Source organism: Phragmites australis, chromosome 2, assembly GCF_958298935.1.
Source record: "Phragmites australis chromosome 2, lpPhrAust1.1, whole genome shotgun sequence".
In the NCBI taxonomy this organism is placed as follows: Eukaryota; Viridiplantae; Streptophyta; class Magnoliopsida; order Poales; family Poaceae; genus Phragmites; species Phragmites australis.
Window position 1 is genome coordinate 27755195 of NC_084922.1, and position 72089 is coordinate 27827283.

General features: G+C 44.7%; 3 protein-coding genes across 3 annotated transcripts; all 3 read right to left on the bottom strand.

The window, feature by feature from the left end:
• Positions 1-23482: 23482 nt before the first annotated feature.
• Positions 23483-26704, bottom strand: LOC133904758 (uncharacterized). The gene is made up of 5 exons (XM_062346289.1): positions 26322-26704; positions 25128-25248; positions 24950-25038; positions 24786-24870; positions 23483-24682 (listed from the first exon to the last, which is right to left on the bottom strand). The coding sequence occupies exons 1-5, from the start codon at positions 26702-26704 to the stop codon at positions 24614-24616; spliced, it is 747 nt and encodes a 248-aa protein (XP_062202273.1). The 3' UTR covers positions 23483-24613.
• Positions 26705-44186: 17482 nt separating this feature from the next.
• On the bottom strand, positions 44187-45398 carry LOC133904784 (mitogen-activated protein kinase kinase 9-like). Its single transcript, XM_062346338.1, has one exon. It carries the CDS (start codon positions 45396-45398, stop codon positions 44418-44420), a length of 981 nt encoding a protein of 326 aa, XP_062202322.1. The 3' UTR covers positions 44187-44417.
• Positions 45399-54894: 9496 nt separating this feature from the next.
• Positions 54895-62272, bottom strand: LOC133906829 (ABC transporter G family member 36). The gene is made up of 22 exons (XM_062348844.1): positions 61737-62272; positions 61491-61611; positions 61299-61387; positions 61014-61098; positions 60666-60825; positions 60465-60541; positions 60290-60343; positions 60111-60201; positions 59723-60024; positions 59363-59644; positions 58954-59270; positions 58681-58841; positions 58328-58594; positions 57991-58241; positions 57571-57903; positions 57203-57493; positions 56970-57053; positions 56749-56882; positions 56248-56475; positions 55991-56162; positions 55635-55889; positions 54895-55539 (listed from the first exon to the last, which is right to left on the bottom strand). Exons 1-22 carry the CDS (start codon positions 62075-62077, stop codon positions 55282-55284), a joined length of 4353 nt encoding a protein of 1450 aa, XP_062204828.1. The 5' UTR covers positions 62078-62272; the 3' UTR covers positions 54895-55281.
• Positions 62273-72089: the final 9817 nt, after the last annotated feature.

A 72089-nucleotide genomic window follows, 5' to 3' on the forward strand; every position in this document is an offset into this window, starting at 1 on the left:
GATTGTGGCTACCGTGTCGCCGTTCAACATCTGCTTGCCCATCAGGACGAGGGGCCGAACTCGGAGGTCCCGGATGGCCACTACTTGGCACTGCAGCAGTGGACCAGGAGAGGGTCGGCCAACCCACCTTGTAAAGCTCTAAAGGAGGTGATTTCTAGGTGACTTCAGTCTAGACCACCGAACCGATAGCCTAGTGGTACTGACCCAAGGCAATCATGACAGATACACACAGCGACAACTTGGAGCCATGTAATCCTTGTCTTGCATCAGCCTTTGTGACATGTTCTAATATGTAGCAATGAGATGGTTGTTGTGGGTGATCGATGATGTCGGAGATGCATCCAAGTTTCTTGCTAGGTTTCATGGAAGTATTGGAGTGTGACGTCGGTGAGATGCCGGCCGCAGTAGCAGGGAGCCCCTTGGTCGTAGGTGACCCCACATACTGCATGGTAGTAGGAGCCGGTGCCGGTGGAGAGGTGTTGTCCGCCACCGGTTGCTTCCACTCACTTTCAGCCAAGCACAAGCTGATTACAGCATCGCCCAGGGAGTCGGCCACACCAGCCATATCTGAGCCATGAATAGGCACACCGACAGCTATGATCTCACTGGAAGGAAACCCGAGCCTGCCCTCGTTGGTCTGAGTTGCAGAGGCACTTGCACCACCCTAGGTAGCGCCTACCTGAGGTGTCGTCTTTGTAGCCTGGGTGTTGGTCATCGTTGTCTCAGGCCGGGGCCCCCTGTTTGATCGAAGCTAGGAGGAGAGGCCCCAGAGCTCGTGTCGGCCAACACACCACTAGTAGTCGGCACATCCTTGGTCACCGCATTGCGCGTGTAAAGCTTGAGCTATTGTGGATTTTCCTTGCCAAATGTGCGCTCAGGCCGACGGGTGGAAGGCAGGGAGCCTGTCGGTGAATCAGAAACCAAGGGTCCCCGAGTCCCGAGGCCAGGCTAGCAATTTGCCACATGGCGCCCTCCCGCGGGGATCATCTCCGCGAGGTACGAGAAGACTAAGTCCCGGGAGAGGGTGCTCGGGGTCATAAACAGTGGTCCCCGAGTACCCGAGTTCCCCGATGATCCAAGAAGACCGAGTGGCGGGAAGAAAGTGCTCGGGACCGTGAACAGTGGCCCCCGAGCACCTAACTCCCCCGACGACCAGAAAAGTCGAGTATCGGGAAGGGTGTGCTCGAGGCTGCGAACAGTAGCCCCCGAGCACCCGAGTACCCCAAGGACCCAAGGAAGGTAGTTCCGGAAGAGAGTGCTCGGGGCCGTGAACAGTGGCCCCCCAAGCACTCGGTTCCCCGAGGACCAAGAAAGGGCATATCCGGGAGAGAGTGCTCGGGGATTTGAACAGTGATCCCCGAGCACTCGGTTCCCCGACGGCCTAAGAAGTCCTTCGCCGGTGGCCCCCACAGAGGTCCAGCGGTGAGGTGTCAACCAGTGAAAGGCCCGATGCTGCATTTAAGAGGGTGCATGGCCTGTCACTTCCAACTGCTCCAGCCACGCTCGGTGTCAGTCCCTGCCACATTCTAGCAGGAGGGTGTGGAGATATTTAATGCACGGGTCCCATCCCGCATCCTCCGGCGCGCCTCGGGATAACATCGCGAGGCCCAAGGCGCCCCGCCTGCTGCCCTGCTGTGTCAGGCATACAAGACCGGGCGGGCACGCCGGGCTGCTCGGTGGGTCCTCTCCACGGCGTCTGTTGCAGAACGCCATCATGACGATCGAGACCGGGCGGGGGGGGGGGGGGGGGGGGGCGTTTTCAATCCCTCCGTCACTTCGCGCAGCAGCCCATGATGGTTGCTTTTCCATTTATGACACCTTGGAACTCGTGCCCTCCCTTTCGAGGCACGCTACCGTCGGTGAGTATTTAAGAGGAGCGGGTGGACACCGAAGAAAGACGAAGAAAACAGAATCCAGACACATCCGAAGTCCGAACGAAGATCGAAGTCAGAAGAACACTCAGTACAAGCACAGAAGCTGAGATCCCCGAAGAACAAGGAGCCCGGAGCTCTAGGATAGACAAATATTCTTGTAACCAGCAACATCCCTGAGAGATATTCTCAGTGCATTTATAGCATCCACACAGGAGTAGGGTATTACGCTCAGTGCGGCCCGAACCTGTCTAAAAACCTCCAGTGCATTTACTGCATTCTGCATCCGATCATTCCATTCCACCTGCCATCGCATTTACGCCCATTTATTTCACCCGCAAAACAGATTCAGAATCATCCCCCCGGTCGAATCTCAAAGGGGTCCCTTCGGATCACTGCTTTAGGAGTTCACCCTCCGACAGAGCCAATCAGCACCGCTTGCTTATTAGCAGCAGCTAGATCAATCACTTTGCCAGTGACCCCACTGGGCGTAAGGGAGGATGTGTATTGTCTTGGATTGAGAGGCGTCACAATAATTAGACCCTGCAATTGCAAGGGGGATGAAAGGAACATCATCTGTGGAACCTGTGGAGGATTCAGGGGGCACGTCAAGGAGATCTTGTCTACCTGCATAACATCAGAAGTTTGATTTTTATTGTTAGAAGAGGATAATTCATACTTTTTTGTTTTTTGGACTGTTTGTGTGGCTCATTGGTATGGTCGTCGTCGAGTAAGTCATCATCGTCCTTGTTGAAGTCTTTGTGCATCGGGGAATGACTAGAACTGTCATCCACAACAAAGCTCAAATCCTCCAAGGAGAAGGTGACCTCATACCCATCAAAGTCAAACACTATGTCTGTTTTAACCGGCAGTGTTTTTTGCATTCATCATGGCCACATGTATGTGAACAATACCTCACTATCAAAGGCAATTCATGTCAATTTCCTGCGGAGCGCCAAGCATGGTGCCAATGGCCCAAATGGCCAAGTAGTGTTGGTACACAGGTGGTATTCCTGAGATGTGCACCCAGACTGTGTTGAGATGGTAGTGGGGACATGGGATATCGGATGGCACTCATTCCCCAAAGGAAAGAGCAACCCCATGATCTTTAAGGCGAAGTTCAAATTTGAGCTTCTTGTGAAGCTCTTCTAGGGTAAGGAAGTCCACAAGATAGGTGTTTTCCCCTTTTGGGATTGACTCCCAATTCCAATCTGAGTGGATTAATTCTCGCAGTTCATTTTGGATTACCTCAACTGATACATAGCCTCCTGTAACTGTGATGATAGCTGTCAGAGTTGATTGAGGCTCGACCCCTTTATGTCTGGTCTTTGGGATCTGGAAAAAGCCTATCTTGTAACCTCCAAACCCAAAGAGCGTCGCACATGGCTTGGGCATCTGGACCAGCGGACACTTAGAGGGTAAGTGGTCCTTCTAGTCGCAAATCTCACAATACAGGACTGCCTTTCAATGGTCTGAAGTATGCCCCTTTGTTTTGCACCAGAAACAAAATACCTTTTTAGCCTAGGCTGTGCCATCCGTGGCATCATTTGTTGGTAGCGATGAAGGCGGCACCCCAGTTGTTGCTACCCATATTGCAGCGCTAGAAGTCGCTGGAAAAGTTGCGACCGATCGCTTTCCTCGGCCACGTTCGAGTCCGGTCATACGCTACCGGTCTGGAGCTCCTCAACTGGGGCGCCGTTGCAAAGCCTTTGATGTACCACCGTGGTGCCGCTGCAAAGCCTCTGATGTACCAAAAGTGAAGGAGCCAGCTTGTGATCCAAAGGAGCCGAGGAAGCTCACAACATTTGCAGATGACATTGATTGGATGCCCAACGCGCGCCATGAGGGAACGGCCCGGCGCCGGTTGGTTGTTTTTGCTAGGCGCCCCCTGGCAGCATCGCCCAATAGCCCTAAAGCTGCGTCATTGCCGCGACTGGCCATTAGAGCTTGTGTGTAAGGAGGTTTGTTTGAAAATGGAAGAAGAGTGCCAGGATCTTGGCGTTGGGGAAGGAGAAATTATTTTTGTGTCTTGCAAGGAAGGTTTGCTCGATTTGTTGACCTGCCTTTCCCATATTGCACTGAATATATCTTTCCAATTTCTTCCCTTGGGCAACATATTGACAATCTTTCCTTCCCGAAATGCGCCCAGGACTTCCTTCCTCTTTGGACCTTCTGGAAGCCTTTGAGCGGGATCATATAATATGTTTCTCTGAAGCTGAGGCAGGGCACACTCACCTGAGGACTTGTCAGTGATAGAATGGCAACCGACAAGAAGTCTCTGAAAGCCACCATGGCAGGAGGACGGGTTTTGGGATGAGGACCTTTACAAGGCCTCATGTGCCAGCCCCAGCTCCTTTTGTGGCATCCATTCTGATGTGGCTTTGCCAAAAAAGTATCCGATAGCGCCTATGTCGGGCTGAAAGAAGGCTTCAAGGCTGTCGCATTGGTCGGAGATGACAACGAGATTGAGTGTCTAGAGGTGCTATGGCAGGTGCTTCAGCTATGATGTTGATGGAGAGCTCTCAACCAGATCAGGCACTGGCCCACGACCACAAGGCGCCGGATCCATCAGGAATCGCGGCTATGGCAGGGGCCCAGTAAGGTTGCCATATCAGGAACAGTAGATCTGTCACATACATGGTTGCTGGAGAAGGAGGATGGTGGAAGCGTCCACCATGGCCCACAATGCCAGTGGCGATTAGCCTGACTGGAGCCACGAGAAGTCAGGTGAAAAACTGGGATCGCTCACTCGATCACCTCCGGAAATCATTGAGCTCTTGCATGCAAATTTGGTTGTACCCACCCAAATCCAATATATGATTGTTGCTCTTGCTTCCACTAAAAGGTGGGGGCCCAAAGAAACATGTTTCTAGTTAGAACCGCTCTAGTTCTCCTTTTCTGGATTTATCATGCTGGTTTGTCCATTTGTGTCACAAAATTGTATCTCATAGTTAGACCATGGTTCTTCTCGTCATCTCACTCTTTCACGTCATCAAAATTCTGATGTGGCATAGATGGATATAGCCTACATACATAGAGAGCATTGCAGACGCTCTTACCCAGCAACTCCAAAGCTAGATAGGGAACCATCTTGTAGCGTGGTGGAGGTACGAGGCTACCACTTCACCCACCAAGATTCAAATCATGGTACCCACTATTTACATGCGACTACTATAAACAGAATTACTTGTACGCGTGTGTAAGCATCTAAGCCTCTAATTTGAGTTTTGGTGATTAATGATAACACGATCATCGTGATTAACGTGTGTTTTGTAGGATTCATTGAAAGTTTGGTCACGATGATGATTCTTGGGTGTTCTCGTCCCCTATGTTAATTTTCATGGTTATCGACAAAAGGTTAAATGTGAAGATTAAGAGCTAACTAGTTCTAAATGTCATTTGGAGTTGGGAGACACTTAGAGCAGTATATGTCTTTGTGTTTTCTTTGGCTGTACTATTAAGGGGGTTGAGAATAATAGCTTGACCTAGTTGGAGCTAGATAGTTAGTTGTGATGCACACTAAACAAGTCTAGCACTAGGTAGCTTAGAGGAAGCCCAAGAAAACAAGGATCGAAGATGTATCAATTTTTGGAGTGAAATGGAGAAGTTTATAATTTTTGTGTACATCAGATGATCTAGTGTTCACACTAGAAGATCTATAGTGATCCACTGGAGCAATTATACAAAGAGTAAGTTTCAGAGAAAAATTGAAGCTATGTTCATCGAATATTTTGATGAACACTGGAGGATTGCATCAAAAGGATTATGCAGAGAGAAATTTTGAGGAAGCCAGATGAAGTTCTACATATCAGAAGTTTCTTGAGTGCATCAGGGGATTATGCATCAGAAGTTCCGACGATCATCGGAGGAATCACCAGAGTAATTGTGCAGAGGCTATTGTTGGTAAAGGTCAAAGGTGTTATACACATGGGATGTTTCGATGTTAGAGTTTGAACATCAACAGACCATCTAGTGAGTATGATCGTACAATAACAGCTAGTTTCTAAGAACTGTTGACTTACACTCATCGGATGTTCCGATGAGAGAAATGGATGTATCACCGGATCATCTGGTAAATACAATTTTTCTGGGTCGTGGGGTAACAACTAGTTTATGGTGGTTGGATATAAATACACCCCCTCTGTGCCATGAAATCTGTCTTGGCTGGTGGTTGAGCTTAGTTACATACTTGTAGAGTTAAGAGAAAGAAAGCACTTGAGTGATATCCAAACTTCTTATTTGTAAGATTAAGTACATCGTTAGTGCTAGAAGAGTAGTTAGTGCACATCTAATAGTCTATTTGGTTTATATTAGGTCAAGTGAGGTTCTTAGCTTGCTACTCTTGGTGATTGACACACCTAGATGACTTGGTGGTGTTTGGTCTCGAGGAGTCTCATGGTGAAGTGATTGTTGATGCCCCAAAATGATCAAGTTCTGATTTGAAGTCTACCGATTCGGAGTGAAGAAGGATTACCACTAGAGAGTGCTTGATACTTTATGCGGGATCAAGAGGGAGCTATACTCTTACGTGGGTGCTCCAATGAGAACTAGAGGGAGTGTGCCAAGCCACCAATTGCTCAATACCTCTGAAAAAAATCAGGTCTCCCTATCCCTTTTCTCTACTTTAAGCATTTTATTTATAGTATTTAATTTTTTCTTTTACATTCTTGTAATTTCCTTTACTACGGTTACTTTGCTATAATAGGGATAGTTCTTTTTTGAGCTTGCATGTTTTTCACCTAGAAACTAGTGCACATTTAGATTAAGATTATTACTTTACTTGTAACTAGCAAGATGAGCTATGCTAATAGTATGGTTAGCCTCGCTACAATATTTTATCATACTAATTTTTGATTGAAAATTAGTCTCTTTAATTTTTTTATGAGGTTAGTATCATTTAGTTACAAAGCCCATAAAATTAAAAGAAGAAATAAAAATTATGATAGTGGAAAAGAAAATTATTTATGCTCTAAACTTGTACCCAAATCATATATATTTATTGGTTCGATTCGTATATGTTTTGATCAACTGTCAAAATTATTTGTCAGTTGTAGGGAGCCCAACTAAAATTGAAATAAGTTTGCCTTGGATGCGTGTTGTGTCTTACCTGCCGCCTGCTTGATATGATTACCTTGAGCTATACGGTGCTTATTAATCTATTATTTTAGTAATAATTTTGAATTTTTCATTATTTTTTATTATGAATTTTAGATATTGATTAATTGTATTTTACATGGACTATTTATTTAGGTATTTGATTTTTTATAAGACTATATTTGATATGGATCCTTATTTTTTTCTATTCTAACGTCAATTTTAATTATTATTAATTTTATTTTATTTGGACTCTTTATTTAGATATTTTTCTTCCCAAACTGGATGGAAATCGGACTGCTAATTTTCTATATTTTTTTAATTCCGAATTTAGGTATTTATTAATCGTATTTGATATGGACTCTTTGGTTTTCGAATTTTTTAGCTATTTGTTAATGATATTTGATATGAAATTTTTGGTTTAATCTAGATAATTAGATGTTTATAATAATAAGTGGCTTAGATCCTTTTCTTTTATCCGATTAACGTGGTAATTGCGTGACCTTGAGAGCACACGTGGTGGCTCATTTCTCTCTCAAATAATAATATAACTAGCAAGGTGGCCCACGCTAATAGCATAGCTAGTCTCGTTGCAATATTTTGTTATGATAATATTTGATTAAAAATTAGTCTTTTAGCTTTTTTATGAGGTTAGTGATATTTAGTTACAAAACTCATAAAATTAGAAGAAGTGATAAAAATTATGTTAGAGGCTGAGAAAATTATTTATGCTTTAAACTTGTACCCGAATCATATATATTGATTCAATTTGTATACGTTTCGATCAACTGTCAAAATCGTACGTTATAGGTAGGTAGCTCAACCAAAATCAGAATAGATTTGTTTTACCTGCATGTTGTGCCTTACCTATTGCCTGCTTGATGCGATGACCTTGAGCTACATGTTGTTTCTTAATCTATTATGTTAGTAAGAATTTTGATTTTTTTTCATTTTTTTATCATGGTCTCTTTATTTTGGTATTTGATTTTTTTCTAAGACTATATTGATACGGATCCTTCTTTTTTTCTATTCTAACCCTAATTTTTATTATTAACAACTTATTTTATTTGAACTCTTTATTTAGGTATTTTGCTTTCCAGACCGTATGGAAATTGAACGACTAATTTTTCATAATTTTTAATTCTGAAATTAACTATTTATTAATTGTATTTGATATGGACTCTTTGGTTAAATCTCGAGTGTTAGATGCTCATAATAATTAGTGGTCTAGATCTTTTTCTTTTTTCAGATTAACGTGGTAATTTTATGATTTTAAAAGCGAATATGGTGACTCTTTTTTCTCCTTAAATATTAAGATAATAGATAGTTTTTAGAGGTATAAAAATTTTAGAATCCAATTCACTCTCCTTTTGGACATCTTGATCCTACAACGTGGGATAGAGGCACACTCGCAAGTGTGTAGATGTAGTGTGCATGTGTGATGATGTACGTCTTCCTTGTAATTGCGAAAAGGAAAAGACAAAGGTGGATATGACATACAAGGGCCAGAACAAAATCTCACGACGAGAGAAAAGAATGGTTACAAAGGAGGAGACGAGGAGCAACGAAAGCACAGGAACAAAAGCCGCAATAGCGGCCTCAGCCAATTGGAGGCCGAAACAACTCTGCAAACCACAAATGATTCAGGCCTGGTCCGCACATCTCCTCCAGATGGGCCATCACCCAATACGAAACAGAGGAAGTCATCACTTCTCCGAACGAACGAAAAGAAGTTGCCCATCTTCCTCGCCGAAGGTTTCAGCCACGAGGAGGAGGTGTCGATTTCGCTCCGCTCCGTTCCTGGGATTCTCGGCGCGCCGCATCCATGCCTGCGCCTGCAAGTATGTTCTGTTCTCTGATTTGTTTATGAACTGCTGGCTGGTTAGTTTACATACAGAGAGCAGAGTACTATGTATTTTCCATCGGTCGATTTTGGTTTCTGTTGGTTCAGTGTACGGTCTGGTGTACACATTTTTAATCCCAGTGTTCGATTTTGGTTTCTGGCTAGTTACTTAACAAGTTTTTTTTTACCGGCACCATTAAATTGCATTAACCATGAAAAAAGAAAAGAAAATTGGTGGCAAACTAATTTACAGGTGCTCGCAACAAATAGGGGCAGCCAGGACTATTTCAATGTTTTATCTTGGCTTGACTGAAGAATGTGCCTTGAGAAGGCGTATCTTGATGTGTACACACATTCAAAACCTGTCACATCTCTGAATATGGTAGTATACTGGATTGCTTGCCGGTCCAGTATCTCCTTGATCTTTGACAGGAACTCTTCGTTGTGCTTCTCGGCCACCTTAACAAGCATCTCTCCATTAGGCGCTTCCTCTCCTCTGGTCCCATGCTTAATTCCAACGTCAACCTCCCTTGCTCCAGCCTGTTTTCCTTCATTGAGAAGGCCGCGACTGATGCGCAGGAACGTCGCAGTGATCCTCGTCACGGTGACCATTGCTGCTGCATGCCATCTCCATTCCTTCTCTGGGTTCTTTTTCCTGGCATCAACTCGATCTTCACGTGTAGCATGCATGAGGTTCTGAACCTTCAAGGGCGCATATAGGCTGCCTGTCTGCGGAGTGCCTAGGAAAAGGCTGTAGTGGATGGATCGCCACTTGGCACTGTACCTGTTTGATTCTGGCTTTTGGTGGTACATCAATGGTAGTCAGATATGGAGAGAGAGAGAAAGAGATCTGGAGTGGTTCTATGTAACATTCTCTTGGTGCAGTGTACTGAGATATCCAGATACCATACTACTTAGGGCAATGAAGAGGATGGGCAATGGAATCAAAGTTGTCTATTATTCTGAAATGGAGGTTAGTATATGACTTCACTTGCCTCTTAGGGCAATGAAGAGGATGGGCTGACCCTTGTGTAGCAATCCGAACGGTACGGCTGGCTGACTGCTCAATCTCTACCAGATCAGCCTGATCGATCTATTCTTGTGTGATTCAGACATCCATGGCTTGTCTGATTCATCAGTACTTAAGGCATCTCTATTATAGTAGCAAAGTGGATTGTGTTTAGTTTTTCTTTTCCCTTGACTGCACACTTAAGATTAGAACATAGGAATTTCATACGAAACTGACAATCTCTTCCTCAACACTCTGCAGTTTCCTCTCGAAGATGCCCTCCATTCCTTCCCCTTGGAGAGGAAGCATGCAGTGCAAGATGCCCCTCGTGTCCTGACTTCGACGACCAGCAAGTGGTGCCCGGCTAGTGGCCCACTCTCCCTCAACTCTCTCCTAATAACTACTTACTGTTTAAGCATGTCATATACGAATTTCTCTCTTAGACTAATTGTGCAGGGGTCAACGAATCAACGTAGCTCAATCGCCCAGCAGACATATATACTGCTCTATAAATACATAACGTTTTGGACAATGCACGGTCTCCTATGTATAGATTTTACCACTATTTCCTATCAAGATATGTTTATAAAATCTAATAAAATTGTGATACTGTGAAATCATTTTTCAAGACAAACATACAATTATGATTTTGTGGTTTCTAAATTAAATATTTTGAAAGCTATTGTTAGTCAAACTTTTAAAAATTTGACCAAATCTTATCCAAAACGTCATGTTTTTATTACTGGAAGGGAGTATATACTGTGTTATTATCCGCTCCACCTACCAAGTGTTGTCCCAGGGTGTGTGAAATGTAATTGCGTTATCTTTGACTAACAGATACATATGAGTCTACGAATATCTTGGTTGTGTGTATAAAAACATCAAGTGGTTTTATCCTGAAGAATATTTTGACAATACTACAATTTGATTGTATTTTACATATTTTTGACAATAGGGGCACTCCATTTGCATTACTTGATAACGGAACATATTAGTTCTTACAACCATTGAGAAACAGATAGAAGAAAAGGTCTAAACAGAAGGACTTCCAACGTAACAGGTAGAGCATGAGCGGAGTGACTAAAACACAACCAGCTCACAAAGTCTAAAGTCTTAGCAAAAACAAAATGAGTGCTAACGAGAAAAGTTTAACACCGGAAGTTTAAGGCAAACAGAATATATCCATGTTTTTAGACCAATGGCAGGATAATCATCCAAAAACGATCAAAGGATAGGGTAGCATAGCTTCTCATTCATTCTTCATCATCTTCTTCAGAGGGATTATGATCTTCTTCAGTTGGTGGGACTCTAGGATGCATCATCAACTGGCTGGGGGAGGAGGGCGGCTACGCATGATGCCTTGTTGACAGTAGCCGATTCACCGTCTCCAACAGATGTTGGGCACTGCGAAGAAGATCATCCTTACTCATATCTTTCAAAAGCTTTGCCCATGTTTTCAAGAAGGAACATGCACAAAAAATGATGTTAGTGGGATCCCAAAGAAGTTTTTTTTGTCAAAGCATACTCTATTCCTGGCCATCCAAATAGACCAACAAACAACTGCTAAACCAATTGTAGCAAAAGACTTTCCATTGGGGAATTATCAGAAATCCACTTGTAATATTGAGATAATGAGTTTGGGATAGTGTGAGCACCAATAGAAGTGCCAATAATTCCCTAGGCCACTTTGACAATGGGATATATGAAGAACAAATGTTTAGCAGTTTCCTGTTGAGTACAAAAGTAGCAAGTGGGATCTCCACTCCAATTTCTTTTAAGGAGATTATCTTTAGTCAGTAAAGCATATTTCTCCATAAGCCATATAAACATCTTAATTTTCAATGGGATTTTGGCTTTCCAGATATGATTGTATGGTTGATAAGGGGCGTCTCTAACCAATCAGTTCTATGTGGATTTGACACTAAAGATGCCTCTCTTGTCCAAAAACCAAGATACAACTTGATTAGAGTTTCCCAGGATGACACTTACCAACCAACTAAGAACTAAATCCCATTGTGATTGAAGATCCTGAGTCAGCCACCTTCTAAAATTAAGATTCCAATGTAAATTGTGGCACTCATGAACAGATATACCTTTCTGATTACAAATAAAATAAAGGGTAGGAAACAATTTAGCTAGGAAATTGGAGGTTAGCCATACATCCTCCCAAAACATTGTGTTCAAACCATTACCAACCAAAACCTTTCTCCCTTGGAGATAAACAAGTTTAATTTTGATCAGATCAACCCAACAAGGAGAGTCACTGTACTTATGCTTAGCTGCAGGAACATAATTGTTATGTAAGTATTGCTTCCTAACTATTGATTGCCACATGCCATCACCTTTTTCAATTCTCCACCATCATTTACAAAGAAGGAAAGTGTTTAGTTTGGACATAATTTTTATACCAAGCCCTCCTTTTTTCTTGGGTAGACAAATTTGTCCCACTGAATTAAATGATACTTCTTTTTAGTTCCATCACCTTGCCAAAATAATTTCTTTCTAGCTATATCAATTCTTTAGTAACAGTTTTTGGCATTTGGTACATTGACATCTGGTAAATAGGAACATTAGAAAGACTTACATTAATAAAAATGAGTCTTCCTCCCATAGACATTAAGCCACCTTGCCAGATATCAAGTTTTTTTTTTGCACTTTTTCTTCCATTTTTACCCAATCTATGAGATGGAGTCTATTAGGACTCACCGGGACTCCCAAGTATTTAATTGGAAAAAACCCTATTTGGCAATGAAAAATATCAGCATATCTTTCAGCTAGATCATGATCACCTCCAACATGATTACCTCACTCTTTTGAAAATTTATCTTGAGACCAGACATCAATTCATACATATAAAGAAGCAACTTGAGGTTATTAGCTTTTACAAAATCATGTTGAAAGCAGAGTATAGTATCATCAACATATTGCAGAATAGCAATACCATCTTCAAACATATGGGGGACCAGACCAACCTATCCTTTTTTTGGGCAGTTGTGATCATTTTAGCCAAGGACTCAGCAATTAGATTGAAAAGAAAACAAGACAGATGATCACCTTGTCTTACCCTTTTATAGCTTACAAAGTAAGAGCCCATGTTATTGTTTAGTTTTACACTTAAGGTGCCATCACCACCTTTTTAATCCACATTTTCCATTTGGGACTGAAACCTTTCATATCTTGACAATTAAAAAGGAAATCCTAACAGACTTTGTCATATGCTTTTTCAAAGTCTAATTTCAGCACCACACTAACCTGCTTCTGTCTTTTAGTTTCATGAATGATTTCATGAGGGACATAACCACATCCATAATATTCCTATTCTTAATAAAAGGATTTCGATAGGGATTTATGATTTTGCCCATAAAAGGTTCTTATCTATTAGTTAAAACCTTTGTAATCTATTTGTATGAGCAGTTCAGAAGACAAATGTGTCTAAATTGTTGAATTCTTTTAGATCCACTCACTTTTGGAAGCAGTGTATTTTTTTTGCGGAACTACTTTTTGGAAGGAGTGTAATGACCCCATAATTGAATCTTTTAACATCAAGGGACCCCATATAAAAACCATTGAAAAGTCTTAAAAAATCATCTTTTATTATATCCCAGGATTTCTGATAGAATTCAACAGGAAACCCATCAAGCCCAGCTGCTTCATTTGGCTCCATTTCAAAGATAGCTTTTCTAATTTCAGTTTCAATAAAGGGCTATCAAGGATCTCATTGTCTTCAAGATTCAAGTTTTATGTTTCAGGCCAAAGATCAGGGCTCAAAGAGGCCAAATTACCCGAAGATGGACCAAACAAATCCTTGTAATAATCAGTGGTATGTGCAAGAAGAGCATCATCACCAATAATTCATCATCATCTTTTAATAGATAGAAAATTGTATTCTTTCTTTTTTGCCGTTGGCTATACTATGGAAATATTCAGTGTTATTATCACCTTTAAGAATCCATCTAGAACTGGATCTCTTATACCAAAAAACTTCCTCATCAATAAGATGCTTTTGAGTGTCAGCCATCAGCTGAGACTTCTTGGTAGCTTGGATTAAGTTGAGAAGGCCTTATTCTTTCAATTTTTCATAAAGCTCAAGTTCTTCTCTTAACAATCTGAGCATTTTCTTGGTATGTCTAGCCAAATTTCCACCCCATCCTTTCAAATATCTTCTGAGATTTTTTAGCTTAAAAAGTATATTGTCAAGAATATTTACACTTGGGCTGTTCTCATCCCAAATCTTCTTTACCTCTTGATAAAAGGAATCATGATGAAGCTAGGCAAGTTCAAATCTGAACTCAGATTTGGAACTTTTGGTATCCAAGGAAGTGGAAAGAATCATAGCATTGTGATCAGAGGAATCCCTTGGCAGTTTATGCACATTAGCTAAAGGATACAAAAGTTCCCAGTCATTAGAAACCGGAACTCTATTGAGTTTTTCAAGAGTCGGAGAAGATCTATTGTTTGACCAAGTGAAATACTGTCGGAGGATTAACTCCTGTCGCAGGGATTCCGAGAGACCCCTTTTTAGAGATTCGGCCGGGGGGATGATCCTGAATAAGTTCGTCGGAGAAATAAATGGAATGAATGCAACGGCCGGTGGTGGGGGTGATGACCTAGTGCAAAAAGAAGTAAATGCACCAGAATTTAGACAGATTCGAGCCGCACGGGGGCGTAACACCCTACTCCTGTGTGGATGTAATAACTGTCCTGAGGGAGTTCCTCAAGGATGTTGTTGGTTACAAGAAAATTGGTCTAACTAAGAGCTTGAGGCTCCTTATTCTTCGGCAGGGACTGTCCCTTGTGCCTTGTGTTCGTCTATGGTTCGGTGCTTGATGCTTGGGTGCTTGCGATCTCTTGTTGGCTTGGTTATTGTTGGATTGTTCGTTTCTTGTTCGATTATCTTCTCTTCTGTGTTGCTGGCTCTTTTAAGTATCCGCCAGCCGAGACATACCCCTAACGGGAAGGAGGGGGCACAAGTTCCAAGACGCCATGACTGGGAAAGGCGTCATCATTTCTTCTGGGTGAAGTGACCGGGGGTGGAAAAAACGCCGCACGCCCGGTCACCTGTCACCATAAACGCCCTGGCAATCGCCTTGATCCTCGCAATGTTATCCCGAGACAAGCCGGATGATACGGGACGGGACCCGTGCAATTAATAGCCCCACGCCTCTCTGCCAAAACATGGCAGGAACTGACGCTGCGGCGGGAGCAGTTGGATGTGTCAGGCCACGCACGCTCATTAAATACGGCCTCGAACCTCTGACTGGCGGACACCTCACCGGCGGGCCCCTCGGGGGCCTTTCTGGGTCGTCGGGGCACCGAGTGCTCGGGGGTACTGTTCATCTCCCCGAGCACTCTCTCCCGAGAATGCCTATCCTTGTCCTCGGAGTACTGTTCACCTTCCCCGAGCACTCTCTCCCGAGCACTCTTGCGCGATCCTTCGGGGAATCGAGTGCTCGGGGGCTGCCACGTGCAGCCCCGAGCACTCTCTCCCGAGCACTCTTACACGGATCCTCGGGGAACCGAGCGCTCGGGAGCTGCCGCACGCAGTCCTGAGCACTCTCTCCCGGAACTTAGCTCTTCTGATCGTCGGGGGACTAGGGTGCTCGGGGGTGACCGGGCACCTCCCCGAGCACTTTCTTCTAGGTACTTAGACTCTGTGGATCATCGGGGAACTAGAGTGCTCGGGGACCACTGACTGTGGCCCCGAGCACCCTCTCCCGGGACTTGAGCCTTTCTCATCCTTTAGGAGGGACCTCGTGGAATGGCGCCAGGTGACGGATGGCTGGCCGGGCCTCGGAACTCAGGGACCCCCTGTTCTTGATACACCGACAAATACCCACCACTCATATGCAATTCTCTCAGCTCAAAGCAGTGGATTATGCTATTAAAAATACTGGAGAAGGTGGGGAGGACACTTGGATTGCTTTTCTCAAAGGAATGTCTAAGAATATTAAAATCACCCTCAAGGACCATAGGTTGTTGCACATGGGAGTAGAAAGCTGCAAGTTCAGAAAGGAATTGGTGTTTCAGCTCATCTTGAGCAGCACCATAAACATTGATCAAAGTCCATGTCTGGTCAAATTGTTTCACCTTGATATCCATTTGAAACAAATAGCTACCTTTTTGGCATTAATAACAGCAAAAATATCGATGTTAATGCCACTGAGCAGACTACCTAATTTACCACGGAAGGAATCCATTCACAGTGGAATTTAGAAGATGGGTCAATTTTCCTAAAAGCATTTGGGGCAAAACTAGATGTGATTGTTTCTTGAAGGCAAAGAAAATCCAGATGGTGGCTGGATATAAGATCTCTTAAGCATGAACTCATGCCTTTTTTGTTAACACCTCTATAGTTCTAGAAACAACTAATCATAAGTATCTTTGAGGTTTTCTCATAGCCTCCCTCACATGCCTTTGTAAAATGGGAGGATTTTCTTGTGTAGGCCTTGAACTCAAAGACCTTTTAAAAGCTTTAGAAGATGCAATTTTAACAACTTATTTCCTTATAGATTTTTTTAGAACTGGGGATATGAACAGAATCAAGATAAAAATAGGTAGGTCTAAGTCTTCAATCCAACATAGAAGTTTAGGGGGACTATTTTGCTCATTATTGTTCTCAGATTCAATAGAAGGACCAACAACAAATTTGAACTTATCAGTTAAAGCACATCTTGCATCCTCAAGATTTTTAATGAGGTTAATAGTTTCATAATTAGAAGACTCAAGCAAAGCCCCCATATGGGAAGCTTTAATAGTAGTATCATCAGAATTAAGCATAGATATAAAAGAATCATCATAAGGTGGAATAGAATCAGTTAAAGTTGGAGAAATACCTTCCAGGTTTCTTTTCCTGGTTTGCTTGACATCCGCTTTAGAGATATTTTGCCCCATCAGGTGAGCAACTCTGGAACTAGGGTAGGCCTTAAAGAAGGATGTGGTGACATCTGGGGCAACTATTTCTCCACTAATTTATCTTTGTCTTCCTCAATACTTGTAGAACTCTTAGTCAACTCCACTAATTTATCTTTGTCTTCCTCACATGGATTTGAGGCCCACGCGGGAGAGGGAGTGGCATTATGTCACCAGTGACGTCCTCCCTTGGCAGTGACGCACTGGATGAGGATGACATTTCAACGGGCGACGTCTCTCCGATCAAGGACCCTTCGCCGCTGCCACCACTAGTATTCAGCCCCTTAGCCCTGGTTTCATCCACAGCCCTTGAGGTCCTAGCCCTGAGAACAACTCTCGCGGTCCCAGCGCTGACTTCGGCCATCAAGGACCCGATCCCGACTGCGACCACCATGGACTCGACCCCGACTTTGGCACCCGGAGCGCCTGCCCTGACTCTGGTAAGTTTAAGCATTCAGTTGAATCCTTTGTAGTCATTGTAATTGACTCTGAGCACGTCTAGGTGCTAGCGTAAGGTCATGGAAAGGCGATCGTTGGTGTGGGGACATCGGTCGATGCAACCTTGGCTGCGCAAGAGGCGAGGATAGGAGGAGCCAACCTCGAGAAGGCATCCAAGAGGCTGGCCTCCATCCTAGTATCGGTGAGACCCTCGCTATCTAGGAAGTGGCCTAGGTACGTGTTGTTGCTATGGATGTCTTTCCTATGTTAACAAGAGCACAATTTTTAGATCCTTTTCTCACAGGTTGCTCAGACCACCACTTTCATTCCCCAAGTCCTAGGCTCCTCAGATTCTTGATGCCACATCCTCCGAGGGCGGTGGGAGAAAGTTTGGCAAGCCCCCAACATCGACTGATGAGAGCTAGGAGTGGAGCTCACGCTACCCCGAGCTGCTCCGAACCTCATGCACGTGCTACCTAGGGATTTGACCTGGAGGGAAATCATCCTAGGTCCGAGCGATCGCAACCCGAACACCATCTTCACCTCCTTCACGATGAGTGTTTTCCTACAAAATAGCCATTGAGTCGACAGAATAACAGATACTGACCAGAGATCCTATAGCTGTACATGACATGACTGAAAAAGTTCCACGAAAAAGCTCAACAGGCTACCGTCCGAGTAGCCGAACTTGAGAAGAAGGCCACCGAGATGCGCCACCAACCTTCCTGGGAAGTTGCCGAGAAGGAGAAGACGTGTGTGGAACTGGAGGTCCGGTTCAAAGGTAAGCCCTCCGCCAACGTAGGCATGTGATCCCTTTGCCTTCTTGTGTTGATCATGGTATCCTACAGAGCTTTCCGAGATCCATGATGCCTTAACCAAGAGGGAGCCCAGATGTTTGTCGTGCGGTAATAGCTTGCTGCCACCCTTGATGTCTTCTAGGAAGCACTCGCCGAAGTCAGGATTCAGGTGGAGCCTGTGGGAGACACTGATGCCACCAGCCACCTGGGCGACCAAGCTTGCTGAGGCTTATGGGGGCTTCAAGGGAAGTTGGCTGAGCACATCTTGAGCCAAACCTGGTGAGGCACAGAGGAAGCGGTTACCCAGGTGCTGGTCGTACTGAAGGCGCACTACCAGAACATCGACATTGATGTTCTCCAGGAGGACTTCCCGGGGTAGATGGATGAGGAGGCAGCGTAGAAGGTGGAGGAGATGCTCGGGCCGATCAAGTCTTTTGTGGACACGATGGACTTCAAACTTGGGTCATTGCCTTAAATTTCATCTTGTAGTCTGTAATAAAGAACTCGATAGCTTGTTAGATTTTTAGGAATTTTTTCTTAAATGATTTGCATTCGCTAAGGGTACACAATGCTGGATGAGTTTGATAGCATATCGTGATATTCTTACTTATTTCTTCCTTCAATTAGTTCAGGACGCGCTAGTCACAAGTCGGAGCGCTTATTATGGTCAGCTCTAGTCCACTTGAATGGAAGGCGTCATAACCCCCGATCACTCGTGGAACACGGTAAGGAACCTTTTCGCAACCCCAAAGTCGCAATATAACAATCATTCCCTTCTCATTAGAATCGGCTTTTAGAATGCACACAATATGTTGTTTTCTGTTTTCAATACTAAATACTTTTTAAGCCCCACAGTCTGCTTAGAAAGGTTTTCTGGGTAGGCAGTCTAAAAAAAGTAATAAAGTGAAGAGAGCTCATATTGGCTTTAGGTCATAGAAAAAGCTTTTCTCCGCCCCGAGTGCGCGCATGGGATGAGGTTCCTGAGAAGCAACTAATCCTGTTGTCGGGAATTAGAATGCGTGAGAAGACAACGCAAAAAAATAATTCAAGCGACTTTCTAGGAAATATGTTCTTTATTATTACTAATGTGCTCTTAGTACTTACACTTGGGACTTACAGAGCTAATTGATGACCCACAAGCTATTGTAGACCTAATATCTTAAACCTAAATGACACAAACTAGATTAAGCCAATAAGTAGAGATCCCGAACTTGTTGGGGAACCAGATCCCCGGGTTATTGGGTTTGCTCATCAAGGCGATGTGGTTGTGGTCATGATGTAGGCTTCTCGTTCACCTTGATCCTTGAACTCTTGGGTTCCTTACCGGGTCGGTGTTGAGACGCCATATCGAGACTTCGCTTGTCATAGCGGAGACCTGCCTTAGGGCAACTCTGGATGGTAATGACCCCTTTGGATCCCGAGATATTCACACGTTGGTAAGCATAGTGTGCGGAAGCCATGAACTTGGCCAAAGTTGATTGTCCCAAGATGGCGTTGAAAGCCATCTTGAAGTCGACCACATAGAACATAATTTTTTCCGTCTGGAAGTTGACATGCTTTCCGAAGGTAATGTGGAGCGATATCTGGCCGATGGGAGTGGCCAAGGATCCGGGTACTATACCGTGGAAGGCTTTCGCAACCGGCTTGATGGCAGATCAGGAGATCTTAGATCTGCACCGCTTCGAGTGCGCCCGCAAAGATGATGTTGAGGGAGATCCCTCCATCGATAAGCACAAGGAAACCTTGTAGTTGTTGATCATAGGCTCGATCACTATAGGGAAGCAGCCTAGCCGTATGAAGTTTTCTAGGCAATCATCCTAGCCAAAGGAAATCTTGACATTTGGCCACTTAATCATCTGGCAACCCTTGAGGATGACAACTAATACTTCTCGGGCCACCGTCTTGTACTACTGTTTGGACTCGTAGGATACAAAACCACCGAACATGTGGTCATCAGTCCTCTTGTCCGGCTGAAAAGACATCTGGTCTGAGTCATCCTCACTACTGCTGGAGCTAGAGTCCCAGCTTTGGGCCACGACCTGGGTCTTCTTTCCCTTGGCCGCTTTCTCGATCTTTGATTTGACTATCTTCTTCGAGAGGCAGCACTCATGAAGGCTATGGTTGTCGATCTGGTAAATATCACACCAAGGCTTTACCATCGCATTCACCAGTACCTGGCATGTAGCTCTTGCCCCGGGACGAACCAGAGTGCTTGTCGGGAATGGTGTCGGGCAGATTTGCAAAAACTTCATTAGCCTTGATTTTCTTACCCTTACCTCCCTTGGAGTTCTTCCTGTGCTTGCTCTTGGCCACGTCATTATTGAGTTCGGGCTAGGGGTGTTTGATACCCTGGGCCTTCTCCTTGATGAAGAGGAGCACCCCTTCGACCTTGGTGGCCATATCAGCGATCTTTATGAGTTCCTTAACAATCTCAGGCTCCTTCCTGGTGACATCTTCAATGCATCGTCGGCTCCTAACCCCCTGAGTGAACATTTGGATGGCATCATAGTCGCTGATCTTGGGGATGATGTTTTGGGTGTTGCTGAAGTGGTGCAGGAACTCGTGTTCTTCTCCTTTTGCTTGCAACGGCAGAGGTCGTTTCTTGTGTTAGGGTGAATGTACGTATCCTGAACGTTAGCTCAGAATGCATCACAAAGCTGCTCCCACGAGTAGATTGTTTTTGGTGATAGGTTGGTCAGCCAGGTTCTGGCTGCCCCTTCAAGGGTTGTAGAGAGGCAATTTGCCATTACCTTCTCGTCTCCACCGGCCACTTGGATAGTCGTGATATAGATTTGGAGGAACTCAAGTGGATTCATGCTCCCATTGTACTTCTCGATCAACCCGGGGCGGAACCGTGTCGGCCAGTTCACATTCTGAAGATATGGAGATGGCCTAGCATTCGTTGATGGCACCTTGCTTGGTCTGGGCTGCCTCGGGTGTTTTATCAACGGGGGTCGAAAATCTACCATGGCTTGAGTGGTGACGGGGCATCCTCCGATTAGATCATCGAGCCCCAGTCGATGCCTCATTGGGGTCTTCGAGCTCCTCCACTGGTTGATAACTTTGCGCAGGTCGTTGATCGGATGATCTCTAACCAGCGAGGTCCCACGGCAGTTAGTTGCTCGGTTGTCTCCCCGGGCCATCTTGTTCCAGGGATTACGCCTCTTTGAATATGATCCATCATGAGAAGGGGTGGTGCGAGACTTCCCCCGATTAGAGCTATTCTCATTGACAGTTAGATAGGAGTTCTCGGCCTAGTTGATAGCCTCCTTCACCATGCCGGTCAACGAGTTGAACCAATACTTACCAGCGGGGGTCGTAAGATCTGCAATCGGAGGGAGCATGAGAGCCTCTTGCAGAAGGAGGAGCCTCTTGCAGAAGGAGGAGCCTCTGCGCTATTGAAGATCTATAGCGTCGAGCCCCCTGCTGATGGTCAATAGACGACAAACCCTATTCCCTGTTAGGGTTTTGGATCTGGGAAGGCGTGGTTAGCGGAAGTTGATCGTCGCCTGGCAATGGAGTAGCAGGGATCTACGTGTTTGTAGGATCGTCATCATGATTACCTAGACCATCATCCCCGTCTCCAATGGCGAGGACTTCTTGAGAGTAATCTCCACTAGAGGAGTCTAGATCCATCATGGATTTACCATCGGATTGCTCCGGATAGATATATCGACAATCCATGTTGTCCGAAGCTGCGGGAGAGGATCCCGACTTATCTTGGCAACCGAGTGGCTTGAACTCGATGCCATAGTCATTGGCGCATTGATCCATGAAGCGACTTACCTCATCGCTAGAATTATCACTAGATAGCTCTTCGTCGAGGTCCACTCAATCAATTGCTGGCTTGTTGGTTGAAGGGGTGAAATTGACGTAGAATTCCTCGTTGGAGAAGCCTGTCCTCCGTGCAGGCTTGGGCGGAGTTGACTGTATGTCGTCTAAGATGTTTTAACGTCTATTGTCATGATCCCCACAGACAGCACCAGCTGTTGATGATCGGTGAACTGCTGATCTTACAAACTTGCAAAAAAGATAAAGATGCTTCGAGTAGACGAATCAAAGAACACATATGGGGATTTTTATATAGGTTCAGACCTCCTTTAGAATAATAAAGATGTGGCTCGAGATAAACTTCCTTGTTTGCAAGATATTCTAGGTCTCTGCAGGCGGTTTACATACGTTCAGGAATTCCCTTTCTGAAAATAAAGATATGCCTCGAGAATGATGAAAAACCCTAAGGTATCCGGATATAAGTAGTTCTATACCACCTATCGTCGCAAATCATATATTCATATTATTAGATTCTGAAATCTTGCATATATTCGTAAAACAAAGTGAGAACTTAACAAAGTAGCAGCTTACTTGCATTAACTTGAAAATGTAAACAAAGGAATTACGCTTCATCAACAAATATTCCCTTGAGAAGCAAGCTTGAAATAATTCCATCTTGCTGACACCATATTTTGCAGATGTTAGCTACAAGATGGCTGCTTTTCTTGGCAAAGGGGGCTCGTAGATCAGTTTGTAATCCAGTGCCGACGTGGAATGACTGAAAAGCCTCTGCAAATTCTATAGGTGAGACATACTGGTATGATGCATCTTTCACACAGTACTGCAGCTGATCTCTTTTCGAAGTCACCTATTATTATTATGAAATTTGAGGATAACATAAACATTTTCTACACAAGTAACCTGGTGATGAAAATACTGAATGTATTTCTTCAGACATACTTCATGTAAAAAAACAGCAACACTTTCCTGTCTGGACATTTGAACCCCATTCATTTAAAGAACTCCTGAATATGTATCCTGGGTCCCTGATATACAATCTTCCCATCTGATAGTAAAATGATGTCATCAAAGAGCTCGTAAGTCTCTGGGGCAGGCTGCAGCAATGAGATGAGTGCTGTGCCTCTCTGGGGCAGGCTGCAGCAATGAGATGAGTGCTGTGCCTCTCTGGGTCAGGCTGCAGCAATGAGATGAGTGCTGTGCTTTCAAGAATATGAACAAACTGTTGAAGAGATTTGACAATTTGGAATGTGGTGGAACAGTCCGATCCTGTTGATATCTCATCCATGAAAAGGACCTTAGTAGGCCCAACAAGCATCTCCCCTGTATGCAATCATGCTTCATTAGCTGGAATTTGGAGATGAGCAGATGGTTGCATTAACATGAATAAAGAGTATCACTAGACTTGTGGAGTGTTTTATCTTACTGCTGTACACCAAGAGCTGTAAGCTTGTGAGTTTCTGTATAACAATATGAACCTAAGACCTGTTATTCCCGTTCTGCAGCGTTCATGTATTAAGGTGCAATAGGCATGTTTTCTTATAGTTTACCTTAGTGGATCGATTCTGAGAAATCTAATAGAGTATGCTTTCCCTGTTATGCTAGAAATGCGTTTAACTTTTACCTGTAGTTACACGCTTCTTTTGCCCTCCGGAGATTACTCGCGTCATAGCATCACCAACTAGGATGTCTGAACACATTTCAAGCCCTAAAGTCTGCAAGAAATGAAGAGATAGGTTTGTAACTACTTCTCTTCGTGATGTACTAGATTACATTTTGTCCTTTAATAGAAAAATGGTAAAAAGAGAGATATATGGATGAAAATGATCGAATCAGTCTGTAGACCTTCAGAATGTGATCAGTAACAATGTCAGCATAACCTTTCGGTGATGATGCTTGTCAAAAGGAAATTAAATGAATTATATAAGCTTCTAAAATCCTAGAGCTTAAACAAAGTGAAGCGTGTAGTGACCGAGAATTCCTCGTGTAATAATAATAATTCGGGTTATGGATACTTTTTGTACAGTGATATATTCATATGGGACAAATTAATTAATCATTTTACCAGTATACATGAAAGATAATAGAAAGGTATCAATATTGAATTTATTGCCAACCCATTAGCGAGTTGATGTGGCCATGTACTATTACATGTGTTTTTGACGTTCCATATCCATCTATCTAGAAAAGGAAAAGAAATGAAAGAGCACACGGATATGGTGATAGGGAAGTGTTTTAGATGGCCATGCTTTTGCTGTTCAGCGAGGCAAGAAACCGACCGGGGGTGGTTGAGGTTAAGATAATCGGCAACATCGTGGATGATGCTCTGTGGACTTGTGATGTCTTCACATGCTCACCATTGTGCAATTCATTCATCTGCCGATTCGTTTATCATGATTATAACTTTGTTGCTAATTCAGATAACACTGCAATTCATGACAGTGTAAGCATGCCTTTTGTTATGACAATCACTTGTGATTGTCTCATGATTTATTCCACGCTAATTTTGCTCTGGATTCTTTTTGCTCGGTTCAGGATTTTATAGTATCTAATACTTGTTTTTGTGGGTTTTGCACTTTTTTTGTCTATCTCGACTGGTTATTTTTACTGGCATGATGAATACACTGTAAATAAGAGGATGCTGAATAACTATCAGATATAATTTGATATTGCATTATTTTGTAGTTTTCCGGTGCATGCATTCATCCTTGCCTTCATGAAAAGATAAATATCGGGATAAGGCTTTGTGTTTGCAGATTTTTTTCCCTTGCAACAAGCTCTGATAACAAACCTGTCGATGAGAAGCATGGTTAATAGTAATAACCCAGCAGTTTATGTGCAAGCATGATATAGCAATTGCCAGCTACCTTGGCATCGAGCAGAGAATGACAGTGTCTCTCGAGCGGTCATTCAAGGTAACGATCCCTGACATCTGTTTACTGTCTCTCATTAGTTCCTGAGCTTGACATTACTAGAGCAAGTCGCCCTCATAGATATATTCATGGAATTTACTTATCGAAGATAAGGTTTATTACCTTCAGTGCTGAATCAAGCTGTCCTACAAAAGCCAATAATAAGGAAGTCCTGCCAGAGCCTGGGGGTCCTAATAGTAATGTCAACCTGCAGGTGAGAGCTGCTCATAGCAACTGCTTAGTCATGTGATTCAGATGGGATTATTTAGATATTAAATTAAGAGTACCTGGAAGGCTTGATGATCCCACTAATTTCATGTAGTACCGAAATCTTAGCCTTATTGGTTGGAATGATGCAAAAAAGGTTCAACGCCTCCTGTTCCATTTGTCGCATAAACATGAACAACTTTTACATCATACTACTCGCAGATTCTGAACTGCAATATTCATTATAGATTTGGGTACCTCCGTCTTATTCATAAAGAAATTGGCCGCTGTAGGAATTCCTCTCTTCCCTACATATGCTTCTGCATCTATGCTTAAGTTCTCAAACCGAACTTCAACTGTTGGGTTCTCAATTCCGGCACTGCAATGAAAGCATAATTACAATAGAACTTGCACACAGACCTTCTATTTTCAGTAATCCTGGAATCCTCAGAGTTACTGCATATGAATTGGTTTGGGAGATTCATTGCTTGATTGAAAATTCAAACATGGAAATTTGTAACTTTTTGTTTTGACTAATATTTATATTTTTCTTTCAGACATACATCTGTAATCTTTAAACTTTGGAACCAAAAAACTGTCATCATCCTATTGCACGCGGGGTAGATGTATGGTCCAGTTGTAAAGCAACTTTTACAAGTGATCATGAGAAGTTGTCTGACAAGTCGTGTGAGCAAAAGAATTCAGTGATCACTTTTGCAATTATTAAGAAATATATAGCACGTGCAGAGGATATTTTAACAAAATCGGGAGAAAACACCGTTCTTTTTGCAAGCAGTCTGATCACATTCTGACTTGCTCCTGTGAGGCTGAGAGGATTGCCAGTTTTCAGTTTGCAACTTGTGCAAAATTGCAAACTATATTTAAATTTTGTGTACATCAGCCTATACTGCTAAGAGTGTAATTCCCTGTCCTGTTCCATAGAAGTCTACATGTACTTACAAGACAAAATGGCATGATGTTACTGCATTTTTCAATTGTAATGTATTCCCGCCTGTACTTAGAAAGTTGGATATTTGCCGGTTGTCTGGCAAAGTTAGTTTGCCGATTATATTTCTTCATCACGAGATTAGGTGATCTGTTGGTAAATTTTAATATATGCACAGCAAAATGAAGATAATGTGGCAGATTCTTAAATGCTTAAAACATCTATTCGGCATATGCAAAATCTTTTGAAAAATTATATATAGCTCGCCAGCTTGGTGCCAGTGCGGCAAGATTTTCTTTAATTATAAATATAAATTTTAAAGCTACATCTGTTTGGCCAAAGAAGGGAGTATTATATTAAAAAAAGGACGCAACTAAAGAATGCACGTGCATGCTATACTCATATAGCATGAACACATCTTTTCTGGTAAAAAAATGTTTGAACAAACTTTCTCTTTTCTATTTTTAGTCATGTCTTATATTGCGCGAGTGTGATGCAAACAACACCTGTTTTTTCCATGTTCAGCTCTCCCCGTGTTCACCAAAGTGTCTGTCGGTGTAAAGAATAGTGGGGTCCCCCCGCAGGTGGACTCACACCGGTAAAATATCAGCAGGTGCTGTATGCCATGTTTGTCCGGAACCGTGGTCACCCCGCGCGACCAATCAGCGACCACACGACTAGCCAACGACCACGCAATCAGGCTCTCCGACCAAGCTCCGTGACCAATCACCAGGTCGCGGGAGTAAACCCCACAACCAGTCTCCTCTGGTCGCAGGGCAGGTATGTGTCTAAACGGTCTAATCACAGTAAATATTTTTTCACTCAAGTATTTCCTTTCGCTAGGTCCTCTTTCTAGTCGACCGAGGTGTGGTTGGCGTAGAGCTGCCATGTCCCGTCCCGTAGCATTAAACGCTACGGGACGGCCTGTCATGTATGTTAGGAGGTTTTTTGCAGGTGCGCAGGTGGTGCGTGTGGACGGGACAGGGCAATCCAGACGACCGGGATGACGCAGGTGGTGGAACGATGGGACAGGTTCTGTAGCGCCGTAGAGCAAGTGAGATACGTTTGCTCTTAGTAATAATGGGCCTAGGTGGGAAGCTCTAGTTAGGCCTAGGTCTATGTCTTGACTCACGTGTAGAACCTCTCTCCCTCTGATATATAAAGGGAGGAGTACCAGGCTTGTAAGAAGAGGCCGAGAAGAAGGCTGGACAAGAATATCATAGACCACAAGAAAAGAATACACATGATGTAAGGCTATTACCCTAAGGGGGGCCTGAACTTGGATAGTTCTTGGTGTTCTTGAGTTTCACATACACAAACAGATTCAGTAGGCACTCCTCGAACAAAGATCACGCACCCGTCGTTCGATACACCCCAGAATCACTGTCAGGGATTTTTACCCTCGACATTTGGCGCATCGGGTAGAGGGGGCGCGTTTCCAAGTTCAGGATCCGAGTTGTTGTAAGGTGTTCTTCGTTGGGTACGACCCAGATGGAGCTGATATGTCCCAAACTCAGGACATTGGATCAGGATCCGAAAGCTTTGGGAGGAGACGGGAGGCAGCAGAGGCATCCATGCTCCCGACGCCAAGGAAAGCTCATGGACCGCAAGCTCTGGGGGAACAGGCTTCTTCGGTGGCAGCCCCACCCGGAAGAGTGCTCACCGTGCCGGGACTGCCACCCCCAGCCCCGTGACGCGAACCGAAACCATCGGGTAGGTATGATTCGATTTGGCAAAAGAGTATCGGGGAACTAATCGTGTGTGTCGTTTCTCTGAGCAGGTTCAACCCAAGGACGAACAGAAGGGTCTACACCTCAAACTTTTGGTATGAGTAACGACCACTCCCCGTCGGGTACTAGTAAGGAAGGCAGCTTACCAGAATCTTAGAAAGGTAACCATCTCCTTTCCCGATGCTGACCACCCTTTGATCAGAAGGAGGAATCCTTATCCTACCTTGCAAGATTTCAAAGAGCCACGGACGCGGTATTGGTCTCTAAGCGAGGCATGCTTTCCCGCGACCAGGAAGGAGCAAGCACAGGACCATGCATCGTCAGGTACATGGTTCAATTCTGTTTTTTTCCAGTTATTAAATGTGAAGCGGAGCATGAGGGCCTCTTGACTGGAACACGAGCATCACCTACGCGAGGGAAATACGCCTACTAGCGATGAGGGACTCGCTACTAGGTATAACCCTATCGCCGAGGGGTTTTCAATACTCAGACTAGACGATGGCGACATACCTCTCTGAAGTGAGAAAGCTAGAGCAACGCTCCGTCGGCCGGGAAGTCACACACATCCCTCGCAAGGATTTCTTCCCTGGCCGATGGGCTAGTCCGTCTAGCCTCTTCTTGCGAACTTGTCCCGGTCAGAGTTTTTGAGAAAAAGACTCACACGACTACCCACTGCAGTCTCAGGCCGACGTGGAAGGGATGCTTGGCTTGGAAACAGAACACCAGAGGCAACACCTTTGGAGGCAACGCCTCCCTTGGTGTCGTCGACTTCGGGTGGCCATCATGTGGTCGCCCTGTTTGATTCGGGTACGACCTGGATGGCTCAAATCTCGGACTACCTTCAGAATCAAGCAACCCCTGATGGCGATGTGTCAGCAGAAAAGGTCACGTGGGCTAACCGCGAGAATCCTCCTTGGTAGAGGAACGCCTCTACCACAAAGGGAGCAACTCTACCACAAAGGGAGCAACGATCCTTTACTGAAATACATCGCTCAGGACAGGGGGAGCACAGTGCTCCCTAACATCCTCGGAGGTAGACGTGGAGGCCGAATCACCCACCGCCCACCAGGATGCTCACGAGCAGGTGAAAAGGTGCGGGTCATGCCAGCACCACGACTGGAACACCAACCTACCATCCCGGGCACTACAAACCATACCACTCTCTTGGCTTTTTGCTGTCTGGGGGCTGGACATCATGGGACCATTCCCTAAAGCCTCAGGCAGTCCTAACCTCAGGCACGCCCGTGACCACCACGCGCGAAACTGGTCGCAGGTCACTGGCGACCTCCAGTTTCCTGGCCTCACGCGGTCGGGTTTACCGGGGTGGTTGGCCACCGATCATACAGCTCATGGAGCGCCAGCTCTGTGTATGAGGCTGCTCGGAGACGAGCCTATTTGTCTATTTTGCAGGACCTTCAGGACGAGCGTGGACATGACTTGTAAGTTTTTCCATATCCAAGTAATCGAACTCTCTATGTTGTAGGACTCCACAGAAAACACATGGTCTCCCGCCAAATTCCAAGATTTGTTTAGCCCGCTAGCTCGTGTTGATGGGATGAGATCCAAAGCTAACCCGCTAGCACGATGACAGGGTAAAGGCTTCCGAGGGTTAAGGACCACAAGGCCGGAAGTCCTAAATCGTGTCGAGCGCTGGTCGCCACCGAAAGGCTCGTCGTGCTAAGGGTCTCCCTCAGCACCAGGAATGTTTCTTGCGAGCGGCTTGATGCGATCCTCCCTAAGCGATACAGGCACACCGAAGGCTATTCATCATCCAAACATGAAAAAGACCCATATAAAGGCCAATGCTCGTCATTACAAAGCCCGGGGGCTGGTTCCAGACAAACCTAGGACATTCCTCCTAGGACCCAAAAATACCTCTAAGAGGGTCAAACCGGACAGTCCAAAGACAAGAACGAACGACATACAAAAATGAATCAGCCCAGACGCTGAGTTCCTCCGCGGTCATTCGAGTACCCTCAAAACCGGTGCTGACAGCCGGTAAGAGGTCCAGGTCGAGGAAGTGGTCGTGCAGGCTAGGGCCAGGTAGGCGTCGGAGACTCTGACCTCAAAAGGATGGTCTCTGACGGTCTCGCGAATCCTCTGCTCGAGGCCACCTGCCTCCTCGTAGGCCGCCAAAAACCACTCAATATGACCGGTCATGGTGTTCCCAGGGGTCGGACGTACCTGGACACCGGCGGACCGAAGCAACGAGTCAAAAGGGGTAAAAGCTCGGCTGAGTTGGTTATAGAATGCCACTCGCCACTCGTTGCTCTCCTTGGTCAGTCGCTCGAGTTCTTTTTGCACCGCATGTAGATCTTCCCGGCAGCGGCGAAGGCGGTCGAAGAACTCATCTCTCTGCTGAGCGCTTTCCCTAGTCACCTGTTCCAGGTCCCTCTGCGCCTCGAGTAATTCCTCCCGGCAGGCTAGTCAAAAAATAGAGCGAAAGCAACACCAGTGTTAGCCGGTCGAATCCTAAATGTGTAACCTAGGACCATCACATGATGCAGGTGGTCGGTGCAATGCACCTTGAAGGTTGCTCGATGTACTCGCCCGCTCAGCCACAGACCCCCGCCCACATCTAGCCGCAGCCTCCAAGAAATCTTGGTTGGAAGGGTGGTCGATGGATATGGTCGGGGATTCGATGAGGGCTGGAGGGCTAATCAGTGTAGGAGGGGGATCAGTTCGGGCGGAAGGCTCGGACACTCCGGGAACTCTATGACCACAACGACACAAACTTGTCAGGAAACAAAGGCGTGAGGGCTCTATTAAAAAAAGTTACATAACAAAGGTTACAATTGAGTTTTTTTACTCCTCGGCGGCCTCTACCCAAAAGATGGACGTCACGTAGTCCACCGCCCCTTGCAATCCCGCTGAAGTCTCTCCTCGGCTTTGGGTCCGACAACCACGGCCCCTTCCTGGACCATGTCCAGGTTGAAGTTGGGGTCACAACTGCGGTAGCACCGGAAGATATACTCCGTGGTCACCCTCACCGCATGCGAGATGTCTTCCAAGCCCCTCAATGCCAGGGTGGCTGGGAGGTCAGAGAAGTGCTCTGCAAGGACCCGGATGGCGTAGGTCCAGGCTCGGGTGGTGTGGTCATCTTTCGGCTCAATCACCCCAGCCCGAGGCTACCCAGGGGATCCTCCAGCGCTCCGAAGGCTTCCCGATGGATGCTGAGGGTAGTGCGTTCATCCTCCTTGAGCTGAGAGCGCTCGGCGACCAGCGCGGCCTTCTCTTGGGAGAGCTCACTACACCTGTGCTGCAGCTCAGCCAGCTGCTTCTCAAGTTCGGCGCATTTGCTGGTCGCCGTCTCCTTCTCTTCGACCAGCTGGCGGACGGCAGCCGGGAAACGGTCGACCCATGAGAGCAAGTCAGGAGTCGAAACGGACTCCTCGATCGAGCCCGTGGGGCCTGGAGCCGTCGTCAGTGCTCCGAGGGTCAAGGCCAAAGCCGGTAGAGGGCTGGGGTATCTAGTCGGGGCACCGTTGGGGGGGGGGTGTCACGGTGGTCGCCGAGGGCCTACGACAAATGAGCAAAGTTGTGAAATCAAGAAGAAAAGAGCAATTAAAAGTATCTACACCTGCCCAGAAAAGCTTATCTCAGTGACGGAGGACGAAGCACCAGCTTGGCCCTCACGAAACCGCCAGATCGGCTGGTCAGAGAGGACAACCCCGTGAGTGGGTCGCCAACGCTTGGGATCCTGCGGGGACATTTTGACGCTTCCACATCCGATGATCCTCCCGCCGCCCTCTTCCCGCGCCGTGCGGACGCTAGGTCCACGACGGCGGGGTCGGACCACGCTTAGCCAGGGTGGGTCTGGTCATGGGGCACTGGGTCGGTCCCGGACTAGCCGCAAGACACCTGGTCGGTCCTGGTCTGGTCGCGGGATACCGGGTCGGTCCTGGTCTGGTCGCGGGATACCAGGTCGGTCCTGGTCTGATCGCTGGATGCTGGGTCGGTCCTGGACTGGTCACAGGGCGCCTGGTCGACCTCCTGCTGACCGGCATCACTCACGGGGTCGTCACCCTCGACCACCACCTGACCCTGCGGAGGTTGGCTGTCTCCCATCCCAGTTGGGTGCGAAGCGCAACCAAGATAGGGGACGTCCGGGGCGGGGGCAGACACTTCCTGATCGATCTCCCAAAGGGCCTCATCGATTATTGGCCTCAGGGCATCGACCTCGAGAAGATGCTGAAGATTGTTCATAAAATAAAACTCTGACCAAGGAAAAAACTTGGAATAGGAAATTATGGGAAAATACTAAACATACCAGCCTAATCCGGGCCCTCTCCGCTGGAGGAAGCTCACATAGAGGGACACACGGAGGGCCTCCTTTCCTGGTGACTGCTACCATCAGCGATTTGACCCTCAGGTCGATGACCTCGTCGGGAAGATCTAAAAACAATGATAGTAAAACACCACCTGATCAAGCCTCTTGAGGCAAGGGGACGGCTGTAATATTACCAGCGGAGCTCTCCCGGGTATCATCATCGCTTCCGGTGTACAGGTAGGCCGGGCGCGCCCTTCGCCGTAAGGGGTACAGCCGGCGCTTGATGAAGTCGCAGATGACATCCGACCCTGACAAACTGGCTTTCCCTAGCACCCTGAACCGGACGGCAACGGATAGTAGCTCGGCGATCGGCATGGGAGAGCTTACCCAACTCTCTGCAAGGCGCACCAGCGCTTCGGGCACGCAAAGGTTGTCGAGGGAGTTGTCGGTCGTGAGGTGGAACCACTCCTCCCTCCAGCCCGACCACGACGATTTTAGGTTCATCTCCAAGTAGGAGCTTGCGATACCGTCTCGGAGACGGAAACTGCAGCTCCCAATGGCCGGCCCTAGCTGCAGCTGGGCTACATAGAAAAATCTGAAGAGATCGAGACATGACTCGACCCCAATGAAGTTCTCGCACATGTGAGCGAAGACGCTCAGCATGATGATGGAGTTGGGGTTCAGATGAAGATGGCAGATGTCATAGAAGGAAATGATGATGCAGAAGAACTCAGAGAAGGAGGGGATGAGACCTGCCAAGAAAAACGAAGCAAAGATTACAATCTCCCCCTGGAGGGGAGCGGGAACTTCTCCCCCAGGGTGGTACCCGGAGGACAGGCGACACGGAAGCAGTCGATTCTCGTACAGCTGCTTCAGCTTCGCGGCTGTGCATTTGGACTTGGGGAAGTCAGCCTCTATTCCAGTGTGCGGCGCCATGGGGATGCAGTGGTGGTTGTTTGAAAGACTCTGGTGGGGACTGGAGGCGAAGGTCTCTAGCGCGAAGGCTCGGATGGCAGAGAGATTTCTAGGACCGTCTGTCCTCCCATTTATAGGATCGACTCGGTTCCGCCGCCCCGGCTCCCAAGGATCCATCTGGGGAACCAAAATTCCCTCGAAATCTAGCGTCCATTAAGGTTTCTCTCTCCCACAATTCTCTCCCTTGCGCACGCTTCCCTATTTTCTCTCTTCCACTATCCTTTTTCTACGGACAATTAACCTCCTCTCGGGATGCGGTTTTCTGGGCTAACCACGAAAGTGGACCGTATCGCTGACCACTCCCTGGGTGAACTCATGTTCACATAGGGCCCAAGTGGTTCGACTGGGTCCAACCAAGACCATTTGACAAACTGCTCAGTCTATTGCATCCGCGAAGGAGCTTGGGGGCTACTGTCGGTGCAAAGAATAGTGGGGTCCCCTCGCAGGTGGACCCACACTGGTAAAATATCAGCAGGTGTTGTATGCAATGTTTGTTCAAAACCGTGGTCACCCCACGCGACCAGTCAGCAACCGCGCGACTAGCCAGCGACCATGCAACCAGGCTCTCCGACCAAGCTCCGTGACCAATCACCAGGTCGCGGGAGAAAACCCCGTGACTAGTCTCCTCTGGTCGCAGGGCAAGTATGTGTCTAAACAGTCTAATCACAGTACATAGTTTTTCACTCGAGTATTTATTTCTAGTCGACCGAGGCATGGTCAACGCAGAGCTGCCATGTCCCGTCCTATAGCATTAAACTCTACGGGACGGCCTGACAGGCATGTTAGGAGGTTTTTTGCAGGTACGTAGGCGGCGCGTGGGGATGGGACAGGGCAGTCCAGACGACTGGGATGACGCAGGCGGTGAAGCGATGGGACAGGCTCTGTAGCACCGTAGAGCAAGTGGGATATGTCTGCCCTTAGTAATAATGGGCCTAGGTGGGAAGCTCTAGCTAGGTCTAGGTCTATGTCTTGACTCACGTGTAAATCTCTCTCCCTCTGATATATAAAGGGTCGTACCAGGCTTGTAAGAAGAGGACGAGAAGAAGGCTAGGCAAGAACATCATCTGTAACCAACTTAGACCACAAGAAAAGAATACACAGGATATAGGGCTATTACCCTAAGGGGGGCCTGAACCTTGATAATTCTCGGTGTTCTTAAGTTGCACATACACAAATAGATTCAATAGGCACTCCCCGAACAAAGATTACGCATCCGTCGCTCGATACACCTTGGAATCACTGTTAAGGATTTTTACCCTCGACAGTGTCTAAAAGCAATGTTGTTAACAATTGCAAGAAGTCACAAATGATTCAAAAGCAATTTTAGAAACTGTGTAAAATCAAAATCAAATCAATCTACTACATGTTTCCAAGCAAAAAATCAAAGCAATTTGTATGCTTCCCTAAGATTCAGAGAGCAAATTGCTTCAATTTACAAAAACAAATCAGTAAGTCAGAAAAGAGAAAATTTGTTTAATTTTACAAGCAAATTTGTACCAACTCATAAAGCAAGTTAGTTTTATTTACAAGCAAATGGATCCATACAAATTTAGAGGACAAATTTGTTTAAATTTACAAGCAAAAAACCATACTAACTCAGAGAGAAAGTTCATATACAAAGTCAAAAAATAAATTTGTTTCAGTTTACAAGCAAATATATATTAAAAAGAGCAATTTTTCTCCAATTTACAAATGTAAATCCACAAAAAATCAGAAAGCAAATTTATATCATCTTATGAGCAAATCCATACCAAATCCAAGAGCAAATTTGTTTGAACCAAAAAGCAAATCTAACGAGCTCATAGCTAAGGATGAGATCGTTGCTCTAAATGGATGGCTCAGAAGCCCTGAGCAGCGGGGGCATTATTGAAAGGTTGGGAGGAGGTACAGTTACAGGATTGGTGGTTGTAGCCTCTTCTTCCTCCACTTCCTGCAGGCTAGATATGTGACACGAAAGATTAACGTTGACATGCTTGATGGATAGTAGGTTCCCTATAGCAAAAGGCACTTCCTCCACTTCCCTAGATAGCAGGAACCATGTGCACCCAGAGCAAAAAAAAAAAAAAAAAAAAAAGAGCAAGGGATATGTATGAACTCACCTTCCTGGACACAATCCGATCCAAATTCTCCCCACTAAAATGGTTCTCAGATTCAAACTCCAAATGATGTAGCGCGCTGAACTGGATTAACCAAACAAAAAAGGCAAAAAAACCTCCAATTAAACCCCCTGATTCGAGAACACAAAATTCTAATGCAAAGGCAAACCAAATCCCTGATTCATCCAAAAACAAAACCTAACCAACACATGAATCCAATGAGCTCACCTCCATGCACGAACCTCCCCCCTCGCTTCCTCTATGTTGAATAAAAAAACCATGGCAAAAACTCAAAAATCTATGCATGATTTAGGGAAAAAGGGGGACAGATTCGAATGCATAAAGCAGGATGACAAACTCAACTTCCTTTGTGCTCCCTTCCCACCCGGTTCTGATTTCCATTTCCGCCACTGGATCGAACAGCAAAATTAACCCTAGTCAAATCGATTTGGGGGGCAGGAGACGAAAATCGCCTGAGGGAGAGAGACAAACCTAGTGATAGAGAGAAGGGCCACCAAATGAACCAACATGACTCTCGATGGTCTAAACACGCGTGTCCCAAAACCGATCACCTCCCCATGTCATTGCCTTCACCAGAGAACTGTGATGACATGTGGGCCACGAAATAGAAGCATTTGTTGGGTAGAAAAAACACTGGTGAGAAAACTTTACCGAAGAGGAGTGGACAACGCGTCGTACCGTGTGAATGCAACTGGGGGTTAGAGCAACTCAGATCGGCTCTCTATTGCCCTCTCTATCCTATTTTCTAGCAAAAACGGGAGAAAAACAGCTTCAATCGGCTCTCTATCCCCCTCCCTATTTTCGAGGGCTCGCTACTTGCCCTCCCTCGCTGGCCAAATGTAGCGAGCTTATCCTGCTTGCTATCCTATTTTCTACCAGGCATGGAAGTTGATTCCCGCCATCGATTTGCACCCGACTCGTGCGGGGAGGGAGTTCGGGCAGTGCCCGCTTTGAGCTCAAGCGGCGGAGGAGGACAACCACAGGGTTGATCTCGAGTGGCGGCTTGAGTAAGTCAACGACGGGGTTGAGCTCAAGCGTCGTCTTGGAGGAAGGCGGCGATGGGGAAGGCGCGCTTGAGAGTGGTGACGAGGAGGCCCCCTAGGGCGAGCGGTGAAGGGTGGCACACTTGAGGTCCCCACGTTGCCGTCACTTAGAGGGGCCGGCAAGGAGGGAGCTGGGTGAGGGACGCAGCTAGGGCGGCACCGCCACCAGTAGGGAGGGAGATGGGGTAGGGAGGAGGTCGGCTCATTGATGGGGAGGGGGATGGGAGAGCTTGGCGAGCTGTTGTGCTATGGAGTAGAGGGGAAAATGAGAGAGAGAGAGAGAGAGAGAGAGAGAGAGAGAGAGAGAGAGAGAGAGAGAGAGAGAGAGAGAGAGAGAGAGAGAGAGAGAGAGAGAGCACCGTTGGTGCTCTTGCGCAGGTGAGGAGATGAGAGGGAGAGAGAGCACGAGAGGGCTGACAGGTGGATCCACAATGAAATGGTGTATAGGGAAGGGAGCTAAATTTAAGGAATCGATTGGAGTGCGCTGATAAATAGGGAGTAAAATTTAGATAGAAAGCTCTTTATATAGAAAAATAGGGAGCTAAATTTGAGTGATCAGTTGGAGATGCTCTTATAAAAATCGATAAGGCGACATCGGATGCCCAGTGGATGGAGGATTGAGCGTGCATGCTGCACAATGAAAACATGCACACTCGAAAATTAGACATTACTTTAGAAAAACTCTTTCTACTTATAACAGTAGTCACACCATTGTGCTGGTCACTCGTCTAGTTTCATTAAGAAATTAAGATATACAGTTAATTTATCACACGTGGCGAAAGCAAGGGCATCCCATGTAGTTTTGGTGGGTTGGCATAAGCTCAGCATCATCTTCCGACTTTAGACCGGCTTGGTCACGTTGGGAACATGAAATAAACCTATCTGAAAACTTATTTTTCAAAAAATGGGGGAGAAAGTTCTGCGCAAAGAAACGGAGAAAGCACATAATAAAAGATAAAAAAGAAGAAGGAAAAAAAGCAGTGTAGACTAAATTACACCAGGATAGCTGTGGTCCCAAGGAACAGTGGTTCGTGTCAAGTGAATCATGCATATCGGCAAAGTGGATATGATCCAAACTTGCATCCCATATCATGTTTCTGTGGTTTTCTCGGATCATCTCACTGTAATTTGTATCCTGTTTAGCCGTGCATGAACAATGCCAGCTAGTTTCAAAGAAAACGTACAGAAACCTTTGATCCAAAACCCGTCGTCCAATCAAAAGCTTCCCTGTGCACACGTGCAATTTCACGAATTTCTTTGTTTAAAAGGACGCAAATTAAATTTCTAAAATTTCAGAAAGCATAAACACGTACGAGATTGAGACCCTCGCCAGTGGATTTTCTTTGTTTAAAAGGAACCAAAATTCCTCAAGATTTCAGAAGCATAATAGGAGGGTTCCTCTCCTGTGAGATCGATTAATTACCTGTCCATCCTCTGCTTGATCTTTGCCAAGAATGCACCGCTGTCCTCCTCGGGCATCCTCTCGAGCCTCTCCAGCAGGCACCGCCTCTGATCGGTGGCACCCTCCTCCGCCCCGGTCCCGGCCGGCGCCTCCTCCTCAACGCCACCATGAGACCCATGCCTTGGCAAGCATGCGGTTCTTGGCACCACCGCATGAGTCTACATGTAATGCGTCGTCAAGCGTGAGCTAGTGCATTTCAGGTTGCAGTGTCGCTGTCTGCAACACTGCAAGTGAAAGAAGCTTTATAGCAGGCGTGTGAGCGTCCTTGCACGAGGCAAACAGTAAACACGCGCATCCAATGCATGGGCGCCATCTGGCGGTGTGAGGCTTCCACTGGGACCGTCAGAGCCCACAAGTCACACATCTCATATGACAAATTCAGTAATGCTACACATGATATGACTATAGTCTATATAAATATATGACAATACGACACGTCTTATATGACTACACAAATAACAAGCACATTTAATAAGACATGTATTTTGGAAATAATCTCAAAGTGCAAAGGAGCGGTGTTGAACTGTTGATAGCTTAACACTCCAAGGATCATCACAAGCCCGGAGTGCTACTAACCTACCTATGAGTGTGCCAAACAATAAAAAATTTCAGCAACACATCCCTTGTAACTAGAGGTATAACTGACCAATCACCACACAAAGAGAGATAAATATATCATCATACTAGCAAAATTAAACATTCTAGCAAAACGAGAAATAAGCCTCGATCATACATCTATACCACAATAAGATAGATATACATCACAACAACTAAGAGACACAGAGCTGATATTACAACCTAAAAAACAACTAGCGGAGGTGATTTGTGCAAAAGCCATGTTGCTACCCATCTTGTACGCTCGATGTCATCGAAAGTCGCACTTGGAAAGATAGCAATGATGAGATTCAAATATCTCAGCAAGTGAATTACTTTAATAAGCTATTAAGCTATAAATGATTAAACATACATATGTAACAAAGATATTAAGCTAAAAATGTTAACATTATCTAAAATATATAAATAAGCCTGACAATACAACATCCACATGTTATCATCTGCTAGCTAAGACTTCACCTTAGCAGTATCATCCAAAACGATATTAAAGACTTAGCATCATAAGATCGACATCGATGCATTTAAAGTAAAGACATCCAAATGAATGCATATGTATGCACATGACATACTCTTCCTCACCATTATCCCTCCACAAGCATTGTAAGGGTGTGCACCGTACCCCTTCTCGGGTAACATACAATACCGTGTTGGTATGGTCGCGAACAATGCGCAACATTCCAATGCATGAGATGGATATATATGACATGGTTCATGCATAAGTAAAAGCATAACTTTCAAGATAAAATACTTCCATGAGATTGCATACGGATGCGCATGCTATGTTCTTTCTCACTCTTACTCCTTCTATGGTAACATAAGGGTGTGCGCCGTACCCCTTCTTAAATAACATACGACGTTATACTGGTACGGTCACAGCTAAGTGCGGCGACCAAACTTCCTATGCAAGATGGAGTGCTCATGATATGCTTCATGCATAAACTAAAGAAATAACTTCCAACATATGAATATACTTCAAGTATTGCATATGAAGAGTATAAACATCTGCAAGTAAATAACATACCCCACTACTTTTACCTCATAATCCATGAAATCATCAAATCTTCAAAAGGTAGACAGAGGAAATATGTTCACATTCAATTTAAAAGAGTATTAAGTGTGTTAATTAAAAGATAGAGGTGATCAAATAATAAACTATAGCATAACGCAACCACTACATTCACTTACCTTCACCGATGATGAAATCAGGAACTAGATGCGTTCCTAAGTGGCAATACCTGAACAAGTACATACATTAGCACCAAAACGCCGCAACAACAAAAGAAAATGAAGACACTCCCTGCCTGAAAACCCCACATACACAACATCCAAGGGTTACATAAAACCATCTACATCTTTGTTTGCAAGACACAGAGCGAGAACCTCCTCTATCTAGATCGAAGAACGAAGAACTGGACAATGATTCACGAACTAACCCCCATCGGACAACAACACTAATATAAAAAAAAAACTTCTAAACCGTTTAACCAAAAAGACCTAGACCGAAGCCAACGAAGAACTATCAATGGGGCCTACAACCTTCCTTTTAACCATACGATCGAATTCGACACTTGTTAGGCCTAAACTTTAAAATTATATCGTAGCAGGGTAAATGGATCATCTATTACCAACACGACCGCTCTCCACTAACCACAAGCATCTAAGGACTAATTAGAAGTCACATTTTCAACGAGAAAATCGGATTGACGATAGAATCAGTGAAACTCCCGAAATCCCCCCTCCCTTTCCTCTTCTTCTTCCTCCCTCTCCCTTCTCCTTTCTTCTTCCTCTTCCTCCTCCTTCTCTCCCTTTTCCTCTTCCTTCTCCTTCTTCTTCCTCACCCTTTTTTTTTATTTCCTTTCTTCTTTCTTCCTAGCCGGCAATTCCCCTGCTCTGCCCTCCCTCCCCAGTCGATAGCCTTCACCAGCGATGGTCGGTCGACCGGCATGGTGCGACGGGCAGCAATTGCGGTGCGGCGATGGGTGGTTGGGCTGATAGAGCTTGGTGCAGGCGAGATAGGTGTCGGGACTATCGGGTGGAATAGGTGGAGATCAGGGTGGTGACTGATCCCACTCGATCTTATCTCTTCTGTTTACTTTTTTATTTTTTCCCTTTTCATCCAATGGTCTAAAAATTTTGGGCTCATTATGGCTTCACCTAGTGTCCAAACGGGACGTTAGATAGCAAAACAAAATCATCTCGATGAGATCTATGTATCCGCGGTCTCCGATTGTACATCCAAGCAATGGTTCAAAAGGTCAAATTTTGTACTCCTAATGGGTCCTACAGTCAACAATTGAATTTTGCATTTTTGAGCATTACAGATAGTGGGTCAGATAAAATCAAATGCATATTTGCATTTCCTATGGTTATTTTCTACCAAAGAGCAATCCAGGAGCAGTGTTGGAACCAAAGTTTGGGTACAACAAACAATAGTCAATAGATCATATTGGTAGTATTTTCACCACTAGCCTTGAGACACATTAATCATATAAATAATGAAGGAAAGATTTATGATAAATTATTGATGTGAAGCAATTGATAACCTATGTACAATTTAAGTATAAGGATTACATTGATTACTCTATGAAAACAAGTTTAAATATATGGCTGTTGAGTGCAGGGTGGCTGATAGGAGAAAGAGGTAAAAACAGTCAAAAACGGTAGAAAAGTGAAAACAACTGAACAGGAATTTCCATTACCGTTTTCTCACCTAGCTATACATGTAGAGAGAAGCCCATCTCGATATGTCTTTCTTTTTTCTTTTCGAGCAACCAATTCATGCTGAGACAATTCACCTTTTGATTCATCATCGTCTCAATTCAGATTTTTTTTTGAGAGGTTAGTATTTGTCAGATGGAACTTACCTGTCCCTCTGATTTGTCCTTTTCCCCAACTGTCATTCCCTTCCTTCCTGGGCCCAACTCAATTCTACCTCTCTGCTCCCATCAGGCCCAACTTAGCCCGCTGGCCTTCCCCATCTCCCTGGCTCATGCCACGCCCGTGGCACCACTGCGTTGCTCCTGCCACGATGTGTTTGATTGTCCCTGATCTGGTGGATACGTGTAATCTTATGGAGAAGTTTGTTTGGCTACCTACATCCACTTTTCAAGTTTGGCCCAGCGGATATAAATATACACCTTCAGCTTGGCTCGAGAGTGAAGCTCGATTCGAGCTTTACTCCGTAGCTTGGCTTGATGGATGCAGGCTTTTGTATCCGCTCATGTAGGTGGGCCCACTATTAGTATCACAAAATTATCTTCATGCGAGCAATCAATCACAATCTCAACTCTTGCATCCACTCATGAGGCCTCATATTTGGTCAACCAAACATGAACTCTGCTCATCCTGTCCAGACATACAACCAACCAAACACTCTTCTTTTCAATAATTATGACTCTACCCAGCCTGCTTCTGCTCAACCAAACTATACGATACATCTCTACGAAACTCCATCCGAAAAACCAAACACACCCCCAGTGCCTTTTATGGTCATGCCGCCTTATGGCCGCCAGACCCTCATGTCTCCTTCCTCACACACTCTCAACTCTCTAGGTCTCGAGCCATGTAGCTCACCCCAACTTGTGCCTCCCTCCCCGTTCGTCTCCCCACATCCAACGATGAAGACTCCGCATCAGAAGAAAAATGACTTCTTCTGGATTAGATTCTGCTTAAACATTAATATAGATACTTGCGAGATAGATGAATTCAAAGTTGTCCGTTGCTCAGGTGAGCTGGTGACCATCTCAACATCTATGCATGAGTGAACAATGGACAACATTTCCTGTGACAGTTTAGTTACTCGGTATTTTGTACTCCTCGTGGGTCCCATGATCAACAATTGAATTTCACATTTTCGAGCATTACAGATAGTGGGTCAGATAAAATCAAGTGCATATTTGCATTTCCTATGGTTATTTTCTACCAAAGAGCAGCTCATGAGCAGTGTTGGAACCAAAGTTTGGGTACAACAAACAATAGTCAATAGATCATATTAGTACTATTTTCACCATTAGCCTTGAGACGCATGAATCATATAAGTAATGAAGGAAAGATTTATGATAAATTATTGATGTGAAGCAATTGACAACCTATGTACAATTTAACTATAAGGATTACATTGATTACTCTATGAAAACAAGTTTAAATATATGGGTGTTGGGTGCTAGGTGGCTGATAGGAGAAAGAGGTAACAACGATAAAAAACGGTAGAAAAGTGAAAATAGCCTAACAGGAATTTCCATTCTGGCTATACATGTAGAGAGAAGCCCATCTCGATCTGTCTTTCTTTTTTCTTTTCGAGCAACCAATTCATGATGAGACAATTCACCTTCTGATTCATCATCGTCTCATTCAGATTTTTGTTGAGAGGTTAGTATTTGTCAGATGGAACTTACCCGCCCCTCCGATTTGGCCTTTTCCCCAACTAGCCTTCCATTCCTTTCTGGGCCCAACTCAATTCTACCTCTCTACTCCCACCAGGCCCAACTTAGCCCGCCTGGCCTTCCCCATCTCCTTGGCTCATGCCACTCTCGTGCCACCGCTGCGCTGCTCCTACCACGATGTGTTTGATCGTCGAAATTTATCCTAGCATAATCTGGTGGATGGGTGTAATCTCATAGAGAAGTTTGTTTGGCTATCTATATCCACTTTTAAGTCTGGTCCAGCGGATATAAATATGCACCTTCAGCTTGGCTCGAGAGTGAAGCTCGATTCGAGCTTTACTCCATAGCTTGGCTCAACGGATGCAGGCTTCTGCATCCGCTCATGTAGGTAGGCTCACTATTAGTGTCACATAATTATCTTTATGCGAGTAACCAATTATAATCTTAACTCTATCATCTGTTCATATGGCCTCATATTCGATCAAACAACAAAAACTCTGCTCAGCCTGTCCAGACATACAACCAACCAAACACTTTTCTTTTCAACAAATATAAATCCATTCAGCATGCTTCCGCTCAACCAGACTATACCATACAGCTCTACGAAACCCTACCCGAGAAGCCAATCACACCCCCAATACCTCTTATGGTCCTGCCGCCTTGTGGCCGCTAGACCCTTGTGTCTCCTTCCTCACACACTCTCAACTCTCTAGGTCTCAAGCATGTAGCTCGCCCCAACTTGCGCCTCCCTCTCTATCCGTCTCCCCACATCCAACGGCGAAGACTCCGCATCACAAGAAAAATGACTTCTTCTGATTAGATTCTGCTTAAACATTAATATGGATACTTGCGAGATAGGTGAATTCGAAGTTTTCCGTTGCTCAGGTGAGCTGGTGCACATCTCAACATCTATGCATGAGTGAACAATGGACAACATTTCCTGTGACAGTTTAGTTACTCGGTATCTTGCATAGTTGGCACCTTAGCATTTCAACAAAGACCTTATGTGTATTAGTTCTAATCTTTAATCTAATCATCATGAACACTAGCTCTAGTAATTGAACACATCTAAAACATGCGGAAGCATGAACATACCGAATCTCAGAGATGTCATTAGGTCTTGATGTGATCGGAGTGGTGGCGCCGGTGAATGTGTTCTGTCGTTGGAGATCGTCGCTGTCGTGAGGTCGTTGTACGTGTCGATGAAGAGGTTGCAGGTTTGATGAAGCGTTCGGAGTAGATGCATAGGTGTGGGCGATGTCACTGGTGTCCAGATGCAACTAGTGGTGGTGGCAACGGCGGCGGCAGTCTTCACCTCACTGATGCGCCCGTAATAACCGCTAGAGTTTAGATGTGTTCGGGGAAGGCTAAACCTTACGATAAAACTTAACTCGTGAGGTGTCAGTACCCCTTATTTATATGACACACGTGAAGCAGGGTCACAACTATCGATTGGTTACGCTTCCGATCAAAGCGCGAGAGGTGACCCAATCAAATAAGACATTAGTTAGGATAAGGTGGCCATGATTAAAAAAATGCCAACAATGTGCATAAGAACCCCAGGTTGCTGCATCGTTGCAAATAGCGCAGAATAAGAGAATATGCATCTTGATTTTTTTATCAAAACTAAAAGACAATGTCATATCTTTTTAAAACAAACCAATATGAGAGTTGTCAATTATATTAAGAAAAAGAGTCCGACGGACTGACATCTAGTAGCATCCAGTAGTAGAAGAGCCCGCACCCTTTTTCAATCAAACTGAAAGACAGGCTCCTATCATGTTACAGATTCTCGTCCAGGAGAGAAATAAACCAAGAACTAACAATTATTTTGGTTCTTGAAGGGAAATGCAACTTTTGCTGCCGGGAAAATTCCCATCCAAGGAGAGATAATACAGTCTCGTGCCCTCACAAACTACAATCGATCAGGGAAGGAACATAATGAATCTCAAGAATCTAATTACACAGTTCGATTGAAAAAGGCTGCGGCTTTTCTATGTCCTATGCTCTACTCCTCCATGGTCTCCACGATGAGCTCCCGCAGTGCGCGGCGCGACTCCTGGACGTCGCGGCACGCGACGAACGGGTGGGCGAGCAGCTGCGCCATCGTGGCGCGTCGCCTCGGGTCCTTCTGCAGGCACGCGGCCACGAACCCGCGCAGCTCCGCCGACGCCGACGCGCTCTCCGGCGCCGACGGCGGCTTCCCGTCGCAGATTGCCCGCCTCAGCTTCTCGTACGTCGGCATCTCCCCCACTGGCAGGATGGGGCTACGCCCCAAGAAGAGCTCCAGGACGGTGACGCCGAGGCCCCAGACGTCGGCGGCCATGGCGCCGCGCGGCCCTGCGTGGGCGTTGGGCTCGAACCGCTCAGGGCTCAGGTACGGGAGAGAGCCGACGGCGACGGAGACCCGGAGGCGCTCGCCGGTGCGGCCGTAGAGGATCCGGGACACGCTGAAATCGCCGATCTTGACGTCCCCGCGGGAGTTGGCAAGGAGGTTGTCGGGCCTCATGTCGAGGTGCGCGACGCCGCGGGAGTGGACGTGCGCCAGCCCCTCGAAGCACCGCGCGGCCACCTCGGCGAGGGCCAGCTCCGGTAGCCCGCGGCCCTCGCGCCTGCGGAGGACTCCACCGAGCGTCCCAGCGTCCATGAACTCGAGCACGTACGCGGGAACGTCGTCAACTCCGCTGAGGACGGCGTGGCAGCGCACGACGTGCGGGGACCCAGCGGACCGGCGGAGCGCCTCGGCCTCCTCGTCCTTCGCGTCGGCCTCGGGATAGTAGGCCGTCTTGAGCGCGAACACTGAGCCGGTGAGGCGGTGCCGCACCTTGGTTACCACGCCGCAGGCGCCCGCGCCGAGGTGGCAGATCTGCTCCAGGTCCGATAGCCGCAGCTCCTCGTCCGCGGGCGGCGCCTTCATCATCTCGTGAGGCGCGGCGGGGAGCCGGCGGAAGAACTCGTGCGGCGCGACGGGAAACGACGGGCGAGCCATCGAGGGCTGGGAGGAACGGAGGCGCAGCTGCTCTAGGTCTGGACAGCCGCCGCGGCCGCCGCCGCCACCACCATGCGGGCACACGAAGCTAAGCGGATGCGTGAGGGTTTCGATGGCAATGCGGGAGGTCGGGGGTTTATGGCGCGCGAGGCAGAGTCGGAGTCGGAGTCGGATCGGGGCTAGCTGTCTCTCTATGGCGCGCGGGGGAAAATCCGACTGGGAGGGCAGGTGGGAGGGGGTCCACCAGTCAGGCACTGGAAATGCTTGGCTTGGAGTGGAGACCAAGGAAAGGGAGGGTCAAACGCCGCAGGAGAAGGGTCAAACGGATACCGAAACCGGAAGCGCGACCGGATTTGGATTACTGGAAACGGAACAGCTTCTAATTGCATTAATAAGAAGCTCGTACTGTTCTATGGCCAATTGCATTTGGTTGTAGTTCATGGAGCCAATTGATTTTTTTTCTACTGTTAAAAACTAGTTTCATTTATTTATCATTTTGGTTCACAGTCGTCAACGAGATAAACCTATATTTTTTTAATATGAGTGATATTATAATTAAATGGTCAATATTTTGAGAGGCAAGAGGCGGTGCCTTTAAGATGAGTGATTGTGTCGTATTGACTTTACGCTGCTGCGAAATGCGATGCGATGCGAGGGTTAGAGGTCGTGGCCTGTAGACAGTACAGGGGCACTGGCTCTGATCAGGCATCACGGTTTGAACGCGCTAAAGTCTTGTTTGTTTTGGATTATAAAAATTGGATTATAATTATAATATGTAAGTTGAAATAAACGGTTGAATTATAAAAGCTAGATTATGATGATAATCAGCAAGCTAAAATAAATTACTAGACTATTACAATCTAGCCTACAAATTATAACAATCTAACAATTCGTCTTCTATCTATTTTTATAATCCATAATACAAATTATTACAATACAATTTTTAGATCCAACTTCTTACGATTCATACATGTTTAAGTTTCAGCACCAACATAATCTTCCGCGCCAACATACAGGTCTAAGCTTCGTCAAATCGCAATCCGTTTTCTACTGTTGCCGCTTGTGTGCGACAGTGCGACTCGCTTCGCTTCTACTAGAAGGCTATTCTTTTGTGAGAAAAGGATGTACTTCGGCCCATTTTTGTTTTCGTTTTTCAGACCCTTTAGCGTTGGGCGGTATGTTCTTTTGATGGGTATTGAATTGGGCCTGGCCTTGTTTGTGTTGGCGGCCCAGTTTACTGGAACAAAACGCAAAGCAGGGCATCTTGCAAAAACAGAGGTGGGGACGTGCTTTGTCATACAATTTCTACCGTGGGATCGTCCGGGAGACAGTTTTTTTAAAGGGAGCTTTATTAATTTTTATCATTACATTAAGTTGATATAATTATATAAGAATTTATTTTTAACTTCTGCATTATTGAGGTATACACAGCACATATTAAAAAACACAAAAAGAGACAGGACGTTATATGAGATCCATAAAAAGAAAAGACTGGCATAAAGAAACAAATCTCCTCTAAATAAGTTATTATGTTTAAATTTAGATACAAAGTCTAGTCTGTCATCCAAACCGAATAAAAAGTTCTCGTACACACCATAGTATTCATCATGCGATGCTCCTGCTGATTTAATACAAACCACGAATAGAACCGGTATGTATAAATAAAAATAACCTGCAAAGGAGATATATTTTTTAAAAGATAATATTATTTTTTCATAGTCATAGCGTCCAACAAAATATGGCTATCGTTGCCATTATATAGCATTTCATATTTTTACTAAGACCTTAAAGCTAGTTCCAAAGCATGTTTTGAACATTTTCGCGATTGGTAAAGATTTTATGGTACCTGGACTATTAGCCATGTAGAACGTGCGAAATAGCAATCAAAGAAGATGTTGCTTAATTATCTCTAGTTTGTAACAAAAATAATATTTCTGATCTCCAAATCATTGTCTTTTCCTTAGTTTATCCTTTATTGAGAGAACTCCTTTATGCAAATATCAAACAATTTTTTTATTTTTTAATGGTAGCTTTAATTTCCATATTTTACTCTTTTGGATTGGTTCATCACCTTTCACTAGGATCATGTACAAAGAGCTAACTATAAATTTTCTAATTTGGGTTAAGCTCCATTTGAACTCATCTTGGTCCCCCGACAAAGTGATATTGGTTAGATGAGCCATCAACACATCCCATGCTACTAATTTTGGGCCATTTAGATCCCGCCTAAATAAAATATTTGTGAAGATAGCTCCATCGCCTTGGCTATCGATTTTTTTTTTGTTTCGCACTATGTATATAAAGAGGGAAATTAGCACCTCAGTGGTGAATTGGCTAGCTAAATGCCCTCCCAAAATTTAATTTTGGAGTCATCCTTTATGTTAAAAGTATCGTATTTGAATATGATAATTTTCACTTTTATTAGTCTAGTCTAGAAATGTCAGTCACATAATTTTTCTTCTACTTGAGAAAGAGGTTTTAGCACTACATATTTGTTTCTTGACACATCACATCTCCAATTAAAAGCTTGTATAGACACTTAAGTAGGAGAGAGATATTTTGAATGTCAAGGTCTTTGATCCCTGTTCCACTCGGATTTTTAGGTTTACACATGACTTTCTATTTTGCCAGATGATATTCTTTTTTTTATCATCGCTTTGTCAATAGAATCTTGATCGAAAATAGTCTATCTTTTTTAAGACCCCACGTTGGGATTTAGAAGAAAGACATTATATATATGGGTAAGTTACTAAGAACCCAGTTTAGCTATACCAATCTTTCCCTCGTAGATAGGTACTTAGATTTCTAACTGTTCAGTCTTTTTTTTATTCGTTCCTTGAATTCTTTCCAATCTGAGTTTCTCGGTTTTCGGTAGTGAATCGGAATTTTTAGGTACCGCATAGGTAACTTGCATCCGAATATGTCAGCATATTGGTTGGCCTTGTTTTGAGCCGCTCTGAAACAAAATAATTTATTTTTAACCCTGAAAGCTGCTCGAAAGCACAAAGTAAAAGCTTCATATTCTTGGCCTTTTCCGGATCATCTTCCATAAATAAGATCATGTCATCGGCATACTGAAGGATTGAAAGCCCATCATCTACTAAATGGGGTACAACTTCTTAAACTTATGTTTCATCTTTTGCCCTTTCAATGAGTATTGCTAGCGTATCAATGATAATATTAAACAAAATAGAAGAGAGCGGATCACCATAATGTATACCTTTCTTCATTTTGAAGTAATGGCCAATTTCTTCATTAATTTTTACTGTTGCGCTACACAGAAATCGTTCCTTGTGAAAGATACAGAAATCGTTCCTTGTGAAAGATACAGAAACCCTCCTATATGTTCTTATTTTATAATTATATTTTTGGAAAATTTTCAAACGAACGTTCAATTTCTTATTTTAATAAGCTGCAGGCCTGCAGCGAACGGTTTCCGTCCTCCGGCGGCTTGAAGTCAAATGCAGAATTGCCCAGGTCTACTGGAAGGCTAAACTTAATATTTTTCTTGAATGTTTCATACCGATTTTATTTTTGTTCTAATTCAAATCAAGACGCTTGATAAGACTGTCCATGTTTCGAGCTCTCGAGGTTGATCTCCTTGTTCTGTTGGGGCATTATCGACCAAAGACGTGCCAAACATATAGCATGTAAGCAAGAACAGACTTGGATTCATCTTTAACATTCTTGCAGTTTCCTATACAAGAGCATAGGCTTGACAAAATATGGGCTTAACCGCTTAAGTCAGTGTCGAATATCTAAGTATGGGATATATACCGTGTAGATACTTATAACTCTAGATGTTATAGAACTGAATCTGCGATACTTGATACACCTGGAATTCAGAAGGCGTATACTAGAAATGTCTTGATTGCTTAATAAACTTGAGAAAACTAGTATCCATGACAGATCTACCTATTTAGATGATAAGAAAAAGGACTCCCTATTGACTACGGCTAGATAACAGATAGTTCATCATACTTATATAAGTCGGAGACCCAGACCTTCCGGAGGAGACTCTTTTTTCTCTCGACTATTGGAGGCAGACATTAGGACCTTGACGTAGTAGGAACTCGGTGACTTTAGCTTTAGGTTAGATTAGATATGATCTACTTCTTGTAATAGGTTAGCCATATTACCTGTACTCGAGTGATACATACATACAATCATCCACACATGATGTAGGGTATTACTCCAACCAGATGCCCAAATCTGTATATATCGTGTGTGCCTCACTTCATGCTCGATCTTTGATCTATGAAGGTAACCTTGTTATTTTCGAACACATTGTCAGGAACAAATTCTCGACAATTGGTGTGTCAGGTAGGGGTCTTCTGCTTTTCAGGATCGACTATGTTTCGAGTGCATACTGACACCGGATTCTCCGACGTCAGCTTCTATGACCACTTTGGGTCAACAACGCTCACACTCGAATCGCCCCTAGCCGGATTGGAGATCGCATTCGAAACTATGATCTTCCGCTGGGACCATCAAGGTGAACTGATCCGCACCAGTATCATAGAGTCTAGACAATTAGACGCATACTGCAAGGTGGGACATCTCGAGTGGGATCCCTATGAGCCTAATGTTCTCCAGTGCATGGACACTGACAACGATGAGGGTGGCGATGACGACTTTGCTGTCAACTAGAGTAGGTGAACAGATCGATTCATGTTCATGGCCAGAGGAGCTGATATCCCACCTACTGACCCAATGGTGGTAGATCCAAACGCCTTGGTGAACAATGGCACAGAAATTCCTAAGGATCCAGCAACGGTGATCGTCGCTCATGGTACTGACGTTGCCGACGAAATACCTCCAGAGACATCTGCAGCTGGACCTTTATGTGTTCCTGACACAACTCTCCATCAATGGACCATAGGAGGTCAGGTACCTCCTAGTCTTTAGCGACGACTTTCGGTGGGCACACCTCCAACGCCAACGGCTCAAGCAACGAGGAACGAGCTCCCTTAGGATAGCAACCGCGAAGCAGCATCATCTCGGCCACAGCTAAGTATAGGCAACAATGTTTTCAATACTTCGGATGCTAATATTCAGGGAGCCCATCTGATTCTAATATCCCTTCCGGAGTTGGATCCAATGAATCCCTTAACCCCTATGATTAATCAGGTCAGAACCCTACTCGATGCGGCCCATATCCAAGCTACTCGAGTGAACAATCCTAGCAACTATAGGCCCTAGTTGGCAAGTGCCGACTCGAGGAGCCACAAACACGAGCATCCCCAAGTCAAGGGATCCCAAATGGGAAGCTCGAGCGATCAGGGTCGAGCGTAGTCCTGCGGGCTAAGCTATAACTGCCCTATTTATAGGCGTAGGAACCAGGAAGACCTGAGAAATTGCATCCCTCACAATCGACACAATCTACATATAGTGATAGGTAACAACCATGAGGAACGCTAAGAGGACGATTGCCATTATTATGACCGCAGATCTCCAGGACGAGATGGTCGACGTAACTCCCCTGCTCGAAGGAGCAGGTGTGATAGTCCTTCCCCACCTTCTCCTGAAGAATTCGATGTAGGCTACAAAGCTTTCATACACGAGCTTCATTTGATATGGTGGCTCGAGAAGTTCATGGTGGGCCTGATCCAGAAGTATGAAGGGAAGATCAACCCCAACGAGTGGTTATAGATCTATACCACGGCAATTCAAGCAACAATTGGTGACAACAAGGTAATATCCAATTATCTGCTGACCACGCTCGATGGACCTACCAGGTCTTGGTTGTTGAACCTACCTCCTAACTCGATCTGATCGTGGGTCGAGTTGAAGGCTCAGTTAATAGCCAACTTTCAAAGCATACTCAAGCATCTGGGAATGGAGAACGGTCTCCATCAGTTGAACCAAGGTGAGGATGAGTCACTCCGAGATTTCATTCGCTGGTTTAGCGGCAGACGTAATACAATCTCGGACATCTTCGATGACTCCATCATCATCGCCTTCAAGCGAGGCGTCTAAGACACAGTGCTCTTCGAGTTGGCTGACAAGTGTGCAAAGTGAGAGGAAGCTCAGGTACACGCCAAGAACCCTCAATCTGCTGGCAAGGACAAGTTCGAGTCCTCGAAGAACAGTGGGAAGAAGAACAAATTCGACGACAACTGCAAGGGTCCAGATATGACCATAGCCGCAGTCGACAAGAGTAAGTCGCGCAACACTAGGGAAAACAAAGGCCTAAGTCGAGGTGGAGGAAGTGGTGTGTCGTTCATTGGACCAGCCAACACGACTTTAATGAACGGCATGTTATCAAAAAGAAGATTGATGAAAAGTTCAAGGCTGTTGTTGCTGAGCATAACAACAAATATGCCAAGCCGAATGTTAATGGTGACGAGCTCGAATTCCACGAGACTGACCAAATTCTAGCACACATCTTTGGAGGATCTGCTGCGTATGAAATGGACAGAAGAAGCTGAGTGCATCTTTCAGGATTTAAAAAGGTATTTATCGTCTTTGATAATTCTTCCACCACCTAATGAAAAAGAAGAGCTCTTTTTGTACATTGCACCTACCCCACAAGTTTTAAGCATGGTCCTGGTGGTCGAATGTGAAAACCCTGAGAGAAAAGCCAAGGCCCAGAAACCGTTTACTATGTGAGCAAAGTCCTATATGATGCTAAGCTACGATACCCACAAGTGCAGAAGTTGCTGTATGCAGTCTTGATATCTTTCCGGAAGCTACGACATTATTTTTAAGCATACAAGATCACCATCGTGGTGACGTATCCGCTGAAGGATGTCATATGCAATAGGGAGGCTACTGGATGAATCATGCAGTGGGTGGTCGAGCTCAATGAGTTCGATATCAGATATGTGCCACACACAAGTGTGAAGTCGGGAGTACTAGCAGAATTCATCACCGAATGTACAAGCATTGAAGAAACAAGGCCAAGTATGGTCGAATACCACTGGATGATATTCTTTGATGGATCGCTCATGCTTCAAGGCTCGAGGGTTGGCATTGTACTTAAATCTCTAACGGGCGATAAACTCAAGTACGTTGTTCAATTTGATTTTAAAGCTTCCAACAATGTAGTAGAATACAAGGGACTGGTAAACATGATCTGTATAGCTGAGTCACTTGGAATTAGGTGACTTCTCGTAAAAGGGGACTCACGGCTAATCATAAACCAAATAGAAAAGGAGTACCAGTGCTCGGACAACAACATGATAGCTTACCTGAACGTGGTGCGAAAGCTTGAGCAGAAATTCAAAGGGTTATAAGTAACGCATATCAAGAGGAGTGAAAACTTTGATGTGGATGAACTTGCTAGACTCGCTTCTTCCTAAGCTTGGGTACCCATAGGAGTCTTCGTTGAAAAACTCCTCAAACCATCTGTCCCGATAGTTCGGTGAACGAATGCTACCTAACTCGACCAGCAGTCTGGTCCAGTCATCGAGGCAGACCCCGTAAACATGGATGCTGCACTACTCGAATGCGAACCGACTTGGATGACTCCGTACCAAGCCTATCTTGAAGGTCGAGACATCCCTGACGATGATGTGCCTGCAGAGAAAATTTCTCATAAGTCCAAGCTTTACGCCTTGGTAAGACAACCGCACTGTCTCTACCACCAGAGGTTCGGGGGCTTCATTGCTGAAGACCTCATCGACGACCTGGTCGATGATCTTCTCAAGATCACCACCATCTTTATCCCCTTCATCTTCTTCATCCCTCTTGCTCTCATTCGATTTCTCATCATCGAAGGAAACATTGATGACCCCAGGAGGGATCATGGAGAGGGTCTTAGGGGAGAGGAACCCTGCTTCTTCACTCTCTAGGCTTAGCTCGCAGGACAACGGTGGAGCAAAGGCCATGGCTTCAGGCTCCATGAGTTCTCTAGAATAACGAGTAGAGGAGAAGGAAGGAGACAGGGTGAGAAATGAATGACCTTGGGTCCCCTCTATTTATAGATGCAGAAACAAGTCACATTGTATAAACAGAGCCATCAAGATCTGAAGTGCTCGCATTTTCAAGATTTCCTCGGTCGCGTATCACATCTAGCGGAAGTCGAGGCATCGCTAAGACATTGCAACTTGTCCAATCTCTGCAAAGAGGGGTGCACGGTCATTATTGCACATCAAATCAAAAGCTGCAATGAAAACAAGCACAAGCAGAAGTGGGTTTTTAATGCTCACCTACCCAGCTGTTCAAATACACCCGATGACCATAACATAATCTCAACCACTCGCTCGGGGGTTGGAGACATCGAGTATGTGGTCGAGAAATGGAAGCTACATCGTATAATATCAATGTTTATGCTCCACTTTCTACTCGAATTCAGTCATGAAGCGAAGGGACATAGGTCACGTCAAGTATATTTTGGTGCATATGCTCTACTCTCTTTCTTGATTATCACACCTAGAGAGTCATGGGCTATATCACATACTTTTGATGCCACAACTTTACTCCTTACTTGATCCAATCAAAAGCTGCAATGAAAACAAGCACAACCATAAGATCCAAAGTGAAAGATGAAGTCTTTGAGTAGAAGACAAACAGTGGTGGATGAACTCGAAGAGCGAGACTGCAGAGGAGGCAATGAGGCTAAGGCAATGATGGTGAAGTTCTCTTCTCGGGTAATTAAATAGGCCTTGCCTCAAGATGAGACTCATAAATTGTTTTCGATTGGGATAAAAACTATGGAACTTCGATTGGCGTGAAAAGTGGGACGATGGCATTGTGCGAATCTCTGCATGCTTGTATGCATTCTTCAAGCATTAAATGTGCCTATCCCCGTCGCTTCAAATTTCAAAAGGTTTTTTTAACTCTACTCAGAGACGGGTGTCGAGAAGTCGATATTACTGACCCCTATCTAGTCTCGAGTGTGGATAACAAAAGGGTGCTCGACCCAAAAGTGTTTCCACTCGATACTCGGAACATAGCCTTTTCTTATTCGATTCTTTTGACTGTGAGTTTGATCTACCTTACTTGACTAGGATTGGACTTGGCGATAATTGTGTAGATGCTTGTAGAAGTCCTCATTGCTAAGTAGATTTAGGAAGCTATTGTCGAATATCTAACTATAGGGTATATACACATAAGAGATATACCATATACAGACGAGATATACCGTGTGCATACTTAACAACTCGGAATATTATAGAACCGAATCCGCGGTACCTGATACACCAAGCATCTAGAAGGTCTATACTAGGAAGGCCTCAATTGCTTAACAAACTCAAGAAGACTAGTATCCAGGACAGATCTACCTACTTGGACGACAAGAAAAAGAACTCCTTATCGACTACGACTGGATAGGAGACAGTACATCACTCTTATATAAGATGGGGACCCAGACCCCCGGAGGAGGCTCTTTTTTCTCTCGACTATTGGAGGCAGGCATCAAGACCTTGGCGTAAGAGGAACTTAAACTTTAGCTTTATGTTAGATTAGATTTAATCTACTTCTTATAATAGATTAGTCATATTACCTGTACTCGAGTAAATACATATATACAATCATCCACACAGGACGTATGATATTACTTCAAACGGAGGCCCAAATTTATATATATCATGTGTGCCTCGTTTTATGCTCAATCTTTGATCCAAAACATAACCTATTATTTTTAGACACATTTATTAGAAACAAACCCTCGACAGTCAGCTAAAGAAGCGGCCCTTTCTTACCTTCTCCAACTGATAATTTTTCTATGGTACTCGTTTACAAAAAATTTTACTAGGCATGAATCCTTTACATTACGAAATACTACGGCACCTTTCTAAAAAGAAGGGAAAAGGCTTATACGAGTAACTAACGAATTAAGATATACGGTGTACTCCACCAATATGCACAGCCCGATTTGTAATCCAACCCAAAAAATGCAATCCCTTGTGCAGGACATGCTTCCCAGCTCCTATCGTCATCATCTCTTCTGGAAGTTGAGCTTCATGATGGCGAAGCCAAACAGGGCGGCGAAGAGCACCGCGAACGCCACGACCACGGCGGCAACCCACCCCAACCAGCTGTGCTTGAAGTCGAAGTAGTCCTCGATGAACACCATCACGGGCCTGCCGTCGTCCATCGGCGTCGTAACGTCGCCGAATTGAGACACGACCAGCCCGTACAGCGTCCACGCGACGGGGCATATCCAGCAGTACCACCTCCACCAGATCGGCACTTTCTGAACAACGTGTCAGGCCAGAACGGAAATGAGTTATGGAAAGTATTGAAAAATAAGAGTAGGCACAACGGAGCGACAAGGGCGACGACGCTTACCGGTCGGGGGATGATGAACCCAGAGAAGAGGTTCCAGATGGCGTAGAACGCCGAGGAGACGATCGAGGCGATGTGGTAGTTTGGTGTCAGGCCGACGGCCATCATGCCGTAGAATGTGAAGTAGAGCAGCGTGAAGTACCCAAAGAAGAGGTACCAGAAGAACTTGGCAGCCGTCCATTCGAACCCGATCATCGAGTACACTATGACCCCGTATAAGATAGCCTGAACCAGTCCGTATGGGAGCTCAATGACAACCTGCGAGGAGAGACAAGCTGATCAGATCCGTCTCCCAAGAATATGCAGTAATCAGAAGCAGAAAAAGGTGTCTGAAAATGATTTTCAGGAGAACCATTCACCTGGCCAAATGCATATGGGAAAGCTGAGTACATGCCGGCAGCTCTTTCACGATAAAAAACAGTCCGCTCCACAGCCACCACTGGCTGAACTGAGGTACAGTTCATGACGCCGATGAACAGCACCGCGGAGTACATTGAACCCATAGCGTTAAACAAGTCTTGTGACGTCTTCCTGGATTAAGAAGCAAAATGTGTATTAAATTTTGAAGGTGTCCACATATTTGCTATATGCAATAGTAAAATTTGGCATGACTTACACTTTTCCACCAAGGTCCCAGAAGATGGTGCCGAGGAGGAGAGCAATGACGGTAGTAAAAAAGAACCTAACGGTATTGTAAGGAGGGTTTCTCCAGTATGACAGGTTCTGCTTCCACAGGCAAGCCACACACTGTGTGATGGAAGACCGTGAGTACTTGCTAGGGAAATGCAGATCACTTGAACCTGGAGCTGGTTGGCTTAATTCCTTTATCAAGGCCTTGTTCCTCCTGTAAAACGTAACAACACATCATCGACTGCAGAAATGCTCTGGAGAACGAAGGTTCATAATATTCAGAACTGCAAAGTGCATTGGTATGTACCAACCGGTAGTCCTCCATTTTGTTGAATAAGCTTAGTATGATAAGTTACCTATAGCATACTTACGAAACATTGACCTACCATAATTAATTTTAATTATTTAGTGCTCTTCCTAGTTGTTAATGTGACCACTTATGCTTACGCTCAAAGTGAAGCGATTTGTAGGATTGAAAGTTACTTACTGGTAGAGTTCAGATTTCTTGTATCTGTCACTGAAATCAACACCTAGCATCTGTTCTTGAGACACTGTTGTCACTTCCAGCATCCATGTTGCTGGATTGTAACCATCTTTAATTTTGCTAACCCCTTGAATGCCCTGCATAATATGAAACCACAAGATCTTATGAGTAATTTTGAAGAAATTTGATAGATGGATATCCAAATTCCTGTAATATCACTTTACCTCGAAATACTTTATCAGCTCTGAAGAATGATGGCCTAGTGGACCAGCATAGATCTCTTCTCCACCACGCTTCAACAGGAAAAGCTGCAAGTATTAATCAAACATTTCAGACCTTGCAAGTTGCAACATGGTTCAAGGTTTCGAAAACCAGCCACAAAAAATCTAGTATGACAATCTAGCACAGCTATCCAGAGAGTAGCTGGAAGAAATCTCCTTTGTGAAATCCCACTCACCTCATCGAATGCTTCAAATATGTCGATGCTAGGCTGATGTATCGTGCAGACCACAGTTCTACCAGTATTGACAGTGTTCCTCACCGTCCTCATCACAATTGCAGCTGCTCGGGCATCAAGCCCCGAGGTTGGCTCATCCATGAAGATGATCGAAGGATTTGCAACAAGTTCCACAGCAATGGTAAGCCTTTTCCTCTGCTCAGTTGACAGACCGTTCACTCCAGGAAGTCCAACCAAGGCATCTCTCAGTGGTTTGAGCTCCACAAGCTCCATCACCTCCTCAATGAACATCTGTAGACACAAAGGTAAGCAGCTATTTACCAAATATCAACTGAAGGTGGAAATGACAACCTTTTTGTGGGACTGACCTTTCTGTTCTTCGAATCTACATCCTTGGGAAGCCGGAGCCATGCTGAGAAAAGCAGGGACTCATAGACTGTCACCTGTGGCGAGTGGATATCATTCTGTTCACAGTATCCTGATACACGCGCAAAGGTCTCTTGTTTCTTAGGGTATCCTGAAATGCTGATGTCTCCTTCAATGTACCCACCGGTCTTTCTCCCTGCCAACACATCCATCAGAGTAGTCTTCCCTGCGCCACTAACGCCCATCAGTGCGGTCAGCACCCCTGGCCTAAAAGACCCACTGACACCTTTCAGGAGCTCCAAACGATCTTCAACAACACCTTGTGCTTTCATTTCCTGAATTTGATTTCACACCCAAGGTTATAAACTAGCGGTCAATTACCATTGTTGACAGTGTAAGAGAAGCAACTTTCTATCTTTTACCTGAGGCATGTCAACAGAGTATCTGATGTTGTCGAAGGTGAGTGAAAGCGGGACAAATGGGAGGATCATCCCCTTTTGAGTCAGGGCAGAATTATCTTCCATTGTTGCTGAATCAGATTCAGCGTTGATTCCTGTTGATCGATGAGCGCTTCCTGATGCCAAGCGATTGCCATCCAGAACCTCACCGTTCATGTTGGCATGCTTCTCCTTCAGTTCCTCTTCAGATACTGATGGCCGGGAGTTGCCATATGCTGCAAAATAATAAGACGAAACCGTTCACAGGTTTAGATATTGCGAAATCCAAGAATAATGAGCGAGCTGGTTTGGAGGTACTCACGCGGAAGGTATGTAAGGGCAAGAGTGAAGAGAGCATTGAAGAGTATCGTGAATCCAATCATTGCACCAAAGCCAATCCAATACCACTTTGCTTCCGGGAATACTCCACGGGACTTAAGGACTTGCACACCTAGGGTCTCGTTGGAGGCAGTGCTATTCAATATTTTGTCCCAGCTGTGCCCAAGCATCTCATTCACTGAGATGGCATTCTGCGCATACATCATTGGGGAGATCCAGTAGCCCCAGATCCACCATTTCTTGATTTTCTCTGCAAGATGAGATACAAAGAAGCAGTGGTTTAGGAAGAAGCTACATTGCAAAGAATTACAAAAAGAGAGAAAGGTGAGTTTTTACCTCTTACTAGAATAAATCCTCCCAACACCATGACAACCAGCAACATGAACGATGCAAAGACATTTGCAACAATCATGTTCCTTGCTGCCCCACCAATAAATCGGAAGAGTGAAGCTGACATCTGATTGATTGCTAACAGAAGAAGATACTGCTTGAAGAACCTGAAGGCAACTGATACTGTTAGAACATTCGCAGCACATTACCAGAGTAAAAAATGGTTAAGGCTACACGTTTTGTTAATAAAATGACTCATAAACTATCGGTAAATCTCACCTGCCGACATTTGGGTCAAACCCAATTACATAATATGTCAAGAATACATATCCGCCAACCTCGACAAATGTGATGGGTATCTTGAGGATCCATGAGGGTATAGTGTAGGACCATGCCGGAAAGAAAAGGAGGTCCCTCTGCTTGAAGAATACAGGCAGCTTGAAGACAGTGAGTGCCAGATCAGAGAAGCCATTGAACATGATCATAAGCACACCAAAGAAGAGAGCGCCCACGTAGATGCCCCCACTTGTCACCGAGTCATGCTTCATCTTCGTACGGAAGAAGAGAGTCATTGCAATGATTGACATTAGCATCAGCTGCAATGCCAGAGAACCAAGGAGTCAGTCATGTTGCTGTTGTTTTTCCTTACATGCTAACTGATGCTATTGTTTGGATTAATGGAAATTACCTGGAAGGTTCTGAACATGTAGACGAAAGAGTTCCTCTTCATGAGAAGGATCTCCCGATCTATGTTTGCCTTCAGCAGCTCCTTGCTACTCACGCCGTACCTCGTGGTGGTCAGCGCGGCTGGATGGCTCTTGCTCTTGTCAAACGGAACAGCGAGCTCGTTTGCTATAGCTCTCCCAGTGTGAAATGACTTGAATGAAGTCGCGAATTCCTTCACAGTCACAAACCTGTAAGGCTCATCAAGACGCGCCCAGTACTGTCTCTGATCTTTTTTCGAAGTCACCTGCTCAGCATTTCAATGGAGATATGTTAACAAGGATTTTACATATATGTACATTGAAATATGGTGCACAGTACGTACTTCTTGCAAGAAGTCGGCGACACCCTTCCTCTCAGGGCATCTGAACCCTACGGACTCGAAAAATTCAAGCACATCCTCACGGGGGCCCTGATACACGACCTGGCCGTCTGAAAGGAGGACGATGTCATCAAAAAGGTTGTAAGTCTCAGGCGCTGGCTGCAACAGGGAGATAACGGCTGTGCCACCAAGGATGTGGATAGACTGCCTAAGCGAGTTCACAATCTGGAATGTAGTGGAGCTGTCAAGCCCAGTTGAGATCTCGTCCATGAAAAGCGCCCTGGCAGGCCCAACCAGCATCTCACCTACAGGATACAACCAAAGAAAATCATTCACAACGCTCTTACATAAAGCCAATGTTTTTGAACTGACAAATGACTGTCTTTTTTACCGGTTGTAACACGCTTTCGTTGTCCACCAGAGATGCCCCTCAGCATCTCATCCCCTACCATCGTATCTGCACATATCTCTAGTCCTAATATCTGCAGCAAGTGACATGCAAATGGTAAAGACAGATTAGAGTAATCCAATCTGAAATTACTCGCGGCTGTAGCTAAAAGTTACATGTACCTTCAGAATATAGTCAGTGACCACATTGGCCTCTTGCCCACCCATTGCAGACGCCTAATTAAGTTAAGCAGAAAAAAATACTAAGTTTTCGCTTCTGATCAGTTAAGCGTTCATGAATAACTTAACAAAAGACAGCAAAACATGCTGGATCTAGTCAGGTTTTGTAAATACTTGCCTTCATGAATGCATCGATATCAGCATCAGGCTTGATATTTGCCGCCTTCTCCCGCCTCGACAGCTCAGTCAGCATATCTGACAACATAAAAGGAAAGAAGGAAAACCTGATAAGCATATCAATCAAACCATGCTAACCTCGCGTAATCTGCAAGCCGCCCAAATGAATGCATGTGTTTGTGTGAATAGCTCAAAATTGTACCAAAGCGGGAGCCAACACCCTGGCAGCGGGCGGAGAAAGCTAGCGTCTCCCTCACAGTCATCTCTCCAATGTGGAGGTCATGTTGGCTGATGTACGCGGCCGTCCTCTCGGGCACAAACTCCGTCATCTCGTGCCCGTTGTAGGTCACTTTGCCTTTAACCTGCATATTGTTTCAATGTAAGTAATCCGTATCCACAAAAGGTGCCCTGTTTCTTGGTTGCCCATTTTGTACAGAAGTTGAGATAAACAAGATGCTGATGAAATGTGCATAATGAGGAATTACACAGATTGATTTTTCAAAGGCATAATTATTGCAAGATGTATAGTATAGCATTCCATTTTTACAACCTTGAGGTCTTTGTCAAGCCTTCCGGCCAGCGCGAGCAGCAAGGTGGTCTTGCCTGATCCGGGTGGGCCTAACAGCAAAGTCATCCTGCACCAACGTAAAAAACGTGAGGTAGACTGGTGGAAGAAGCGAAGAAATCGAGTCCCAAAAGACCCTGATTTAATAATCCAGACTCCAACTCCAAAACAAAACAGACAAATACTAGAGTTATAATCTTAGTTGTCCAAAAGAACATATCATCCTCGCTGTAGGAGAAAAAAAAAAGAAAGGAGAGATCGTTTTACTACCTGCGCGGCTTGACGATGCCACTGACGTCGTGGAGGATGGGCATGGTCCGCTTCCTAGTGGGCAGTATGTGCAGCGCGTTCGCTGCTTCCTGAATGGGACAAGAGCACACCAATCAATCACCTTTCGTTGACGCATACGTAGGCGGAATGAATCTAGAGCGCACGAACGAGCGAGCACGATGGCGCGCGTACCTCGACCGTGTTGATGATGGAGTTGAGGACAGTGGGGAGGCCGCTGCTGCCGACGCGCACCTCCGCCTCCGCCTCCAGGTGCTCGAACCGCACCTCGATCGTGGGCATGTCGATCCCAACCCTGCACAGCCAAGAACGCGCAAATCGTCAAACACCCGGTGGGCGAGGCAACCGCCAAGGTCACGGGCAGCAGCCAGCAGGCCACCACTACTTTTCTGGTACTACTACGAGCACGCACGCACGCACCTATCGACGCGGTCCTTGAGCTTGAGCAGGAACCGCTCGTTGTCCTCGTCGGCGACGCGCACGAGGCGCTCCAGCAGCGCGCGGCGATCGCGCGGGCCGAGGCTGAGCACGTCGACGTCCACAAGCCCCTTCCCGCCCGCCTCGGCGCCGTCGCCGAGCGGGAGGATGGCGCGGCGGACGCGGTCGTAGGTGGGCAGCTTCTCGAGCGCCGCCCAGCGCAGCGCCTCCTCGTCGTCCTCCTCCCTGGAGGAGCGCGAGAACACGTCGTCCCCGCGCCGCCACATGGACTCGCTGTCTCGCCGCATGCTCGCCACCTTCTGGATGTCCCCCGCCGCGTCCATCTCTCTATCCCTCCTCACTCCCCGCCAGGCCCCGGCCTCCTACCCGGGAGGGTGCCGAGGAGGATGGCGGGTTTTGTAGGGGTGGGGGGCCGTTGGCTTGCGGTCGCGATGGTCAGAGCCGTGGGACCGAGCATGACGCTTGGCGCCTTGGCTACCAAGACACCTCTCGTCGCGGAGCCCCGGTGCCGCGCTCGCCGCTTGTCCCTTCTAGAAGAAGAGCTGTTTTCGCATGGGAATGCGAGAGGATTAAGTCGGACAATTAATTAAGCGGCTGCCTTCTAGAAGGAGAGGTGACTGCAAATTTGCAATCTGCTGCCAGCTAAGCGCTGGTCTGACAGGTGGTCCTTCCGTTGCAATGTCAGATTTTTTTGAGCGATCTGTGCCCGGATGGAGCCGTACAAAGGGTGATCATCTGACAGGTGAAATCTGTGGACGGCTGGACGCCCGGTTTACGTGGAGGCTTTGGCTTCTTCTGCCGCATAGGGAAAGTGGCATACCAAAAAGCATTTCATAATATTTGACATTTTTATTAATCATAGAGATTTAAATAATCATTAGTAAAATATTTTATGATCAAAATATTCATTTTATAGTTAGTATTGAGTTATACGAACAACGAGGAGAAGTGTGAATTGATATGAATAAAATAGAAAAAAATGGTAAAAAATGTATTGGGATATATAAAATGCTAAGTATTTTAAGAAGACTCTTTTAATTAAAAGTGATAAGTATTACGAAACAGAGGGAGTATAATGCTGGCATTTGTTAAACCTTTGTAGATAGAAAAAACTTAGGATTCATTTATAGCTTACCTTAGTAAAGCATTAAGACCTAGTGATGGTGACCAGATATTTATATGTTGTCCACATCATATCTTCAATGTACTGTAAGATTTTGGATTGGGGTTGTTAACTCAACTGCTGAACCAAAGAATTAAGGCGGACGGTACCAACATATTAGTACGATGAGTGTATCATGCACCACGGCTGTTGAAGTTTAGGGGTGCGTAGGGGCTGTTGCGATATGAGAGAAGTGATACAATTGATGAGAAAATCTATTCTTTTGAACCACTAAGCTGATATATAGATCGACGGTGATTATCTATTATAGAGGCTTTTACGATGATCGTACTATCCAAGTAAAATTGGGAGATTTCCAAAATCCTTGCCGATTTCTTTTTACACCAATGATGGACCATATTGATTGCTATCGTTTTACTTACATCCACTACTGAAGGCAAATAAGAAACTTATAGCCTATTTTCAGGGACGGATCTAAGTTGGATCAAGAGTGGTTAGTAAAATTTTGGCAAATAAATAGCGATGAGGAAGCTATATTACATATATATACATTAGTAATGAGGAGAATGATGTATATTTGATGTAAAATTTGTTGTCTAGCTCATTACTTTGATATGGAACTATTTGCACTTCTATTTTTACAAATATAGACCTTTAGTCTTTATATGGAACAGTTATTTGGTGTTACCGTCCATGACTCCAAAGTAGGAACACTCATCTCTAGAATCCTGCCTCCGCTACTACTTATTTTGATTTGCTATTTTCTTATCATAATTATAATACCTCAAAATTACCTTCTCTTTAATCTCTTAATTCGTTTTTTTGGGATTCAGAATTTGGGTCCTATATAAGCGACAATGAGAATTAAGTGAAGATTGTGGGAAGGACAATACGCAAAGGGCAACAGATGTAGTGGCAGCGAGTGATAAGACTACTTCTAACATAGGCTAAACCCTAAAATAAGATAATTTTTCATCTATACCGCCGAACTTAATTTGGTTCCTGGTAATACCATAAAAATGTTCCCTTTCATCTACACCACCACAGACCGTCCCCTTCCCTGTTAAGGTTGTTTACCAAGTACGATATTGCCCCTCCAATTTGTTCTCTCCATCTCGCCTCCAATCAAGGTTCCCTAACATCGTCCAAGGTGGTCACCCACCCACTGGGATCCTCGCAGTCGTTGAGGCCTTTGAGATCGCAACCTGTTCACTCAGGTCGAGTTGATTGATTGCGAGAGGGAGTCCCCGAATTGAAATTGAATGAGATCAGCAAAGGAAGGGAAATAAATAAGGGAAAATAGGGGGAACAAATGGAATCAAATTAGTAAGTTTCCTCTCGACGCTCTTCTTCCACATCTACCGTAGATTCTACTGCTCTCGCAAGCTCCCCATGCACATTCTCTCTTCTCCTCACCGCCGCATGGGGTCATAGAGCTAGCCGTTGCGTAGGCCTTGCATGCAACCTGCGTGCCTTTTCGTCCAAGGCTGGGGCGGATTGGGGGCGGCAGCAAGAATGAATGTTGAGGCATGAGGCCCAATTTGGAGACTGGCTCAAGAAACTAGACTAGGTGGCGATGGTCGGAGGCAATGGAGGCGGCGATAGAAAAGAAAGAGACAGGTGGAGGTGCAGAGAAAGGAAGAAGAAAGTGCAGGTCGAACGACGAACATGAGGGTATTTTGGTACCGAACTAACAAAGTTAACCTTCTGTGAGGACTGGTGGTGATTTTGGTGGTATGGATGCAAAGATTTTGAAAAGGCTGCGGTATAGATGGAAGAGATGCAAAAGCGATGGTATTATATTGGTACTAGGGCTAGATTGGTGGTATGGATAAAATTTTCTGAAAATAAATATGTATCAGCATAATTCATCAGAATTTACTATGATAACCTTTTGAAGTGGCCAACAAACTTTTACAGTGGATAAGTTATTTTATGAACCTAAAAAAATTGGGGAAGAAAAGAAAGTTCAAGTTACGTTTCACAACGACAACCTCTCCAATCAAACCACTTGCCCAATTCCCAAGTTGATCTTCTTCCTCTTCCTTCTTTTTGAAACCCATGGCATGGGGCCATGCTTTTCCATGACCAGACAAAGAGAGGACAGAGGAAGCTCACGAAAGCAGGGAGGCAGAACACGGACCTGTTCCATCCAAGCCAAGACAAGCAACACGAGGAGTAGAAAGGCCACCCCACCCATAAAAAAAGAAGGCATTCCATTAGCAGCAAACAGAAAGAACGACAACATCCAAAGATGCATGGGGTATTCTCCGTACTTGTTGCCGCATTTGACCGAAGTGATCAGAGCCCCGTTTCGCCTGACGCCTGCTCCGGGCAGGCACGCCGAGGCCGAACAGCTGGAGCGCCACGTATGTCTGCTCGGTGGTACATGCGCACATTGACCGAAATGCAGATAGAAGAAAATTCTATGATATCCGATCTTATAAAAAGACTTTTTTTATACATATCTTGTGTTTTTCTCTTTTCTTTCAATTACATATGTTAACCGTTAAATTAAAAAAAATAATATAGATTAGGATAAAAAAATCTCATAAAATTTCTTTCAATATAGATGACTTCCTCTACCCGTCTCTTCATACTACATGGAGCCGAGTTGCGTCCACGGAACTGGTACCGGCACCGAGCGGGGGAGATTCTGCCAGCGCGGCGCCTGTCACTTTCTCCGTTTCGGGGTGGGTGGGGGGAGCGCGACGCATGTAACCAGGAACGTGAAGGGTTGCCGCGGCAGTAAATGCGGCGGCGAACCGGACGGGTCAAGGGGGACGTACGGCCGGGAGCTAGCTGCTCGCCTGCCTCCGCCTGTCCTTCTAGAGACGTTGACATCCCGAGGCGAGGTCCGAACCGAACCGCGCGCAGGCGGCATGCAAAACACGCCGTGCACGTTCCTGTGGCGCGCCGCGGCGTGTCTCCACTCCACAGATTTGCTTCACGTTCCCTGGTATGGTACCACCGTACGGTAAGGCGGGCCGCGCGCTTGAGAATCTCAGCCTGATTATTTATTCCCCTTCGAATTAATTAACCAGAGCCGTTCATCCCGGTTCAGTTAATTAGGGGCATCAAACAGGAGCTACGTAACCAAGGTTGAGCCCCACACACACGCACAAAAAAAAAGCACAGTGGCTTCTACCAAAAGCTACCAGACACACCTCTCGTCTAACACTCTAATTATATCCGATCCACTACATAAGGTGAGCGCTTGTTACGTTCACCATCCATCTATTTTCACAAGCGACCTGGAAATGCAAAGGGCCTGACATGGACTGATGGACAAAAGATCAAATTAGCTAGGAGATTGGTGAGCGAGTAGGTAGATTAACCAAAACCATGCAAGAGCCATACAGCTATAAGCGAGCCGACCACACGAAAAAGTCGAGGCAAAACGGCCAGGGCCGGCGATGCCCCCTGCTGCGACGCTGCACGTGAAAACACTTCACTTCACCTACGTGCATTGCTCGATTGTTGGGGTCGTGTGGTTTTAATTTTCTCGGTCTGGTACCTTGTTTTGACTGTGCACTCTTGATGGTGTTTCAGCACGCCTTCTCTCAGCAGCTGCTACCCTAGCACAACTTTATTACTTTATCTGATTGCAAATGTAGATCGTTTAGTCTCTTTAACTATTCTCTAAATATAAGTCATTTTTAAATTTTTATACACTTTTTTCTTTTTTTTTTACCTTCTTACCTTTGTTTAATAAATGCTACTACTCTTACAAATGAATGAGTTATCTTTTCTAATATAGAATAAATAAAGAGTAACAAAGTTATTTGATCTACTTTCTTAATTCTTATGTACAAGTCTAAAATGATCTACATTTGCAATCGGAAAGAGTAATTCCTTAGAGGCAAAGTTGACCTGCTAACGAAACACATGAGCTGCATTATTTGATTTTCTGCTAATCTGGTAATTGTTCGTTGTGTTGAGGTTTTATTCTTTTGCTGAAATTGAGTTCGTTCGTTGAAACGAGTTGAAATAAATTAATCGTCCTACCTGTTGGTTGTTCTCAAACGTGTGTGCTACGAATTGGGCCCTGGCTGCTACTACCCCCTTTTCTCCATGCATGCGGCTTGATTTTATAGTTCTCGAGCAAGGCACTAGACTTTTTTTTCCCCTCTTTTTGAAACCAAGCGATCGAGGCAGCTAGCTAGTAGACTTGATCAAATGGAGTAACAAATATACCTAGTCAGGATCCATGCATGGAATCTTCTGCCCGTGCCTCCAAGCAAAGGAGCAGCATCAGCAGGAGATCGAAGAAGTTTCAGCCATGAAACAAAAATGAAAGGTTAAGTTGGTACATAACCACGTGCTGAGTCTCACGGGTGACGACGATACATCATTGCGCGCTAATCCACGGATTTCGCCGCATGGTACTGTCACCAGTGACGTACGGCAGCCAACCATTGTTGATGTTCATGCATGCTTGGACCGTTAAAGATTTGCCACTCTCAGTCAATAGCACGTTGCTAAGCTGTGCATTACTGGTGGCATAAAAAACTTATCCTGGTTAGTCAACGCTTAGCTTGCAGGCCAAGGTTAGAGATGGAGTTGAAAATTCAAAATGAAAGGTTTTTTATGCATGCTCGATCGATTCGCGCGTAGAATTCTGGCGGAAAACTAGGGAACTCCGGTTTGGCGGGCAATCACACACCGGCTGCGCGCACTCGCCGTCTTTGAATTCTGATCAGCGAGAAGAAAATGGACTCTGGATTTTTTTTGTGTGGCAGGTTGACAAATGAGGTGTGAAAAAGAAAGGGTTTTGTGAGGACTGAATTCTCCTCCGTTTACGATTCGTTATGTCATATATGGATTAAAATTTTGCCGAAACTTCGATGAAATCTCACGAATTTCAGTAATTTCAGAGAGAAATAAAATATTTAATTTTAAAATTTTATGTTACTAAAATAGGATCCACATGGAAGAGAAAAAAAATGACCAAAATTTCAAAAACAATCACGAATTTTGATATCTTTACGGGTAAACAAATATAAAATGAAATTGAAATCCCTGATGCCATACCATCCACATGCAAACATTTGGTAGGAATCAGGGGGTCGTACGTGGTGTTCTGACACCGTACGACGTTGACTTCTCTCTCGGAACGTGTACGTGACAGAAAATGGCATCTACCTCTATCAGGATATGACTATCGACTTGGCCTACTGCTATTTTTTTTTTCTCTTTAATCCTTTCTTTGATGATAGTTTCATGCGTCCTCTTATTCTAAATATAAGTCTATTAGAACATTAACACGGTTTTTAACATGATATTCTGACTAATAGTATCTATTAAAAATATATTATTTTAAATAAAAAAAGTTATATATTATGATAGTATTTTTTTTCTGATGAATCTAAGTAACATCAATGCTACGTTATCGACCTATATGATTTTTTCACTATTGATTATCAAAGCTAAAAAGTTTAACTTAAAACACACCTAAACAGACTTATATTTATGATGAAAGAGACATCATATCTAAACTCTCATATTGAGCCATGCCAAAAATGCACCAAAGGTGAACGGCCTGGCAAACAGATTTCCTTTTTCTGGAATAAGGTCGAGGAGGTTTACTTTTAAAAAGGTAAGTGGTAAAGAGGTTTTACCTCATAGCAAATCATGTAAAGAATCTGATTCCAAATCGTTTATGTTGTGACGGTTGTTCCAAGCTCGTTCCGGTACTCTTCACAAAAATTTACTCCCTCCTGGCACAAAAAACAAGTGCCTTTTTATACATTGACGCCGTCTCTAAAACACTATTTTGACCGGTGATTCTATTATTGCAAAGCATTGCAAAATTATACTATTTTTTAGACAAATCTAAGGGCATTTTCAACAGGGCCACGAGAAAAAGGTCGACCATAGATCGTCTATTCGCGTGCCCCAACACGTACGCTTGCAAATCATTAGCCCCAAGATGTTAGCACGACACGGATTGTACTTTCGTAACTTTTAATTTGTACTTCACAACATGAAACATTGAACTATATATTACATTGATTCTTTTCATCCATATCATATCTTGACTTGTATCGTCCAAGCGAGTTAATAGCCTTGATTAAATAACAAATAGTCAGAATACGAGGAATCTTCTGGCCTTGCCTCCAAGCAAACCCGAAGAAGAACAAGAAGCTTCGGTCATGAAACGAAAATTCTAGATGTTGGAAACCACATGCTAATCCCATTTGTACTGTCATCAGTGACGGCAGCCAACCATTCTTTAATGGCTATGCATGCATCCTTAAAGAATTAACATGATGTCGCATAGACAACCCAAGTTATGCAAACTAGTAAAAAATTAACATGGTTTGTCAACGCTTAACTTGAAGGAAAAGATTAGAGACGGAGTTAAAATTCAAGAGGAAGAGTTTTATATATGCAATTAGTTACGTGCTAAGAATTCTGGTGGAAAAAAATGAACCATTCCCGTTTGGCTGACAAGCACCGGCTGTACGTACGTGTGGTATTTGAATTTTGAACAACAGTTGAATTTTGATCAACGATTAAATTTAGATTTTGTGGACTGGAGTTTCCTTGTGGTCCCAATTCGTGATGCCGTACTATTCATGTGCAATATTTGGTAGCATGTCATAGAGATTATTCGTTGTGTCGCACGTTTGAACTACTAATAACCACTCACACATGGCTTACTTGAAAAGAGAAGACGTGTTTGTGAAAGAAAAGTGTACCTATGTATATCAGACTAGGACACCCTAGCCCTCTCCCTCTCCGCCGTCCAGAAATATTTTTATTTCTTATCTAGCGGCAGTTCTATCCAAAGCAAGAGTCCTTTTTTCTTCAACTAGCTATTGCCCAAAATTATAAAACTGAACTTTGATCTTTAGTAGGACCTTGATTTTAGTTTTCAATCAAGAATCCAAACTTTTGGTCTACAAAAATCAATAACTATCAACTTTGTTATAAATAATGCACAAAACAGATCCGAGACCCATATTTTTTACGTGAAAAACCCTTATAAGAATAAACATAGATACCAATTAGCGATCTTCACTATACGAGGAGTTCAGTACAAACGTAGAAAAATTACAATAAATCGTCTGCTCTTTCCATGCGGCTTAATATATATATATATATATATATATATATATATATATATATATATATATATATATATATATATATATATATACTGTGTTGCTATTCTGTGCCTATGTGTAGCATACGCACAGGCACAAAATAGCAACTCACGAGTTGTAACTCGCCGTATATTGTATTGTAACTGCTCACTAACCCAACGCGCTCCCCTCCACCTACCCGTAGGCCCACTAGATAACCTGGCATGTTCCCACCTTGTGAGCAGTGATTTGCAGCCAGTTACAACTAGGTGTATAGATGAGTTACAACATATAGTATAGAGTGATTGCAACTACCGATAGAGCGGTTACAACTATTAGTTACAATCACAGACAGGGCAGTTACAATTATATGCATGTTGTAACTAGATTATCTATCATGTTGTAAGTGTAGTGTTCACCATATTGTACCTATTTTTAGTTGCATGATGCAATTAATTTGATTTTATTTTTTCATGTTGAAACTGTACTGCTTGACCATATTTCAAATGTAGTGTTCAATATGTTGTAACTAAAGAGTTCACCATGTTGTAACTAAAGTGACTACCACCACCAGAGAACACTGCAGTTCACCATGTTGTAACTGTAATATTCATCATATTGTAACTGCGATGTTCACCATGTTGTAACTATATGGACGTAACTCCTTTATGTTTCTAAAACTTCATCAAAATATAGTCTTGATAGATCTTATTTTATTAAGCACAATTTTTCCAATAATATGCATCAAACGGATCAAAAATCGGATCTGTGATTCTAGAGATATTGTATTTTAACAATTCGAATCAACAAAAGATTCTCCGCATGCAACGCTCTGGCGGGTGGATGATGGGTGATGTGGCACAAGTTGGTTGGCTGGCTCATGTTGTTTGGTGCATGTTGGAGACCGAGTTGTAACTCAGAGTTGTAACTGGTCTATGTAACAAGTTATAACTTGTAATTCTTTGGATTGTAACTGACGGTTGCGTGATGTGCACAACGCGAATGATTCAACTTATCCATCAAAAATACTAGAAGGGCACTAGTCTCCAACCGATCTGCAGAAATTTGCAAGAGTCCCCCAAAACCCATATTAGAAATCTTGCGACGTTGAGACATTGTGAGGTGCTCGGTAAATTGGTTGAAGATGGCTGGCTCACATCGAACAGCAGGGTGGCGTGGAATATTAACAGTGAGGCGGGGAGGCTGTGGATATGCAAACAAACAGGATGCATGATTAAGTGTTGCGACAAACCATGAGGATGTGAAATAAATATTATATTAGTGCGGGCATCTTGTAAACATTATACACCAGATTATTTATTGGACAATGCAACAATATGTAGGTAAAGCATTTAGAATACCACAAAAATAAAAGTCATATTTAAGTGTAAAGACAACAGCTTTTATGGTCACATACCTTGGAAGAAGCAGCAGCATCAGCAACAAGTTTTTTTTGTAGCTTGTCAGCACTAGTACTACAAGCTTGGTGCTTCTTTGCAGGAACGAAATCATCATCATCGCTGTCCATAGGGGCTGAAAACGTGGCAGAAACACGACCCCTTTTATTCGGAACATCTACAGGCACGGAAGTACCTGTACCAGATTTGCGTGGCGGTGGTCTACAATCCATATGTGGCTGTTCATTGCCTTGGACAGGCACCGTTGTAGGTGCAACACCTGTGATGGAGGTCACGTCGAATCGCCAGGCCTCTTGAGTGGTCTCTACCGAGAAAGACTTGACCCTCCCTTTCAACTGTCGGGGAGAACCTATCTGGTAAAAAGGAATCAAAAAGTATCCTAGTAAATGTGAATCCAAACTTTTGCTTCAATATTAGTGACATCTATGATTTGTCCATGCAACTAAATAGCGAAGGTAAGAAAAACTTAGAAAACAACAAAAAATGGATGCAAGTACAAGGACAAGATTCCTTGCATACAAAAACAAACAGACGTCTTCTCTTGGTTTCCAAAGTTCTCCAAACATATAATCACAGAGAAACATGCACCTAAATTTCAATGAACTTTTCTGTCTACAGAAAATAGCAAACCCTCTATGAATGCAATAATGGCCTTCTTATGAATCACATAGCATCTTTAGACATCATTAAGACATATTCTTTG

Excerpts from the sequence above, each read along its gene's own strand:
- LOC133904758 (XM_062346289.1), bottom strand. The coding sequence starts at position 26,704 with ATGGCAGCTCTACGCCAACCACACCTCGGTCGACTAGAAAGAGGACCT. Across the intron at positions 25,249-26,321 it reads GCTGAACATGGAAAAAACAG|TGCCGGAATTGAGAACCCAA; the intron begins GTGTTGTTTGCA and ends CTTTCATTGCAG. Across the intron at positions 25,039-25,127 it reads TCTTTATGAATAAGACGGAG|GAGGCGTTGAACCTTTTTTG; the intron begins GTACCCAAATCT and ends CAAATGGAACAG.
- LOC133904784 (XM_062346338.1), bottom strand. The coding sequence starts at position 45,398 with ATGGCTCGCCCGTCGTTTCCCGTCGCGCCGCACGAGTTCTTCCGCCGG.
- LOC133906829 (XM_062348844.1), bottom strand. The coding sequence starts at position 62,077 with ATGGACGCGGCGGGGGACATCCAGAAGGTGGCGAGCATGCGGCGAGAC. Across the intron at positions 60,826-61,013 it reads GGCTTGACAAAGACCTCAAG|GTTAAAGGCAAAGTGACCTA; the intron begins GTTGTAAAAATG and ends AACAATATGCAG. Across the intron at positions 56,883-56,969 it reads AGCTGATAAAGTATTTCGAG|GGCATTCAAGGGGTTAGCAA; the intron begins GTAAAGTGATAT and ends CATATTATGCAG.